Here is a 72,089-nt window from a genome sequence, read left to right on the forward strand (position 1 = left end):
GAGATACTTGTACCACCTCTTCATTGTACTTTGTGTATGGTCTTTTTCTTTGTTTTTTTCTCACTCATGCACGCATGCAATAAATAAGCATAAGTATAACTAGAATGATTAACTACAACAACGACTAATGTTGGTTAACATGTTGATGCAAGGAGTTTGTGAAAAAAATCTTTCATATTGAACAATCGAAGTATTTGTCTCAATCTTGACAATTAATCTCAAGATTTTGATGGGGATAATTTTTTAACAAAGTTTATTATCAATAAATAAAACCAATTACATAGCTCCTGGGTATCTTACACCATCTCAAAGATCAAATGAAAGATCAAATTGATATAAGAAACAAAAAAAAAGGAAGAATCCAAAGGTTTTTTTCTTCCAATTCATACATACTAAGAAAACGAATACAAACATACCAACTAAGAAAGCTTACACGCATAGCGGCTGAAGCATATTTGTTTAAACCTAATGAGTTCATAAGGAGCTACAGTTTTTGAAAGGAAAACAATCCATTTAGAAACCAAACATCATATTTTTAAAGCCAAGCAATGAAAAAACAAAGCTATAATCACAAATGTTTTTGTTTTTTTGCTCATTGCCCATAGTTAATCAACAAGCCTCCTCCACTAGTACAGTTGTGCCATTTGGCAAGTCTAAAGGGAAAAGTACAATGGATCAAGATGGTTTTATTACCCCGAACACTTTCAAGGTGCCTTTGTACAAAACTTGTATATGGACCCAGCCTCAAGAGAATGTAGCTCATAATGTGGATTCTTTAGTGGCTAATGTTCTCAATGCAAAAGCGAATCCCATTGCCAATACGATCTCACGTAATTGGGTTCAAGTTTGTGTACTGGAGGTACTTAGATCTTTAAAAAGCATGATGTTATTTGAAATGTACTACGGGATCCATGGGGATTTGCGCATATGGGTGAGAGTTAAATTTCCTCATTTCTATGTCATGTACATAAAATGCTTTCAATAAAGTGTGTTACCTATAATGTATAGGGTATTTGCAATCCTTATAAATGGAGATGTTTATGGGATTATGTACATACGATGAGACCAGACATTTTGTTTGCAAGAACACGATCAGCATGAGTATGGTGGCAAGTTTAGCCATTTTGCTAGATATGACATTTTCTATGCCAGAAGCAAACAATTCTCGGGTGTTCCTTTTCTTTTGTGACATGAATTGGAGCTAGCATTGGAATATAATGATTCATTTGGCCAATGTATGATTATGCAATGTATTTGTAGGGTGACATTTTTTAGATTGTAGGAGTGTGCGCATCTCAATCTTCCCATGAGTGGCAAAAGGATTTGGAATTTCTTCAATTCCTGTCTCTCGTTGACAAATGCTTTTGTTCATAGAGATTTTAACAACTCTCCACAAAGGGAGGATAAAACATTTGGCTCTTCTCATATGTTACATGTTGAGCGTCAAGCTTGGAACAATTTCATTCTGCAAACAGATACCTCTGATCTTTGAATTTCGACTATGGCTAGAGTTCCAACATTCACTTATTGCCACAATGCTCTGACTCAATGGTGGGCTAGATTAAACATATGGTATTTGTTACATACTCGCCAGTATGATTCCTTTTCATGTAAGCTTTGGATTGATTATGCCTCAACACTCTCTGATCATACATCACTATCGTTGGCTTTTTATTTTCATATGCCCTTATGGGAACCTCCTCTACAGCATCAAAGATTGTTACATATAAATAACAACTATCTCTCACATGATACCTTCAAAGCTTTAGTACATAGCTTTAGTACATGATGCCATTTCTCCTCTTCCTGCTCAATTGCTAGATAATGTTAACATTGCCTGGTTTTGTTTTGTGCAACAAATGCAGATAGCCATTCTGACTATGGTAGGTGCTATGTAGGTTGCTCATCAAAATATTTTTTAAAAAGCTTACATGCTAATAGGCAAAGAAAATTGTGCGTATTAAGAAATTCAATGACACATGGACATCCACAAAAATGGAGCTTGAAAGTGAATGTGTCAATAATCATTATCAACACATGTTTCAAAGTTCATATGTTGTGGATGCTGACGTCTCTTGGCAAGAAAGGCCACCATGATTCCCACTTTTTTAGACTTGAGCTTATGGCAATCGGCACATTTCTCACTGTGAAGTATTGCTTAGTAAATTTGAAGGAAAAATTTCAAAATGCCCTTATGCATCTTCCCTTCCTCATGATTGAAAATTAGCTTTGTCTGCTATTCACTGGCATGGTAGGGGGGGATGGAAAAGCATCCTTGATCTTGAGTTTTTCCTCAACCACTTACAGTATAGGAACCACGAAAGGTATGCTTTTGGCCTCTATTGGAGTTACCACTATGGCAGATGTCATAACATATGAGAAATTTGTGTTGACTTTCTCACAAGTCAGTTTGAAACATAACTTGGCTTTGCATCACAAGCGAATGTGGTTTGAACCCAATCCCACCTTGGATGATCAAGACAAACTTCAAGTGTTTGTCATACCATTTCTCTTTGATTGGATGCGCTTTCAACAAGTAATGTGTACAAATTGTTGCTTCCTTTCCCATGGATTTAGCCCTATGCGCATAATGTTGGAAACAAAGGCTTTGAATAATTTGGGGTTGTAACCTGCCTCTCTCGATCATCATCTATTCTTCTGGAGATGCCTTGTGGGAATACTTCCAGTTTCTATTGTCTCTCGGTAATAGAACACTAGTTTTTACTCTTTCTAAGCGTGTGTGTGTGTGAGTGAGTGATTGATTTACCCTCTCTCTCTCTCTCTCTCTCTCTCTCTCTCTCTCTCACACACACACACACACACACACACAAACACAAACACAAACCTTCACACAAGCAAAAATACAAACACAATCTGTGATTTGCAAATCTATCTTCCATTCTGGACAAGTTAGGGCATCTTTCTCATTTGTGTCCTAATTACAGTAGGCTGGATGACATAGGAAAGAGGTAGGTTCCAAGTTGAAGATGGGTATTGGAGTACAGGGAGGCTGGGGGGAGGACAGTGCTGGGCTCGGCAAGCATCTCATTGCACCATGGGGTGTGGGTCGCTGCCATACCATTTTGATGCGGATGATTTTCTAGATGTTGAATGGGTTGGCCGTGATCATTTTGGCATAATTTTTGAATGGAGGGCCTCTCCCCCTGTATTCTCGAGTAATCTCCAAGGCACTCTAAAGATAGATCAGGGTTTAACGAGGCGTTATAAATCCAATGTTTAATCATGTAGCTTTAAAAAACAGCGCAATATTACACACTAACATCAAAACTGCTGTCAAGCCCCAGAGGGATGCTTTAAGGGTCATGCACTCTCAAGTATTGGACACAAAGAACAACAGGAACTAGAGGCAACAAATCCACACCTTGCAATGCTTCCCCTTTCTCCACCTAAAGAATGAAGCGGACCATTTTAGTTAAGAGAGCTGCAAAAACAAATACACCAAACACCAGCTTCTACAACCACTGCATGATTGACCTACTTTTGCAAGCCAGTTGAACTGAAATTTTCGGATCATACCAGATAACCATTTCCAAGTCAAAGATATATTCGGCTTGTTTCCCAATCTGCAAGTACCATGAGGAGATGAAACACAAAAACCATCCCAACCCTCCAAACCATCTGTAGGTTGAGCTTGTTTGTAATGTGAGTATTGTACAGTTACCATCATGCCATCATTACCATGAGTGAGGGCAGTGAGGGCAAAATTTGAAAAAGGAGACAATTACAAGAAGCCAAGAACACCTGACCCTCAGAAGGCATTTGATAATTGAGAACCTGATTCAACCGCCACTGCTTAGTGGTGTTTTTTTAACCAATTTTCCCCTTCTCTAGGCTTGCCAAGAATCTTGTTACAACCTTCTTCGGCTTTAAGAGCATGCATATGCTGTCGGAGACGTCTATCGTGACCTTTCACAAATTATGACAGAAGAGGCCAGCAAAATATTTTTTCTTACTCTGAACTCAATATACAAGAACTCAAGATTTAGTTATATATTGAGGCCCCAAATTTTGATTTTTTTAACAGCAGAGGTTGAATCAGGAGATGAGAGGTGGTTATCACTATCTTGGACCCGACAATTCGACTGCATGTAGGTTGTCCACTGAGTCCACAATCCAGTCACTCCTATGTGGGACAAGCTCAACCTCTTGACTGCGGACCACCTCGACCTTTTGCCACTCTTCCCAGCGCTCTGCTAAGCCATCACCTTCCAGCATGCGCACCACTTCCGACATCTTGGGTCTGTCCATTGGCGAGCTTTGTGTGCAGAGTAGAGCAACTTGAATCAGTTGCTCCACTTCATGAGTTTCGTAGTTGGACTTCAAGTCGGGATCAACAAGCATGTCAATCTTCCGCTCTCGAAGCAAACCTTTCACCTGGTTCACAAGCAATGTCATTTGCACACAGACAACCAAAAAAAGGGTTAAAATGTATCCTCATCCCTAAAATAATAATAAGTAGGTGACGCACACGTTGCTGCGGCCAGGCCATACAACAAAAAATACTTTCCCAAGCATGACAAAATGACTAGATGCAAGCACCTCTTTTGATAACATACCCAATCCAGTAACATGACATCATCATCATTGGCAAGTCGGGCAAGGTCAAATGCCCGTTGCCCCGTGATGAGCTCCAGCAACATAATCCCAAAGCCAAACACATCAGTTTTCTCAGAAGACTTCCCTGTGGAGAGATATTCCGGCGCAATGTGCCCGATGGTGCCACGCACTGCGGTTGTTACATGTGTATCTTTATAATCCATGAGTTTTGCCAGCCCAAAATCTCCTACTACTGCTTCAAACTCTTCGTCCAACAGGATGTTGGCAGCTTTAACATCTCGATGGATGATCTTTGGATCACAGTGATCGTGAAGATATGAAAGCCCCCTGGCAGAACCTAAGGCTATTCTCTTTCGCGTGGGCCAATCCAAAGGTGGCTCTCCGGGATTCCTGTCTGCAAAACATGGAAGCGAAGTGATGTCTAGAACTGTCAGCCACAAATATCAAGAGCAGATTGGAGGACACACACAAGCAACAACATGTTTCTTCTTTTCTGCAAAGTAAGTGACTTCTTTTAAGAAAGAAATTCTACCCTAAATCATGGAACAGAAATCCCGCCCATCCCACAAAACAGGACTGTTCTTAACCAGTCTAAGAAGATGTGTTCGGATATGGGATTGATAAGGGATCACATGACAAAAAAACCCCAACCCAAAAAAAAAAAACAAAACAAAACAAAAAAACAAAAAAACAAGGACAAGTAGACTTAGAATACATTAGGCTAAGAGAACGAGATTTCACCCCGCAATCGTGAAGAGACACTTCCGTTTGGCATGTAGGGATAAACAAGAAGCCGCTCCGTAGGGGTCATACAGAACCCTCTCAGACGAAGGAGGTTGCGATGAACTGCCATGCTTATCATCTCGACTTCCGTCTGAAACTGCAATTCTCCACCTGGACTCCGCTCCTCCTTTAAGCGCTTTACGGCCACAAGTGTGCCGTCAGCTAGACGCCCTTTGTATACTTTACCAAACCCACCTCTACCCAAGATGTTTCTATTGTTGAAGTTGTCTGTGGCGACTTGAAGTTCACGCAAGGAGAAACGTTTCAACTGCCCCAAGTGCACCTCAGGATCTTCTTCAGCTGCATTCAAAAGATATAATCACAGGTTTGGAATCCATCCCTCTCTCTCTCTCTCTCTCTCTCTCTCTCTCTCTCTATTTGACTTCACACAGTGCAAGTTTCTTCACAGCTTCGTTCAACACAGAAATGCTGAAGTAATGTTTACACCACCCGATACGAATGTACCTGGCACATCAAAGAAATGCTCTTGAGGCCTGCGCCTTCGCCACCATGCAAAACCAATCGCAGGAACTGCAAAAATCAAAGCAGCACCTGCAGCAACTCCACCAGCTATAGCACCTGTACTTGAAGATGATCCTCTTCCTACAGCACCAAATTTGCCTGAATCAGTCCATAGTCTGCTGGTGGCAATACACATTCATACACTCGCACTGCACAAATTGGGTAGCACTAGTTCTATCTTCATAATTCGGGTGGATACAGAACACTCCCCTGTCCATGGGACCGCCAGGAATTGGACAGGCACGATTGCCTGTCCATCCCTTGGGCTGTCTGGATGGACCCTGCTTACACAGGCATTGTGTCCTGTATCCAGCATTGGCTGCAATCAGTTTTAGAGCTCAAAGCAGATATGTTCCACCTCCATTAGTTGCACTGTTCGAAGGACTCGGAGGTGGTTGAAAAGGTGGTGGGGGAGGAAACGGAGGTTCCCCAGCGCATGGTTTACCGACCACAGAACCACAAAGATTGCTGTTGCCAGAAAAACTGCCATGAAATTTGGAAAAGGATCAAATCATTAAAAGATATAAAAAGGATCCCAGGGGGTGGCCCCAAGCATGAGTACAAGGGAGACCACATTGTTGATTGTAATATTGATTCCCAGGACCCTATGACATACGATAAAAAAACTAAGAAGACTGTATACCTGATTGGAGTGAAAAGGGAAAAGGAACCATTCGTGGGAACCCGTCCAGATAGATTGTTGTTTGAGAGATCACTGAAAGCAGCTTCGAAGAAGGTTACATGGTGAAAAGGCATAAAGGGAGCATGGAGCTAGCTACAACTACAGCTAAAAGCATTGTTTGGAGAGAATTGTGTGTGTTTACACACACACACACACACACACACACACATAAATAGATAGAATATATCTATGTCAGGTTTGAGATCATCCTACTGTGCAGTGTGGTACAATAGCCACTTGGGTATGGACCCACCCACAAATGTATACACATACATATATATAAACGTGTGTGCACTGTGTGCGTGTGTCAGGTTTGAGATCACTCTACGGAGAAGTGTGTAAAGGGTACGGACCCACCAACCACTACAACTAAAACCTTATTCCTTCTAGAACAGTAACGTAAGTCCCCAGTCAATACTTACAGCACTTGAAGGGCATTGACATTCGTCAATGAAACGGGAATGGTACCATCCAAAGTATTGTTGTTCAATCGGCTGTGCAACATGTAAGAAGAATAAACACCCATCAGTTCATGGATAATCTTAAACTTTTGCATGCATGTATCAAACACTATATACAGTATTGTATAAAAGTATGCACTAAGAAAGACAGCTGAAGAGGAAGGACATGGAAGAGTGTCTCACAGGAAACGGAGATGGACCAGCTTTCCTAACGTATCAGGTATTCCTCCGGTGAACTTATTCTGATACAAGTCAAGACTCACTAGCTCTGTTAAATTGCCTAGCTCTTTTGGAATGCCTCCACTAATATTGTTGCTATAGAGTTCCCTGGATTAAGTACAAATGTAAGCCAAACAATATTAGAAAACAACACTTACTTCCTTTCAAAAATCTCTCTCTCTCTCTCTCTCTCTCTCTCTCTCTATATATATATATATATATATATATATATATATATATATATATATATATATATATATATATATATATGTACATTATAATATAATATACATGTATGATATGTATATGTATATGTATATGTATACATATGCATTTACGTTTACGTAGACATTTACATGTATGTGTACACTGTATGTGTATGTATATATATAATGTGTGTGTGTGTGCGTGCGCGCACACACATGTATGTATATATATGTATGTAGGTATGTATGTATGTGTATATATGTGTGCACGTGCGTGTGTGTGCACACCCCTATAGATATAACACACACACACACACACACCCTTATGATGGGGGGGAAGGGGGGTGTGTTATATAGGGGTGTGTGTGTGTGTGCACACTTTTTTTTTGTGAAGCCATTGCTTCTTTAAGGATTCATAGCTGTCCCAAGGTGGGACAGATACTACTGAGATATCAGAAACAATGGGAAAACACCTCCAACTGTTGAAAGGAAAGATCTCGAAGGTCAAAAGAATCTCGGAGAAGAGGCCTCCTAAAAAATGTGAAGCATAGTTCATAGAACTCTACTGCCAAGCCATCCCAGCCAAGAGATTTCCATTTCCCTAAACCACGCACGACATCATGCAACTCTTCCTCTGTTTTTTTTTTTAAGTTTAAAAAAAAAACACACACACACACTCTTTTCCATTTCCATTGCTTTCTGAGACATAACAGTTTGGTTAACCTGTTGCAAAAAAACGCGACGTGCATGCTGCAATGGCTGTGTAGGGGTAGCAAAAAGAGCGGTAAAATGGTTCTATACTTCTGTCTCTAGCTGATGTTTATTTTGAGTCCACTGCCCATTGTTCTTTTTGAGTCTATTAATGGACTGACTCTGCTTGGAAGTATGCTGATTCTTGAAAAAGGCCTTTGAAGGGTAACCTTTTTCCTTGAGAGTTTTTTTTCTTGCCCTAATTTGCCATTTTTGAAGTTTCCTGGCATCATTGCATTTCAGGCAATTTTGGGCCTCTAGAAGATCATCCAGTCTCCTATACTAAATATACTCCGTCATTAATTGTATTGTTGATTTTGCATTCAACACATTTTGCCTTTCCATGCCTATATACCATTTCCCATATTTTCGAGCAACATCTTGGAGCCTGATTGCAAATCTATACCATGCCAGATCTACATCTATCTACATATGGAGCTTTACAAGCTGAATTTCAGCCTCCACCAAAACTTTGCGTAGCTGATGTGTCTGGTAGCTGTTATTGACTATAAGCAAATTATTAAGAGGCAAGGGTACATCATGGGTAGTCATACCAAAATACAAATTCATCCATAAAGGGAAATGATCGAAAGTTTGCATAGAGAAGTCTATGGACACAGCACAAGTAAAGGCATCAAGCTGATCTACATTTAGCATATACCAACGATCCAATCCGGCCCAATAGTCATTGACTGCATTGTGATGGATGGTATATCCTTTTTGGGTAGGCATCAGATGCTTCCACAAGTCACACACTATCATGCTTCGTAGTACATTTTGCATGTCCTTTTCTCAAAAGCAATCATGTGTGATCTATGAGAGCTATTGTCTTCATAGTCTCGTGCATCATTAAAGTCACCACATAAAAAAATATTTGTGATCCATGGATATGCTTGCAATTGTTGCCACATTTGAACTCGGATTGCAGATGTTTGCGAGTATCCAACAAGCTCAGTGCCTCCTCTAAAAGAGAGACCATAGTCCAAGGTATCGGATAAGTATCGGAGAACCCTCAGAGCAGCCTACCAATGAGAATATCGAGGAGCGGAGAAAACTGACTGAGAACACTCACATTGTAAGAAATGCCGCGCCTGGTGTAAGTCAAATAAATAAGAGAACCAACAAGCCTCCAGTTCTGTGTACTGTCCTCAAAGAGGGGGGAGGGATCATCACGGGAGGGCTTGGAGTTAGGATCCATCGGATAAGAAATTGGACGACACTAGGTTATCCCAAATGTCTCCACGAGCTGCTGCAAATATCTGTATTCGCTAAGAAACACTCCACCAAAAGACTGATAGAAAGTAGTGGAGAAGTCCTAAATCAATCATCTGAGCTAAATTTGACCAAAGTTGTTCAATCTTGGCAAGATGTGAACTAGTGAATCAATAAATCACCAACATATAAGACAATCACGCGGAGCAAAGCATCATGAGCAAAGACGTAGAGATTATCTGCAAAACATCTCTAGAATCCAAAGGAAATAAAGAAAGCATCAATCTTATCAAAGGGCTTTGTGGAATCTATACACCTTACCCTCATGTCCAAGAACCTAAAAACCTTGAGGTTGTTCAACATACACCTCCTCATTAAGTCACCATTAAGAAAGGCAGACTTGACAGGCTAGTACCCAAGAGCAAAAAGAGCAAGACATGTTTGAACGGTGGTGTATCTGGCTATAGGAGCAAAAGTTTCCTCATAATCCACACCCTCAATCTAAGAGTACCCCTTTGGAACCAATCTGGCTTTGTGTTTGTCCAGAGATCCATCAGCATGAAACTTGGTCTTAAATACCCAATTGACCCGAATAACCTATCGATACAGAGGCCGGTCCACAAGCTCCCATGTACGATTCCTTTCAATGGAATCAATCTCGGTCTCCATGGCTGCCCGCCACTCAAGAAGAGCAAGAGCCTCTTTAGCTGTAGTAGGCTCATATGATTGTATCATTGTACTCATCATGGCGAGGTTAGAAGAATAACGAAGCTGCTGTAATCTCCATGCCCGTGTCAAAGATTGTGCTTAAGAATCAGCGAGGTGATGAATTCAATATCGGAGAGATGAGAATCACGCACAGTGGTTTTCAGCCATCGTGGAATCTTGGGGGCAATCCTCCATTGCACAGGAGCAAGAGGAGGAGGAGGAGGAGCCACGGGAAGAGAAAGTGGGGGTGGAGAGGCAGGGGGTAAAGAAGTTGATGGTGGAGAAGCTAGTAGTGGAGTTGGGGTGGCCGAGAAAGAAGGAAGGACCTCGATGGTAAGCTCAAGATAAGAGCGAGAATAATCTGATGAGGGTTCAACCCAGTGAACATCGTGAGAAATAACCGAGGATCGCGACTCTGGATCCCATAATTTGTAAGCTTTGGAATGAGAGCTATATCCAAGGAATTGGACTTGGGATCAAACTTAGATCTTTCAAAATCAGGGATATGAACATAGGCATCACAACCAAAAACCCTTAAATGAGAGAAAAGATTTCGGTCCAAAAAAGCCTCCTCTAGAGTCGTTGTGACATGTGAGGGATGGTGACCGTAGTAATCACAACCTTAGTCTGGCTTAACTGCACTTAATGATATTTAAGAGACAAACAGATATACAAGAGATAGACAAGTCTGTGTCAATGCAGTGCAGCTATATTAAATGAATGAATGCGGTTACAATGAGATCCAACTGGATCTGTGCTGCTGAATATGCTGACTATATGCTGGAAATGCGGGATGAACTGCTGATTATGATGCTGAATGCTGTCCTGATGATGAAACGCAGCACTGATGGGCTGGACTGAACTGAATGGGGCTGCGTTTGCTGAGGACGACTGCTGATGAAGATGCGTTAACTGAAGATGCTACTGAAAGTGATGCGTTAACTTATCTGATGCTGATGGTGGGCTGAAACGCATGATGCTCCAGAGGAGGCTGCGTTTGCTGAATATGCTGCTGAGGCTGATATGCTGAAACGCCAGATGATCCAAAGGATGATGCGCTTCACTTTGATGAGCCTCCTGATGGCTGAGTGGCTGATGAACTACTGAATGGAGAGGCGCCTATATATATGTGTCTGAGAGGGCTGGTCGGCCAGCACTAATGCAGTCGGCCAGCTCATATCCCCATAAAATACTCATAAAATACCAGTCGGCTGCCTCATAAAATGCCTAAAAATGCCTGTAAAATGCTGATTAAATGCTGGTAAAAATACCTGATGAATCTGTGATGCTAATGATGCTAGAATGAAGCCATGTCACTGTACACCTGACTGGTGTGCACGTGACATTCCCCGCTGCTAAACTGTTGCTGGGTGATAAACCTGGCAACCTTCGACTCTTCTGCGATCCTTCTCCTCCGAACCACTACCCCCTTCTGTCTTCTGCTGGGACTGAGGCCGTCTGCAGGAGTGAAATCCTTGAGCCAAAACTCTATGTACTGCGGGAACTGAATGGCAACTACCTGAGTCACCCCTGACCTGTTCCTGGAAACCTTTCACCTACCATCTCCGTCGTACCTGAAGCTCTGAACCTCCTGAGGCGAATGTTGGAGCAAACTTCCGTCTTCTGTGGAAGAGAAACCCCCTGCTGCCAGTTGAAGCCAAAACTTATGTGCTCCTTTGATGATGGATGTCCTTCTTCCCTGAGAGTTCATGGGTAACATGTATGCAGGACTGACTGCTAAGATGACTGCTAGGATGACTGCTATGCAAACCATGTGCAACCCTATATGCTGTGCAAGAATGCAGATGAATGGGTTACTAATGCAGACCTAAGGGAAAATCCCTAAGGGTGGCTTGCAAAATTTTCAGAACTGGGTTTAACTGTGCGGAAGCGATAAAAATGATGACTGGCTGAATGACTGATGAACTAAACATGCTCTAAGGCTGGTTACCCTGTAACGCTCTGATACCAATGTGACATGTGAGGGATGGTGACCGTAGTAATCACAACCTTAGTCTGGCTTAACTGCACTTAATGATATTTAAGAGACAAACAGATATACAAGAGATAGACAAGTCTGTGTCAATGCAGTGCAGCTATATTAAATGAATGAATGCGGTTACAATGAGATCCAACTGGATCTGTGCTGCTGAATATGCTGACTATATGCTGGAAATGCGGGATGAACTGCTGATTATGATGCTGAATGCTGTCCTGATGATGAAACGCAGCACTGATGGGCTGGACTGAACTGAATGGGGCTGCGTTTGCTGAGGACGACTGCTGATGAAGATGCGTTAACTGAAGATGCTACTGAAAGTGATGCGTTAACTTATCTGATGCTGATGGTGGGCTGAAACGCATGATGCTCCAGAGGAGGCTGCGTTTGCTGAATATGCTGCTGAGGCTGATATGCTGAAACGCCAGATGATCCAAAGGATGATGCGCTTCACTCTGATGAGCCTCCTGATGGCTGAGTGGCTGATGAACTACTGAATGGAGAGGCGCCTATATATATGTGTCTGAGAGGGCTGGTCGGCCAGCACTAATGCAGTCGGCCAGCTCATATCCCCATAAAATACTCATAAAATACCAGTCGGCTGCCTCATAAAATGCCTAAAAATGCCTGTAAAATGCTGATTAAATGCTGGTAAAAATACCTGATGAATCTGTGATGCTAATGATGCTAGAATGAAGCCATGTCACTGTACACCTGACTGGTGTGCACGTGACAGTCGTATGAGAAACCGCCTTTGTAGGAGAACGGTTGATGATGTAAACAACAATGCTCACACCTTCTCCCCAGAAATAGAAAGGAAGATCAGAAGAAAAAAGCATGGTATGGACAATGCTCACACCTTCTCCCCAGAAAGAGAAAGGAAGATCAGAAGAAAAAAGCATGGTACAGGCCATCTCCTGAATAGTCATGTTCTTGCGTTCAATGGTCAACCACACCATTCTGTTGAGGAGTGTGAGGTGTTAAAATTTGACGGCTTGTACCTTTCTGTGAGCAAAAATTATGGAAGGCTTTGGAGATGAATTCTCCTCCATTGTCGGAGCGGACTTACCGAACCTTATGTGTGTTCGCAGTCTCAACCAAAGCCACCCACTCTTGGATGCAGGAGAAAGCCTGAGATTTTTCTGCCAAGAGATAAACCCAAACTTTGTGTGAGTAATCATCAATAATAAGCATAAAGTACCTGGCTCCTCCTTGGGTAGTAGTTCGCATGGGACCGCACAAGTCCATATGAATGAGCTCCAGAATATGAGAAGCCTGATGAGTAGCCTCGTGAGGAAAGGCATCTCAATGTTACTTGCCATGAAGACAAGCCACACAAGTGGACTGGGAGGGTTTCAGTGGCGGAAGACCCTCGACCATCTGTTGAGAAGATAGCAACTACAGAGAAGTATAATTCAGATGCCCATAGCGAGCATGCCACAAATCCGTATCCATATGAGCTACCAAGGCATGATAGATGTGAAGAAGTTGCAACATATGAGATTGGGACTCAATCAAAGAGCCTCTAAAGTCCTTCAACCAATAAAGACCACCTTCCTGGATACCTATGGCAACAATCTGTAAGGTGCTGGTGTCGATGATCTCAAGGACGAAACTGTCAAAGTAGACACCATATCCTTTCTCCGCAATCTGAAAAACTAAGAGAAGATTGTTAGAGAGCTTGGAAACATGAAGCACGTCCCGAATGGTAGAAGACTGGCCCGAGGAAGAGTTAAAGTCGCACATTACCAACCGAAGATGCCTCCAAGTTGGAAGCATCACCAATGGACACCGTCAAAGAGCTGGGACGAATGTCATGAAGAATGATCATGTCAGGAGTCAATTGCGTAGTACACCCACTATCAACCACCCAATCCGTACAACATGAGGTGGAAGGAATAGGAGAGTCAAAAGGAAACTCCTCAATACCGATAAAGACGATCTCCTTGGTGGAAGAGGATTTCTGAGTTTGGTTGGTGCATGAAGACGTTTGATTTGGGATTTCTTAGCAAAACCACCTTCTCTCTTATCCTTGCAACAATTAGGTTGAATGTGACCTTTGAGACTACAATAATAACAGGTAAGCTCTTTATGAGAGAGATTGTTGGCAGACTTGTGGTCACCTTTGTTGCTCGTGGAGACCTTGGATTGCCATTTTCTTTTACCCTTAGCCTGAAGAAGGGTCTCGAAAGTACCCTAGCTAGTCTTCTTTCTCATGGCCCTATCCTGAAGCATGCCAACAATGGTATTTAGAGGAGTAGAAGGAAGAAGTAATATAGTATCACAAAAAGCATAGAAAGTCTCGGGCAATTTGGCGAGGAGTCCATTGACAAAGTCCTAATCGGAAGCTTTGCTCCCCAAAGAGAGTCGAGACGAACCCCTTCTGAATGGTTATGAACTCTGTAACAAATTCCATGATGTTAGGAGTACCAGCAATCTTGAGGTTGGAGCATAGTAGCAGGGAACGCCGTTTCCACCCCTTGGGAACGGTGGTGTAATATGCGGAAGCTTCGGAGAAGGATCAGTACTTCAAAACTCAGAAAACAGCACTCTTTTCGCGACGGAATTAACGCACAAACTGAAAGACGATGTGCAGAAAATAGAGAGAGAAGGGGGAGATGGAGAAGGACACAGTATTGGGTCCCAATTACCCTCTGTAGGGCCCCCACCACGGATGGTGTATTTGCTTTATTAGAATGATGTAAATCTGAAACAAATACAAAGTACTTGACCTTTTCTTGGCTGGAAAACCTGCCCTTGACCTTCAGTCCTTCACCCCTTTGCTTTAGCAATGTTCTTGGCTGTCCTGGCCCTTGGTTGCTTGGAGCACTTGGTGAATTATGAGATGAGTGAAATGATTTATGTCTTGGGTATTTATACCCTCTACTTTATGCAGTCGGCTGGCTTCAGGGAGCTCCACGACTGAATTTAATTATTAAAGTGTTTTCACACTTATACTATGCTGTCCAGCCTGCGCATGCTTCTGGGGCAGCATCCTGGCTGCTGGGCATGCTGCGCAGAGGTGTGGGACAGCTCCCTACACCTGGCCGACTAGGTGGGTAGGATACTAGACCTGGTCGGCTACCTGTCCAGCAGTAGTACAGCTGGCCGACAGCCCCTCCAGCCCATGCCTTGGCTGGTGGGCAAATCTTGGGCCCTCCTGGCCCCTTGGGGGTGGTTCTACACCTCCCCCATGCCCAGACTAAGAATGCAAAATGCAAATCCTTGCACTGGGGTAGCCCTATGGGCTGGCCCCATCTCTACATGCAAACCTACATGCCTACAGATGTCTGGCATCCAGTTGCAAACCAGATACACAGCACATCTGACATCATTCCAGAGGGAGACTCACAGCGCGGACTGGCACTGCTTCATGTGCAGGACAATGCACACCTGACCTTGGACTCATGTGCAGGACAATGCACACCTGACCTCGGACGACTGAGATGGATCCCTGGCTGACTCGTCCCGGACTGGGCTCACATGGGACCAGTTCACCATCCCAGGTCCTGCACCTACTGTACAGAAATGTCTACGTGGCATCCAAGTGCGGGATGCACGTGACATCCCCTTCTGCTTAACTTGACGGAAGCTGCATAGCCTCCAAATAATCCGTCAATAATGCCGGATAGTCTTTGAAAAATTCTTTGTCGAGCCATACCGCTTCATGAGTTCCTCGGTCCTGAAACTTCGTGAGGAACTGTCGTAGTCTTCGGCCTGAGCCATGCTTGAAACGGTGCAGAAGGATCTGTTCTGGAACCATTACTTCTGCTTCATCAATGATGTCTGGTTCCGCTTCGTCTTTGACCTCTGAAGGGGGTGGACCTGCATATGGCTTTAACCAACTGACATGAAATACATCGTGCATAGTCCAACTCGGAGGTAGCTTTAACTGCATAGACACCTCATTAATCTTTTTTCGGATGGGAAATGGTCCGAAGCTCCTGAAAGACAACTTTGGGCATCGCTTGCCGACCTGCTTCAATCTTTGCTTCATAATCCGAAGATATACCCAATCTCCTTCCGAAAACTTCATGTCCCTTCGGTCTTTATTGGCCTGTCGAGTGTAGGCCTCTTGCGCTTTAGCCAATCTGTCTTTAATGGACTCTAGGATCTCTTGGTAAGACTCCGTCACTCTGTTCGCCTCCGGTACTGAAGACGAAGTCCTGGTTAACGACGACTGGAAAGGTCTTCCAAACGCTGCCTCATATGGAGTCCTGCCAATAGCTGAAGAAAAAGAGTCATTTAAAACAGCTTGAACTAAAGGCAAAAACGATTCCCACTTACCTTGCTGATCGTGGACATAACACTTCAGCACATCAAAGGCCAACTGGTTGTATATCTCTGTCTGGCCATCTGTCTGTGGGTGGAATGCACTGGGAAAATTCAACTTAGTACCAAAATTATCAAACAATGCCCTCCAAAAATGACTGGTAAACTTGGCATCTCGGTCTAACACTATGGTCCTAGGAATCCCACCAATCGGGTACCAATGCCGAATGAATAGCTGGGCAACATCCTCGGCGGTCACATTGGCCCTGCAAGGAATAAGCATAACAAATTTGCTGAACCTGTCAACAATAGTCAAACACTGTGTATTACGCTTACTCGGACTGGGAGGCAGATTTGTGACAAAGTCCATCGAAATGTCTTGGAAAGGACCCTCAAGAATTGGCAAAGGCTGTAACAACCCTATCTTCTTTCCACAAGGAGCTTTCACCTTTTGACAAATGTCACAGCGTTGTACATATGTAAACACATCACGCCTCATCTTTGGCCAATAGTATTGCCGTTCTAATTTCTCCAGAGTCGAATTCATGCCCCTATGACCACCCGTAATGGCGTCATGGGCATCATGGAGAAGAGCTGCCCGGAATGATTTCATGACACATAGTCGGCCTTTGTAGAAAAGCCAACCATCGCGTATCAGAAAATGGCATGGTCCTGTGGCATCCAATGCCTGTTCGCACTGTGTACCGAATTCCTCGGAATCCGAGTACGTGTGCTTCATGTCTTCTAGTCCTGTACCAACAAGGTCAAGTCTAGTGGTCTGAATCGTAGATACTTGTCCCTTCCTGCTCAAAGCATCGGCCACGGGATTGGCCTTTCCTGGAAGGTACTCAATCATACCACCGAACTGCTGGAATATCTGACTCCAGCGGTGTTGTCGATCACTCCACTGTGCACTTGGCATCGTCTGAATCCAGCGCAATGCCTGATGGTCAGTGCGGACCTCGAAGTCACGGCCATACAGGAAATGTTTCCAATGTTTCAAGGCCTGTATGACTGCGAGGAGTTCACGATCATAGACTGAGTAGTTCTTTTCGGCATGCAGTAACTTACGAGACATGTAACTTGTAAGCTACTGGATGACCATTCTGTTGCAATACACCTCCAATTGCGATGTTACTCGCATCGGTGATCACCTGAAATGGTTCGTCCCACGAGGCAAGGGCTAAACAAGGCGCTTCTGACAAAGCCACCTTGAGAATCTGGAATGCCTCCAACGCTCGTGGAGTCATTCGAATCTTTTGCCTCCTTGTTTTCACTCCCTTTAGCAGATCGGTGAGGTCTGCCGAGAGATCAGAAAACTTGTCAATGTGGGTGGAATATGCCTGGCATATACCCACAAATGATCTAATGTCATAAGCGGTCTGAGGTACTTCCCAGTTAACAATCTCGGCTACTTTAGCCGGATCAAGTCGAATGCCTTCGGCACTGATTATATATCCCAAGTAATATACCTGGAACAGATAAAATTCTGACTTCTTTTCATTGATATAGAGCTCGTTGCTTTCCAGCAACTTAAGGACTTTCTCCACATCAATGTCATGCTGCTCAACTGTAGCTGAAAATATGAGTATGTCATCCAGAAATATGAACACACACACTCCAATCAACTCCCGGAAAATACGCATCATCATGCGGTTAAATGTAGCTGGGACGTTCGTCAATCCAAATGGCATAACCACAAATTCATAGTGGGCCCGTTCTGTACGGAAAGCTATCTTGGGGATGTCCCCCTCAACAATCCAAACCTGGTGGTACCCACTCTTTAAATCCAATTTAGAGAACACCTTAGCTCCATTCAGCCTCTCGAGAATATAGTCAATTCGAGGCATCGAGAATCTGCTCTTGATAGTCAGCTTGTTGAGTGCACGATAATCGACACACAACCGAGAAGACCCATCTTTCTTCTTGACAAATAAGATCGGTGCTACAAATGGCGACACGCTGGGGCGGATGAAGCCAGCTTGCAACAATTCTTGGAGTTGGCGGTCCAACTCCGATTCCATTGCCTTAGAAAGGCGATACGGAAACTTGCTCAGGGGTTCCGAGCCTGGGAGGAGGTCAATCTTGTGATCCTCCGGTCTGGACGGGGGAAGCTGGGGAGGGAGACTGTCCCGAAGAAAAATCTTCTGGAACTTTTCATGGAGAACCGAGTACTTCTCGGAAGCACTGGCCACCGCCTGGGCTGTCTGGATGTAAATCATCGCACACTGTGCGCCTTTCCTGACTGCTCGCTTAGCCTGCAAGTGGCTTATGAGCGGAAGTTTGGAATACCTGGCTCACACTTAATGGTCACCGGGGTGTTTAACACATTCCGATCAATCTGGAACGTGTGCCCTGGTCATGGGCGCCCTTCTGCTTATCTTCGAGCTCCTGGGTAATAATTGCTCCAACTGAAGCACCGGGGGTTGAAGAAGTAGGGGTAGCCGCTGGGATCTGTGGGGGAGCTGTGCTCACCACAAAAGCTGTGGAGGCGGCGGCGGCCTTTGGAGGCTTCTTCGGACAATCCCGAGAAGTATGTCCTTTTGTGTGACAAAAGTAACATCTACCCTCCTTCCTGTACTGAGAAAGCTCCTCAGCACTCAACTTGCCACCTGTCTTGCCTCCCTCCGCTTTTTGGTCCGGAGTGTAAGCTTAGACGCATTGTTCGAGTTCTTGGAGCCAGAGGCTCCCGGGCTCTGTCCTGGGGAAGACCCCGTCTGGTTCTGGCTTTTGCCCCCCGAGGTGTTAGCCTTGGGAGAAGCCGGCTGGGAAGTCTTGGGCTTGCCACCATTGTGTTTCATTTCTGCACTCTGCGCAAGCGAGAGTGCGTCCTCAAAGGTGGCTGGCCTAAACATACGCACCTCCCATTGGATTTGCATGTCCAAGCCATACAAAAACTGCCCTTTCTTGTCCGCATCAGATAAGCCTAATTGTAGACACAAGGTCGAAATTCTATTGGCAAACTGAAGGACTGGTTGCGCATTCTGACGCGCACCCCTGAACTCGTCTTCGAGTCGCTCAAGGTAGTGGGGCGGTAAAAACCGCTGCTTAAGGTCACGGACGAACTCGTCCCACCCATAAGCTGCCATACCTGATCTGGTGTGGGCATGAGCCCACTGAGTCCACCAAGGAATGGCCTCACCTTCCAAGTGCCAACTGGCTAAGATCACTTTGTCAATATCTGATTTCCTAACTGCGGCAAAGTAAGCTTCAAATTGATGTAACCATGAATACAGAGTAGTGGGATCGAGTTTACCATTATACTTACTGAAATTCATTTTCTCGAGAAAATGATTCGAGGGCACCGCCAGTGTCAATCTGGCGTCCAAAGCTCTGAGGTAACGCTCGTGTTCCACTCGTCGCATGGCGTCGTCTTCGCGTTGTCGAATCTCCAATGCGCGCATCTGCATCTCAAGCAAGGAGCTTGGCTGCGGCTGTGACCCTGCGAGAGGGTCCCTGTGACGAGAATCTGGTATCTGGGATACGGAAGGAGAGGGAGGAGGAGATGGAAAACGCGACGCTGGCGAGCGAGAACGCTCCTCCAGAGCCAAAATCCGCGCCTTCTGCTCATCCAACTTGGTTGTCTGGTCTGCGATTGCTCGCATCATCTACTGGAACATGTCTTGTACACTCAAGCCGGGTGCCCTCGCTGGGCTGCCTGGTGCACTCTGGTCCCATGGTTCTGGTTCTCTCTCGTCGCCGAAGTTCGCCATAGCGGGAAAATGCAATTCCTTTCCGGAACGCAATCTGACCATCCACTATATGTGTGGGAGACTTCCGGAGGCTTCCGGAGGCTAAAAACCAACCGTCCTTCGAGGGACAGGAGTCACTCCGAAAGGGGTAGTCCACCGGCGTCTAAAAACCAACCACACAAGCGAAAAAATTTTCTGGTTTTCTTTGCTGAATCTTTGTCCTTGAAGTGAGCTCTGATACCACTGTAATATGCGGAAGCTTCGGAGAAGGATCGGTACTTCAAAACTCAGAAAACAGCACTCTTTTCGCGACGGAATTAACGCACAAACTGAAAGACGATGTGCAGAAAATAGAGAGAGAAGGGGGAGATGGAGAAGGACACAGTATTGGGTCCCAATTACCCTCTGTAGGGCCCCCACCACGGATGGTGTATTTGCTTTATTAGAATGATGTAAATCTGAAACAAATACAAAGTACTTGACCTTTTCTTGGCTGGAAAACCTGCCCTTGACCTTCAGTCCTTCACCCCTTTGCTTTAGCAATGTTCTTGGCTGTCCTGGCCCTTGGTTGCTTGGAGCACTTGGTGAATTATGAGATGAGTGAAATGATTTATGTCTTGGGTATTTATACCCTCTACTTTATGCAGTCGGCTGGCTTCAGGGAGCTCCACGACTGAATTTAATTATTAAAGTGTTTTCACACTTATACTATGCTGTCCAACCTGCGCATGCTTCTGGGGCAGCATCCTGGCGTGACATCATTCCAGAGGGAGACTCACAGCGCGGACTGGCACTGCTTCATGTGCAGGACAATGCACACCTGACCTTGGACTCATGTGCAGGACAATGCACACCTGACCTCGGACGACTGAGATGGATCCCTGGCTGACTCGTCCCGGACTGGGCTCACATGGGACCAGTTCACCATCCCAGGTCCTGCACCTACTGTACAGAAATGTCTACGTGGCATCCAAGTGCGGGATGCACGTGACAGGTGGAACGCGTTCCCCCAAGGCTGAGATGCCTAACCCGGGTGGAACGTGCATGGGGGAACGATTTGGCATGGGAACGGCCAAGGGAACGTGGGGGAACAGTTACATGGAATGTCTGGCTACCATTCCCCCTTTGGGGAACGTTTTTTATGTTTGGCCAAGAAAAAAAAAAAGTGTACCTGCTGTTGCGAGCCGCCTGTGGATATCCTTGAAAGACGTACCGTATTGTCGCCTGCCCGCATACTTCCTAGGCTCGTGCGGCATGCCTGCTTGACACCTCTGAGTCACGAGTGGGCTCCTCTCTCGAGTCTCTTTAGACATCGACTCCTACTTTCCAAGGCAAGGCCGCAAGGCTACGCACTTTTTCCTCTCTCTCTCTTTCTCTCTCGTTCCCCTTACCATTCCCCCTCGTTCCCATTCCCCCTATGGCTCGTTCCCGTTCCCGTTCCCGTTCTATTGCTACTATGGGTTGGAGAGCTGATTCTCCAAGGCTACCTTCTAAGCAGAGTTCATAGTGATACCTCCTAAGGATGGTATCCCACAATTCTTTTGCAATTTCCTCATCATTGTCGTCAAATTGACAAGCAGTAGAGGGTTTATGTTGAAGAAGATAAAGACATGAGCCCTTGCATCTTTGCCAGCCCAGGCATCAATCTCAACCCGAGGAGACGTAGCATCGAGAGAGGCATTAGTACAAGAAACAATACTCCATAGCCGATGATATCAAAGGAGAGTCTTCATCTGTAGTGCCCAATCAAGATAATCGGTTCTATTCCTTGGGAAGTTGAGGAATAGATAAAGAGATGACGCTCGGTGTAGAAGCCATGAAATCCTCCTCTTGAATTACAACGGAAAGACTACAAGTAGGCACCCGGGGGTTGCCCAATCCTCCCTAGATGCTAGGTTAGGTGAAACAAAGATGTAGAACTGTACTCCTACCGGAGATCAAGGCACATAGGTGAAGACGGGAGCCAACCTGATGCCCGATGAAGTAAGGGAGGGAGAGGCTACTGGAGCAAGTGCATGGTGCTACCACTAGTTCGGGGTAGAGACAAAATACAAATTGGGAGAGGAGAGGGATGGCTAGGAAATAAACGCAAAGTTGTAGAAGAAACGCAACAAAAAAACGCTGATTTGTGCGATGAAGTAGATTTATAAACACAACCGCCAAGGGAGCAAAGGAGAAACAAACGCAGGCTAAAAACTCTTCTTGCTGAACTGTGGAAGCACAAGATCTCTGATACCATGTGAGAATATGTGAATGTGAAGCGCATGCAAATAGAGATCACACAAGAGAGAGTAGGCAGCCACCAAGAGAAATCCAACACTTGAGCTAGAGACTAAAAATGTCGTATGTATTGAATTAATAATGAAGGCACAATGGCCATGCTGAACTGTGGAAGCACCAGATCTCTGATACCATGTGAGAATATGTGAATGTGAAGCGCATGCAAATAGAGATCACACAAGAGAGAGTAGGCAGCCACCAAGAGAAATCCAACACTTGAGCTAGAGGCTAAAAATGTTGTATGTATTGAATTAATAATGAAGGCACAATGGCCATGCTTATATACATCTCATGTAGTGCAGTCGGCCAGTAGCATGGGACCACAAATGTCCACAACAAATAAAACTACGTAAAATAGCCTAAGAAATATGGAAAAAATCCCTAAAAGTATCAAATGAATATCTGGATAAAAAAGGGGATAAAATGGACTAAAAGAGAGCTCGAGGTGACATGTCCAACATTCCAAATGCGCAATGGTCAAGTGGTCCAAGAATCCTACCCTTGATCCTATCACACGCATATGATCTCTCCAAGAGTCCTTTCGACAAGCTCATCTAACAAGGTTCAAGAATCCTACCACTTAACCCTAGGATCTGGGAATCATTGATCCTAATCTTGACATAGATCTGCGAAAAGTATCACTTGATCCAATCAAGTCCAATGAGCACCGAGAATAGTACCACTTGTGACTCGTTACCTGGCCCCAAGAATAGTACCACTTGTGTTTGTGCCTAGAACAACAGAGAGACTCCGAGTATAGTACAAAGACCTTCTCCATATTTGAATGGACCTTTAGACCATGGTATTGCTTTCCAAGTCTTCAAGACTAAGATCATCCATGTTGTTTTTTTGAAACCACTCCTTGCAACATTACAAGGGTAAGGTATCCACATAACAAATGCAACAATCTTACTCACTACAAAAGGAAATAAAACAAATACTACAATCTTGCAAAACTTAAAAATATACTTAGGCTTTTATGTTCGTCAGAATCGAATTTTCCTTGTTCTCAAGTATGAAGAGGAGGTCTTCTTATCATTGCCAAATATTCCAAGATCCAAAAGCGGATTTTCTTATATAGCTAGTCCTCTCTCACGAGCAAGTAATCATATGGTTCTCAAATCGGGTTTTTATGCATAACTTGCACAAGCAATTGGCTTGTGAGAAAAATTATTCCTGAATCGTCCGCCGTCGAAATCTCTCAAACTCTAGTAGATGCCTCACTAGTAGGCTAGTGGACTAGTAGGCCTTTGGCTTAACCACACTAATAATCTTGTGGATCCCATTGATCAAACCGTTTTCCTTAGTTTAAAGGAAAGTTGGGCTCTCATACCAATGTAACATGGGGGAGTGTTCACACACGACTATTAATGCAATTAAACACTTAATTCACTTAATTAAAGGTGTTTTCCACTTAAACCACAAGCACAACTTGAGTACTTGTTGACACCACACAAGGACCACAATGGGATGCCATCCCCCCTTGGAATTTATGTCATATTGCCAAGGAAAGTTAATGTTACAAGTTTTGGAGGTGCTTCTTGTGTCTAGCACCAAATTATCCAAAACATCATAATCAATATTACAACATTCGGCCTTTGACCCAATACACCAAATCCTAGTGTAAATATTTCAACACGTGCAGGCATTTGATTCTTCACCATATTCACAAGCCTTCATAAATAAGAAAACAAACAATGAAATCAATAAAACCAAAACACTCCATGAATATCTCCAATTCATGTATAAGAATACAACTCAAAATCTTGCATGTGCATCTGAAACCGGCCTCTGATAGAAACCAGAGTGCGGTAGACTAGCGGTCACCCGTCCACTTGTAGTCTAGATGTGAAAACAAAACAGATTGGAGCTAGAGTGCCCAAATCTGAAAACAAAGCGACAGCTGTTGGCCCCAAAGTGGCGCCCCTTGCGGTATTTCTTTATTCAATTTCAAAAGTGTGAAAGGCTGAGTACATCAAAATCAGCCAAGAGAGTACACCTGTATGTCTAATCTGACAACCCACAATACCTCTTAGCACAGAGGATTCACGCACACAGATCTGTGTCTCAAAGCAACACACTGTACCTTCCTCTGATCAGCCAAGACCACTAAGCACGGCAGCCATGAGCATACATCTGGCATATCTCAAGCACATGATTCAACATCTCAACTCCTACATACATTCACTGTTCAACCTCTTTCTCCACCCTTTTCAATCTGCCATACCCCTCCTCTCACAAGGGGCCAGATAGATCAAATCTACAATAGACATAAGACAATAGAAAGAGAGATAGATGAACAGATGCGGAGCTTACCAAAGTCAGCTCGTGGATCTGCACATGAGGAAGTAGTTGTACCAATCTATACTTGCACACTTGTTTCAACAGCTTTGCATCACGTGTGGGAGTACCTGTCTGTACCTTCCTCTCAGCATCCACTTCAGTGTAATACCCAACTGTGCACACCCGAAAATCTGTACTGCATCAATCCGTACAGCCTCTGCACACGTGTCAGAATCTGTCCGTACAGAATTGTACGGCCAGTTCTGATGTCGCCTGAATGAACTGATGCACCTGCTCCCAGCTGTACCTGCTGTACATCTCTGTACCTGCAATATAGCCACCAGACAGCAGTCGTTCGGCTGTACCTGCTGTACGGCTTCTGTCAGAACCTGCAGCTCCTGTGTCTGCTCAGCAATTCAGCGCCGCCTGCACCAACAGAGAAATCTGCAGCAAAGTGCAGCAGCCGTACTGTACTTGCAGTCATACAGTGCAATACGGACTGCACACGTGGACTGTACGACTGGATTTGCAGAGGAAAACAGCAGCAGCACAGAATTCAGCAGTCGACTTCTTCTCCTTTCTCCTCCACGCTTGAGAATGCACGCTTGTCTCCCAAAAAGCAAGAGAGAGAGAGAGAGAGAAGAGAGAGAGGCATGCACTCCAAAAGTGGAGTTGCCCCTCTCCATAATAATCCTAGGGCCCCAACTTTAATAAATATTAAAGTTCCCTAGGGGCCACTAAGGCCTAGGGGCAACCTTCATTAAACATTAAAATTTTAATGTTCTAGTTTCCCCCTTCACACCTAGGGATGTCCACACATCATTAACTCTGTCCGGGCACCCCCCCCATGTGAATCATTCAATATTTTGACTCAGCAACCACCATGCACACACTTGTGCTGTTCCATTTTCACAGGGCCATGACATGCATCCCACATCTAAAACTGAGTAATTCAGCTTAGTAAAATCAATAAATTATAAAACATGTGCAGGCATTGTATAGACTCTACATACAACTGTCTAGCACGTATGGGTAGATGCAAAAATGCTATGGATTGTTGTAGAAACAAAAACAAGCTGAAAACAGGCCGAAAACAGCCTAAAACAGACTAAAACAACCAAAAACAACACACATTTGCACCAATCTCACAGTAGCATGGTCATATCAATCATGCGTTGTGTAAGAAAACACAATAGTGGAAGCAAGACCTTCACAATACAAAGCCATGAATTGTAGAAAGAAGTGGAGGGTAAACAATATTAATAGTTGCAAACTTTGATTACAAACTCGTGGTTGCCTGTCCACACGTGTGCTCCAAGTAAGGAGCTATGATGGCGAACTAGTTAGACTCTTGACGGAGAATGTCTTGCTTACAAGAGTGCTTGAACACAATGAACTCAATGATGAACAAAGACTGCCAAACTAATCTATATATAGCACCAAGGGTCAACATAGACGTGGGACGACCACATCGACAACACACGACTTGGTCCAAAATGCCCAACCGACTATATCATCCAACTATTAGACTACAACAAAGTCCCATAGAGACTTAGCCCAACTCCCACAGCCATCTTAGACCAAATTGAACCCTCAAACGGGCCCGCAACTCATTAACAGTGTCCTCAATTTTTTGTCCACCAGCACCCACTAATGCGGTCACAGCCCACACAAGCATGCATCCTACTTGCAGAGTGCCAAGTCTACATAAGCCATCTCCTGACCATCTGGCCACATTTGGCCACCATCCAACGTCTCAACTGGGAATTGTCGAGCGTCCAAATGCTACAAATGTTTTTCAAACACCCCTCCTCAATGTCTGCCTGTAGGTAAACTACCTCTTCGGTCCAGCGCCGAGTCGATAAAGATGGCGCTACAAAGAATCTTTCCCAAGATCCTTTGTGAAAATATCTATTCAATTCTCTCTCGATGGGCAATAGACAAGCTTCACCTCTCCATCCATGATAAGCTCACCTTCATGTGAGCATGAAACATTGGATTCTTGGCAAATGCAACTCTAATTGTCGCACTACAACATTGTCACTCCCTTTTGAGCAACACCCATGTCTCCTTAGATCCTTCTCAACAAGACTACATGAAGCAAAGCATGCTGCCCTACTCTATGGTGAGCTCAGGCTAAGTACAACCCAAGGTTGCACATCCAAGGCCTTGCCCACATGTTTTACATGTCTAGGGTACAAAAACCCTAACAAGCTCTGCCTTTACAAAGTCGACCAAGGTAAACAAGAGTTCTCAGATTTCTGCCCCTATACACACGAGTCTCCTTATCCCTCTCTCTCAAAATCCACATACTTCAACCTGGTAATAACCCTAGAAAGCATACATCTTAACGACAAAATCAACTAAGGTGCTGAGAGAAATACCTGGAAACCAGATGCAATATAAACCATGAAAAACACGCAAACCTTTGTAGACTTAGCGTTTAGGTCGCTCTGATACCAAGGTAAGAGGCCTCCCAAACCTATCCAACCAAGATCTCCTAAACACAGTCCAACACAAGATTAGAGAAAACCCAGTAAAAGGGGTGCAAGCAAGCTCACCACCCAACCATAGGATCAGTACTTCGATCCACCCCCGAGCCAAGGGCTAAGGTTACACTCCACAGATACATGCCAGTCAGCACTAGCATCCCATACCACTAGTGCCTGCCCACAAAGGCCCTCGACAAGACTATCTGCGATCTGCCATGTCCGCGACAGGAGTAGAAACTTTGGTCCAGGCACTGAACCATCAGAAGTGCACCGCACAACTGACTACCAAATAATAACCGAAGGTATCACTTACATTGTGATAATTGCCGCTATAAATAGCTAACCTACTATATATATCAAGTAGCCTAGTTTTATTAATTCTGAACTTTAGCCCACTGTATCTGCCTGCTATCTCCCAATCCCAAGGCCGACCCTACTGGATTAGGCCTACTAATCCGAGGATTAGCTCCAGCTACATAACATCCCCTCAAATTTAAAAAAAACACATTATATTGATAAGAGAATGAAGCTGCCACCTAGATATTCTGGACTATGGACAAAAACCCACAGCCACAGAAACTGCTGACTTTGCAAGACTGGAAATATAAATAAAATCTTTTCATATTCATTGTCTAGTATGAGACATTGCCCGCAGGACTTCCCACCCAAACACAAAGAAGACCAAATGAAAAGGGCTCACTGGAGCATGCAAGGAAACAAACCTCTCCCTAAAACCAGTCAGATACACCCAATGCACAAACATTTGACGCCACACAAGTGAATGAAGCCCGATACTAGAGTTGAGTGCCAGCTTGTCAACACTACTCTGGTCACACTCGGCAGCCTTGAAGATAATGGCATTCCAAGGACATGAACTACCTTCTGTCTTTCTGCCTGCAGGCTAAACTGTGCCTATTGTCCAAGCTGCATCAGAGCTTCCCTTGTTTCCTCCCATAGCCAGCTTGTTGTGCACCGATAGGTGTACAGCCCTAGCAAGGGTCTTGTCGTGAACTTGCTCTTTCAATGATGCAAAACCATAAAAATGCACTTGAAAGCTAGAGGATTAGGATAAAACTCCACTAAGTGGGTGGACTCCCAGAGATCATAGGTCACTTCATTTCACTACCCTTATATGACTCAGTGGAGTTTCGAGACTTTGAATTTCACAGCCTATCTATTTTAGCAAACTATATAATGCACTTCTAATGAAGAGGCAAAAACTTACAGATACTGGAGATATTGAAGATCACCAAGATCAGGCACTAAGCTGCCCGACAACTGAGCATTTCCAAGGTCACTGCATGAAGAATAACAGAAAATGGTGTTACTTTCCATCTCGTGTCCCTGCTGGTCATGAAGATAACTCACACTAAAAACTACTCATGGTGGTATCACAAAAGCATTGCAAAGCAGGGTTATATGCAGGGAATACAGTACTTACACCCTGATTACATAATTGGTAGGATTGCAAGTGACATGAAACCAAGTGCATGGATTCACAAGAGTGGGGTCCCAGCTCTGTAGCACATTGCTTGGATCAGTCAGAGCAAGCCTTAGATTATGCAATGCGTCACCTGCTTGCCAAAATGAGAACTTACTCAGCATAATTCCATTTTCAAAAACATATAATATCAACCACAAGTACATTCCACACGATATGCTCAAGAGCATCACAAAGCACCATCTTCTATGCACTGTTATCACCTTTTTCTATGCAGTTTCAACTTACGGACATAGAAGACTTCAACCATACGGTTTGTGAGGTTATATTTTAGTTCATTTCCTTAAAAAGTTTTAACCTGTGCTGACCCATGAGAATATCTCAATGCATGGCACCTTTGATCCCGGAGCACCAAGGCCATCAATGGCACTCGTACCATCAAGGGCTATTCAATACAAACTTCTAAGCAAAAGCGGCCAAATGTATGGCATTAAGCTTGACTGATTGGGCCCCAATATGCTGGCCCATTGGCTTGGCAAGGACAACACCTGTCTTCAGCTGTCCCTCATGCTCCACAATTGTGAGTCATGTTGACAGGCCATGGTGGGACAAGAGCAGCTCCTGAAGATTAAGTTACCCAAGGGCTCATTTTTTACCCAAAAATGTTTAGCTATCCTCATCTGCATCAAGGTGCAAAAAAACTTAATGCCCCTCCACACATCACAAGATTTAATGTCTGTCCTTCATAATCCACACCTGAGTCATGTTGACAGGCCAGCCACCATGGTAAAGATGAAGACAACCAAGGTCTCGTTTTTTACCCAATCTTCATCTGCATCAAGGTGCAAAAATATTTAATGCCCCTCCACACATCACAAGGGCAAGACTAAAGTTAGCAGCCTTTAGGTGGCTAGGGTAAATAAAGGTCAAATTCTAGAATAGAAGGGATTTGCTTTTTTTCCAGAACACATCAACCCCAAGCGACTGGTCATAAAGAATTCAGCTCTCCTCCTCCTCCTGCATGTGCAAATCAGCTGACAAAGACTTTCTTCAGCTGCCCCTTGCGCTCCACACTTTGACTGTAGCCCTTGCTTGTTCTAGCCCAGCTCACATTTACTCTAATGAACCCCATTGCTGCTGCACATCCAGCTTATACTTTCTTGCTATGAGCCTACATGTTCAACTCGGCCAGCCATATTGCTGCCAAATCCACAAGTTCAGGGGCCTTCCTTTTCTAATGCCTAAATCCTACTGATGCCGCCTGCTTGTTTAAGCGACCCCTGACTAAGTCAACAAGGACTGAGTTGAAGAGCACACCGTGTGAAGTGAAGGCCCAACCTTAAGCCATAAATCTTGAATGAGTGTGAATGTCTTTGTCACAAAAGACTCCAACATCTAAAAAGTAACGCTTGAAACACCACAATCAGACCTCCTCCACGTGATATGACTGACTACTTGAAACATGTTACTTCATGGATGAAAATTGATTTCCATGCCAGCCAGAACGCAAATTATGCTGCATTGGTGAATACCCATTGCACTGATGACACTGGATTTTCCAGATAATTCTCAAATGCATATCTTCATAGATGGACTGTGTACTGTACTCTCATTTGCAACATAGACCTTAATGACATCCTGTTTCAACTGCATTCACAAATGCATGAAGCTGTACATCATATTGTCCCATTCATGCATTTTGGCATAATGTCTACAGTCCCATTTTCCGATGCCAATGTCCACTGTAATGGGTCCAAGTCAAGTTTTTAAAAGAAGGGATCAGATCAATGCCTCCCTAGAACCCACTGGCAGGAACCATGCTAATTCAAAACTAGTTACAAAGCATTGTTCAAGTATACATATGGGGTACTTATGGTAGCAAGTTAAAAGCTACTTGGTCCATGACAGTGAGGGGCATATCCTATCTGTGAGACAGGGCCCTTTTTCTGACAAATCGACACAAATAGGGCATTGTGCTGTTTGAGATCAAAGTAATCGAGCACAGTTGAGGGTGTGATGCTGCTTTCCAACTCGATCCGTTGTAGGTCTTATCCAGGGTCACAAAGTCATGTACAGGGTAGTGGAGGCCACGTCTGAGGTCACCATACAGTCAACATAAACTGGTTGGGCCAGCAGCAGCTCCGTAGCATGATCCTAATGGTTGAGTGATGCAAGCCGGAAGCTCGCACACAAAGTGGGGAGCACATTGAGCTGTTTTCCTGCTTGCAGAGATGGCCGTACACCTCCACATTCTCAAAAAAAAAATCGGAGAAAAACATAGCGTGGGCAAGATCCCTTGGGCGGGGGAAACTGAGAGGCGGGGAAAAATGCTCTGTATCATAATGTTGGTAGGGCAGAGCTGTCTTGTTGGAGGCTGTAGACCTGTAACAGGTCAGATCCGGAGACAAAAGTAAAAGAGAAAAACAGAAAGAGAGACAGGGAGACAGAGTCAAACCTTCTGAATTGCAGGATACTCGATGGAGCTGGAGCTGGAGCTGGAGCACGAGCAGGAGCAGGAGCTGCAACAGCAGGAAGAGGGAAGCCCGCATGACGGAAGGCTTTAAAATGCTACCTGCGGGGAGCGATGGCGGGCTGTTGAGGCATTACACGAGGGGGCTTGCAGGAGAAGAAACAGGGGTAAAATACGCCATAGCCACGAAGCTCTGTTGTGCGACCCTGTCGTGCAGGAAAAAGGGTCTTGCTTTCTCTCTCTCTCTCTCTCTCTCTCTACTTTCTGCAATAGGGCGACCCAGCCCTGATCCTATAGTTGCCTGGTGAAAATGACTCAGCGCCGCAGTCAGTAACCGCGGTCAGCATGTGGGCGGCCGAATTTACCAAGCATTTCTTGTTGCCGCTCATTGAATCTTATTTTTCGATTCGATATCTCCTCCCGTGGAAGAAAGTGGAGTTTGACCAGGCTGTGCCGAGTGGCCCGCTAAATGAGCATCTCAGGCTCGATGATCTTAACGAAGATTTTCTCTCTCTTGTGTTATTGCATGAGAAAAGTCTCAGGGGTGGGTTCACACGAGCCTACACCAAAACTGTGCCTCGAATCAACAAGAAGGATCCGTAATATTTGTTGCCTCACAAAACAATGTGCATCCACATAAGTGTCAGTGCCCTAATTCAGCTACCTTAGTACTCCTAAATGGGTTTAGGTTGAAAGGTCGATTCCCTTTGTGCTGTACGATCAAGCTTCCACAAGTTGAAGCTAACTTAGTTGCTAACTCGTGGTAATGAACATGATTATTTTTTTGTTTTTTTTTCGTTGTTGGGGGGTTGGTCTTCCTCGACAATCCGATGGGCGAGACATGTGCAACACCTTAGTTGTGATTGGATAGGGCACAATTCTTCCACTAATAAAGTGAGCCAAGCCACCATGGTAGTAATCACTATTAGGTCTGTCATGTCATGTTAGTGAGTCAAGTTGCTCGATAATGCAATAGTTCCATCTGATATGAGTGAAGTGAGTGCTCGAATAAGACACCTTTTGCATCTCGTTCCCTAAGCCTTGGGCACTCATTGGTTTTACCATTTAGATGTTTAAAGCCCCTAAGCACCCAAACAAGAAAATAGAAGAGCCACTTCAATTGGGCGAAACATTGCAATCACCTTATGCATACCAACCATCATTGCAATTACCTTATACATACCAATCATTATAGCTTATTTGACACGCCACCAAGTGACAATACACCAATATTTTCTTAGATTTTGACGCTCAAAGCTTAGTTACAATGCTCCTCTTAATCTAAGGATATAGTTTTCAATGTTCATGCAATGTTAAGGTCTCGAGGATAAATTGGCCTATGAACGTTCAAAAAAAAAGAGCATAACCTCTCAGTAGAGAAGGTATTTCACTAGTTAGCATTCACCAACTCAACAAATTTGCTATCAAATTTGGTGAATGAAACTTGTCTCTCTAACTAGATGGAATGGTGTGATAAGGAAGAAAGGAGAGGAGGGGGGACATGGGAGAAGGACTTGGGGATGGTGGTTGCGTGGAGCAAAGCACCAGTTCTAGCAAGTGCAACTACCTTGTAGGGAGATTTACGCATCACTGGCCTTGACAACATGTAACAAGAATTGGACCCACATGGAAAGCCTTTTTATTACTCCTTGAAATTGCTCTATGTTGACTCCTTTTAAAGTCTTTTGAATTTGCTAAAGAAAGTAATGAGAATTGTTTTCTTGCTTTTTTTAAGCCTATGTCATCAAGGTAAACCAAAACAACATGGAAAAGGGTATTATGAATAGTTTTAATTTGAAAAGGGCATGGCAAAATGCTACATGCACCTTTACATACCCTCCTGCACCCTTGATTTTTGGGCTTCATATTTATTTCATTTTGTATAGCAATTGGGAAAGAGAAAAGTGTGAAGGGATCTCTATGTGCAATTATGCACTATAGACCGAAAGCTTGTTACCGTGTGACTAAATAAGAGTAGAGTAATGGATGTAGCACATATCTTTACAAGATGCATGTATTATTAGAATGTGTGAATGTTGAAGTTGCATTACAATACTTACAAGGTTTAGCTTTATCATTTGTGCCAATAACAACCTTTAAAGTGTGTGCTGCTTAGATGGGCTCGACAAACATTGTTTTCCTTAATGATGCCACATGACCTCTTTTTAGTAAATCGCCTCATCACAAATGTCCTAAGTTGTTTAAAAAACCTTCAGAAGTAAGTGTGGATTCTATTCGATATATATTTTTTTAAAATTGTTTGTAGCATGTACTCAGTAGTATGTGATCATGCTTCAAGCTTGACATCCATCTCATGGACATGTGTAGTTTTAAACTACTGTTTGCTTAGAATAGGAAGGTGTGGCATTGATAGTATTTACCCGCCATGAAGATAGCCAAAACAATGATGAAAAAGTCTCATAACGTTAAAGAAACCATCAAGGTAGACCTTTGGAGATATTAAAACAACTTTGCACTCATCAACCATGTTCTTCCTCTACAAATAACTCTTCCATTATTTACCTCACTTTCAAAAGGTGCTTACATGAGTTGTCTATTTCTTATAAATAATTCATATAATTATGTGAATGCACTATTGTACATTTTATCGTGATTAAATCATGACAACCAATAAAAAGCAATGTTGGAATCCCATGGATGTGTACAAAACGGTATGTATATAGGTTTTGTAGGTTATTCATTCTTCTTGATATTGATACTTACTTTAGCTTTAATTGGTGCTTGATGTTTTAATAGTAGACCTAAGCATTTAGAATGTGCCTAATCTCTTCTACCTCAACTTTGGGAAAAATGGCACTTTCAAAAACATTTATACATACATATTTATGCCATTCCACAAAAAAAAAAACCCTTAAATATTTTGCTTTTATTTTTAAAAAAGGCATCTTTAACTCTTCATGAGGCATTGTTGAGAAAATGTGTTGGAACATTATGGAAGTAACACAACACATAACTAGGTAATCTCAAGCAAGAATGTGTGGAGACTGTGGTATAAATAATTACAATAATTAGTTATTAGCACCATGGAGTTTCCCTTAAGTTTGGTATTCTCAAACAAGTACAATAGCATAAAGTGATAACAATTTAGGACATTTTGTTTTCTAAATTCAAATAAGTGTGTAGGACCATATAAACTAGCAATATTCTTGTTCAAAAAAAATCCATAATTATAGCTTCTCGATACTTTTGCAAAAACTTAAATCAAAGATTTCAAATAAATTACTTCTGAAAAATTATAACAATTCATGACATTTTGTTTCTAAACTCAAATACATGAGTAGGGCCATATAAACTAGCAATATTCTTGTTTAAAAAAACTTTTTTTGTAGCTTCTAGATACTTTTGCATAAACTTTAAATAAAAGGCATTACTTATGGGGAAAATACAATAAACATAATATAGTAGTTGAAAACATATAAAGTTTTTAAAACATAAATTTTTATTGCATTCATTTAGGTATTTTTTTATAAAAAAGAAAATACTCTGAATATAAGATTTAAGTTGAAAACATGTAAAGTTTTATAAACATAAAATTGTATGGTATTCATTTAGGTAATTTTGCCTATAAACTTTAATGTAAAGACCCTAATATATGTTAACTGTTCTTGGCATATGTATGTTAATAGTTGACATGTACCTTTCATCAACAAAAGAAATAATTTTTACATACTTCTTAACAAACCAGGGCTATTACAACATCTTTATACCACTTGAGTTTATATATATATATATATATATATATATATATATATATATATAAAGTCAATTTCCTAGGTACATGTTTTTTTTCTAACAGCCTCAACATGTGTATATACAAACCAGGGCTATTACAACATCTTTATACCACTTGAGTTGATATATATATATATATATATATATATATATATATATATATATATATATATATATATATATCAATTTCCTAGGTACATGTTTTTTTTCTAACAGCCTCAACATGTGTATATGCATATGAACCAAGCATGCTCAAGTAGTTTTAATACCTTTAGTTGATTTTTAAGCATTGAGAAGGTGAACTTGCACTAATAGAGGCCCATTGTTTAGACGTTTTCAAGCACACTCAAGTAGTTTTAATACCTTTTGAGTTGATTTTCAAGCATTGAGAAGATGAACTTGAATTGACAGACCCGTTGTTTAAAGGTTTGGGTTCAGTTGACCATGACAGAGATGAAGGTTTGAGTGACAACTTCCTAATCTATAGAGTTCTTTATTTTGCTCTAGGTTTTTTAAAGGCACGGTCACATTATTAAATGGCGGCATTGATGTAAACCTAAGCATGTAGGTATGTTTCCTCACACTAGGGGAAGTATAGAAGACCATGACGTTGGTCTTCCCAAGGTTAACTGACAAGCCTCTCTAGAAATAGAGGTCCTATAGGGCATCCATGTGCTTCTGTAGTCCCTCTTGTAAGTCTGTAAGCACTACATCACCGGCATATAATAGAATAGACACAAGTATGCCTACTAGGGATGCCCCTCCACCTCTCACACTGTCAATAGATTCTCGTCAATGTATAGTCCCCAGTTTTGTGTATGGGTGAGAGAATGTGTGATGACCAAGTGTAGGAAAATCCTTCCGCCTACTTCTCTGTTAAACATGTAAGCCAAGAGGGTTGCAAGAGTGTTCAGTTGCATGTGATAGGTTCTCCAATATAATACCCTCATGATCCTAGAGTTTCCAAATGGCCTTTTCCACCATGGTTGATGTGAAGATAATGTGTGATGACCAAGTGTAGGAAAATCCTTCCACCTACTTCTCTGTTAAACATGTAAGCCAAGAGGGTTGCAAGAGTGTTCAGTTGCATGTGATAGGTTCTCCAATCTAATACCCTCATGATCCTAGGAGTGACCGTCTTTGAGTTTCCAGATGGCCTTTTCCACCATGGTTGATGTGAAGAAAGTGGATGTAGGGGGAGGTTTAGGTGGGTGTGGGATTAGAGGCTGATCAGGAATACGGTAAAGTGAGTGGTGTCCTCTCTCTCTCTCTCTCTCTCTCTCTCTCTCTCTCTCTCTCTCTCTCTCTCTCTCTCTCTCTCTCTCTCTCTCTCTCTCTCTCTCTCTCTCTCTCTCTCTCTCTCTCTCTCGTATGTGTGTCTGTGTGTGAATGCTTTGTGCATCACTTCTAATTATGCTACTTAATTTTTCACCTTTGTATATAGCCAAGTGATGACATTCTTTTCCTTCTCTATTAATGAGTTGTGACCAAATCATAGCAAATGTGAATCCCCAAATCTCCTTTCCTTGCATCGAGCAAAATAATATCAAGTATCCACTTATTTATGCAAGCTTAGTGAACATGTTAGTGATATTTCCACCTTGTGCATGCTAAACATGTTGTCTAGAGGGAGTTGAATCATCCTCCTCTCTATAATTTTCTTGTTTGCATCATATTCTAGGTTTGCTCTAGGATTGGCACTATGAAAGCTAAGCCCAAGTTTTGTTATTGGCTTTAATGAACCTCATTTTCAAAGCCTTGGTGTAACTTGCAACATTGTGTCCAAGTAGTTATCACCTACTTTGACATTTTTGAATTGTGGAGTATAGAAAGATAGCAATTAAATCCTTTATAAGCATTTGGGTTCAAAGCAAATGTGAGTGCTTTTACAGTAGGTACTAATTTTACGATACTAATTTCTATTATTTGTACTCATTTCACATAGCCTTAGTAGTACAAATGCTTGAGTACAAACAACAGTCTAATTGTACCACCCTTCTCTAGCCTCAAATGAAGACTTCCTTCATGCCCACATGCTACCTTTGGCACTCAAGATAGTCTTTTATGTGACTCCATCCTTCTTTGGCCTTGATTGAAGGCTTTCTTTAAGCCCACATGCCTCAATTAAGACTCACTTCAAGCCTACACGCCACCTTTGGCATTTGGGCTAGTAGGTTGTATCACATCTTTCACTCTCATACAGCAAGTATTTTGCATCCTTAGTTGCTTGGATTCCTTTTCCTTGTGCTTCTTTAACACCTCTTCATGGCTATAGAAGCTTGCTAGATGTTAGTCCTAGTCAAGAAAATATGGAGGCCCAATTAGTAGCTTGTGTTGTTACGCGTGTCATATGTGGTATGGGGTCTTGCTCAAATGTTGCCTCTCTAAGAAGCTAGGCCCATACCTCTCTCTCTCTCTCTCTCTCTCTCTCTCTCTCTCTCTCTCTCTCTCTTGCTAGGACACATGGCACACCTATGCATGCTCCCTCTATCATATCCCCCAACATCCATCTCTACCCCCACCAGGAGGTCCTTGCCCCACCACCTCCACCTTCTTCACAAAGGGCATGGTCCTCGAGGCCATCTATAGGTTACATAAAGGGCGAGCCTAGGATCATGAGGGACTTACTACGTTGAGTATATATCACATGCTAATGATACCCTAGCACCCCTCCCAGCCTACATATTCATCAATAGAGCCCTTTCGTGAAGGATTTCCACCCTCTTTGCTAATACCATCACCACCATCCTCAAAGTTGTGGAGATACACTTGATCCTAATAATCATAGGACGATCATACATTGGCTAGATCCTATGGATCAGTGCTAGAGGTGGAGTTTGCAAAGAGGCAGGGATGCAGAGCCTTATGTGATAGGCATGCTTTTGAAGGAGCTACTTTACCCTTGACCACATCTTCACCCTTTGTGCCATTATCGAGGAGGGCAGAGCATGACATCGGAGGATTTACTGCTGCTTTGTGGATTTCCATAAAGCTTTTGATACTGTACTTTGAGCTACAACATCTAGACCCATCTAACATGGTTTGGAGCATCATCTCCCTCTATGAGTCAGTCTCACCAGACGAGTGAGTGCCCTAGGAGAGCTACATCACAAGGAGACTTCCAAAATTATTGGGGTAAAATAGGTAAGCCCTCTATCACGCACTCTTTTTGGCCTCTACATTGATGAGATCTCAAGCTTCTTTTATAGATTAGGTGGGGCTAGTCCCACACTAGGGCAATCATATTAATCCCTCTACTACTTTATGCAAATGACATCACCCTCTTTTTAGATTTAGCCAAGCGGATTCAAAGACATTTGGATGCCTTATAGGATTTTTGCCCTCACTGGTACCTCACTAAGGTAATGGTCTTCAATACCTCCCTCCCCTTCACATCCAGATTGAGCTTCACATACAAAGGGGATTTTATGGAGATTGTCTCATCCTATGTCTACCTTGGTGTCACTTTTAGTGGCCTATGCTTCACCATTCTTCCCACAACACATGGCTAGAGTGACACGGGGATATGCAACCTTGAGCTTACTTGAGCAGTAGTTCTTCCACGCACATTTCCAGGAGTTACCCTTGTCACACTAGCTTGATATCAGCCTTCTGTGGACCAAATTTAACTAATGATGAGGATTAACAAGAGAGTCCCCAAGACATGATGTTCTCACACGTGATCTGAAAAGCAAACCATCAGTCCCACTATAGCCATGGTGGAAGGGGATGCACTCTTCTAGATAGTGACATACCTCCATCCTTCATTCACATGGATCCCCATAGATACCTACCAGGGCTTCCCCTAGAATCCTTGAGACAGCTAGCACTTGTTGAAAATACAAGTGAATAGGGTGTGTGCGGGAACAAGCCCTTGGTTAGAGGCTGTAAAAGAGAATGTGTAAATGTGAGAGAACCTGTGAAAAGGTGAGAAGAATCTGCTGGGAGAGAATAAAGGGTAGCATGAGAAGATTTAGGAAGTGTGGAGATATTTTGGGAAAAGTGAAGAGGTGGAGAGAATCAAGCAAAAGAGGTAGAGATATTCTGGGAGAGGTGGAGTGAATCAAGGAGAAATCAGTGGGATTAGATGCTTGGATGTAAACACTATAAATTGAGGCATTGGCCTAATGAGAATTTGCTGGTTTTTGATTATCCATGCCTACATTAAGCTATTTGTTAATTACTCACTAATCACATCTTAATTATTTGCTAATCACATCTTAATACTCACTAATCACGTCTTAATTATTTACTAATCACTTTGTTAATGATATTGATTCTAGTATTTGATCCACCATAGCTCATCACATTGCTCTAATTTCAACATGGTATCAGAGCAATGCCTAGAATCCATCATTTTGTGAGCCCATTATCTTGCTAATCATTTTGCTAATTAGGATTAGTAGCTAATTATAATTTTCCCTCTTTTTTCAACTCACCTCTGTACCCCCAGCCAGTGGAGGATCTCCCTCTCCTTGCACACTTAAAATTAGGCCAAACCCTTTTAACCCTAGCTAGGCATAACCCTTGTGCTCTAGCCAGTCCAAACAACGCAGCAAACCGCCGCCGGACGAAGGAGAAATCGCTTTTTTAGCAGGCATCGTTTTTTAGCAGAAGATCTCAGATCTACACTCACTCAAGGTGAATCAGTCTAATTCCTCTTAGCCCCAAGTGTTTTCAAGCATGCTCTACAAGCTGGTGAAGTCGGAATTTAATTTGATCAAGTCTACAGTGAGATCCAAGCTCTTCATCAAATCTGCAACAACAACAGCAGGTGACTTTGGTAAAATAGAGATTAAGCATTTAATATCTGGTCAAATCTTGTGTTTATTGGCTTAATCCTCTACTAGACTCATTGCTATTGATGGCCTTGAAAGCATTTGAGCTCATTTGAAGTCTAAGGCACCAGATCTGGACTCCCCGCATACTCTGTTTTCTGTACACAAAATAGTGGATTAATTTGCTAATCAGTGATTAATCAGTTCACTGTATTTTGGTGTAATCGAGGGTTCGAATTAACCATTAGGTATCTAATATAGATCCCTATAACTTCAGATTGCAATTCGGAGTTGGTTTGATACTCCAACCATTCTCTACAAATTGGTTACCCTTGATTTAATGTAATTTCTGGTAAAATTATGCTGATAAAATTATGGTAATCATCATTTTGCATTTAACCCTTGGTTAATGCCTGCAAATCACACTCAAATTCAAGATTATTCACAGCCAGAGTTGCATTTGGGAATAATAATGAATGCTATATGCATTATGTATTGGGCACATTACATCAGTGTAAAAATGGGATCAGACACTGCCCTTGTCCAGAATAAGGCAAGAGGTAAGACCTCCCGCATAGATTTGGGTTTGCATTGCATAATGACACAAGATAAACATCAAAAGCGCAAAAGAAATGTCAACAAAACATTTAAACATGCTCACATGGAGCAAGAAGAACTGACGGACAACCTCATGGCCCCAGCCAATGAAAGAAGAAGAACATCTCTTTCCAAGAGGAAGATCCACACCAAGAAGAAAAGCTGAAGGAAGACATGGACGCGTGAAGAGAAGCTGCCACAAGAAGACTGAAAGAAGAGAAAGACACGGACGCGTGAAGAGAAGCTACCACGACAAGAAGACTAAAGACGAGATGTGAGGCTCCAAAGAGTGAGGAGCCATGTGAAAATCTCTGTGTGCGCGCGCGCGTGTGTGTGTGTGTGTGAGAGAGAGAGAGAGAGAGAGAGAGAGAGAGAGAGAGAGAGAGAGAGAGAGAGAGAGAGAGAGAGAGAGAGAGAGAGAGAGAGACCCCACAACCCAATGTAACCTGTCCCAACAAAGTAAAACCACCTCTGAGCCACCGATGATGTAGGCCACGTGGTAGATAGATGTATGTGTGAGCACTTTAGTCAAGGTCGTGGGCAACTATAGTAAGCCTTGGACACATAGAGAGAGAGTGTGTCAAGGACTATGAGTTTAGGGACTTGAGGCACTGGTCGCGGGCTATCAAGTAAGAGAGAAACTTGGTATAGGGTCCAGGTGTGCTAGAGAGTATTCACTTGAGGGGAGGTGTTGAAAATACAAGTGAATAGGGTGTGTGTGGGAACAAGCCCTTGATTAGAGGCTGTAAAAGAGAATGTGTAAATGTGAGAGAACCTGTGAAAAGGTGAGAAGAATTTACTGGGAGAGAATAAAGGGTAGCATGAGAAGATTTAGGAAGTGTGGAGATATTCTGGGAAAAGTGAAGAGGTGGAGAGAATCAAGCAAAAGAGGTAGAGATATTCTGGGAGAGGTGGAGTGAATCAAGGAGAAATCAATGGGATTAGATGCTTGGATGTAAACACTATAAATTGAGGCATTGGCCTAATGAGAATTTGTTGGTTTTTGATTATCCATGTCTACATTAAGGTATTTGTTAATTACTCACTAATCACGTCTTAATTATTTACTAATCACTTTGTTAATGATGTTGATTCTAGTATTTGATCCACCATAGCTCATCACATTGCTCTAATTTCAACAGCACTTGAGGGCCACCTTGGAGTATGGTATGCCTGAGTTTCCACTTGGTTCTTAGGATATGGCTCTACATGGACCACCTCCCACCTCTTTAGTACATATTGGATCCCCCTTTTCTCTAGCTCTCTCATGAGGCCACCAACTAGGTTTATTGATTATATCTTCTCAGCCTCTACACCCACTTCACATGGATCACACACTTTGGAGCTCCCACCGAAGATACAGTTCTACAGAGATCACTTCCTCGGGCTTGTTGAGGATGGATTTATCCATGAGTAGCTGGGCTACATGAGTATTCACATGTCCCGTGCCACGTGGATTGCCATTAGCTAGATACGGGTTTCATCCCACTACCTCATAGTGGACACAGATAGAGTTGAGCACATCTTCAGACCCGAGAAGCTCATACAGAGATCCAGCGAGGAGAGGATCTACCGATTATGCCACGTAGTGGTTGAGATAAAGGAGCGTTACCTATGTCACTGCTTAGTATACTATGAGATTCATGGGGGAGCGTTACCTATGTCACTGCTTAGTATACTATGAGATTCATGGGGGAGGTTTCATTGTCTATTCCATGAGCCCACTCTCTAGGATCATTGACTTCCTAGACTAGCATTGTCTTAGACATGGGGACACTTTCTTGAGAGAGCTTTGGCCCCATCTACCCTAACCCCTCCCTCGCCGACCATCACTAGCTTCTTTTGGACCTAGGAGGAGCTAGAGAACACCCATACAGTGGATCCCATGGATCCAATTTGCTCGAGAGGAGTTACGTTGGACCGGGCCTCTACATTCTAGCGTGCCTGATGCCCCCATCCCCCCTAGACATCTGGCCACAATCCCCTCATAAGCTCTATATCTAGGACATGCTCTATCGCCACATCAAGTTTCCTATCCATGTGACAGAGCTAATGGACACCTCTTGGCCATGCTACCAACCCCAATGCTTGATGTTTTTGGGGTAGTGGTGTACCATCCATGGGGGTTGATGTTCCTCTCATGTTTCATGTTCTTGGTATTCCATGGACATTTTTCTATCACTCTAGTGAGATAGTTTTGATCTGTTTCTATTTTATTTTATGTTCCATGATGGGATTTCCATGGACATTTTTTGTATAAATCCAACGAGATAATTTTGATTTGTTTCTATTTAATTTTGCGTTTCATGATGAGATATACCATGGACATTATTGTAACACTTTGATCTCATGGGCCCATTGGGTCTTCAATAGACGCTTAATAAATCTCTCTCTCTCTCTCTCTCTCTCTCTCTCTCTCTCTCTCTCTCTCTCTCTCTTCTCTCTCTCTCTCTCTCTCTCTCTCTCTCTCTCTCTAGCTCATAAACCATTGCTCTCAGGAAGCGTCGGCTCATAGAGAAGGCAACAGCTTAGCCTTTTTTATTTGAAAATATGCTTTCTACCACTCCAAACGATGATGCAAGGTGCCTCTACATAAGTTAATCAAAAGCCTATAATATTATCATGCATCTATGCTGGATAAAATAAAAATCTTCTTACTTCATAATAGGTTGTAGAATAATGTACTCTTAAAGCTACTAGGATTAAACAAAAAAAATGGAAGAAACATTGTCATGTAGGATGTGTGTGTGGGTATTAAAAAAAAAGCCACATAGGATGGTGAATCCTATGTGATATTTTTAAAAAATTTACTCACTCTCTCTCTTACGCACACACCCTCTCTCTCTCTCTCTCTCTCTCACACACACACACACACACACACACACACACACCACTTTCTTATGCATACACTCGTCTCTCTCTCTCTCTCTCACACACACACACATACACAAATGCATGCGTATGTTTGTGTGTGTGTGTGTGTGTGCGAGAGAGAGAGAGAGAGAGAGAGAGAGAGAGAGAGAGAGAGAGAGAGAGAGAGAGGTATGTGTAAGAAAGAGAGAGGGTGCATGTGTGTGTGTGTGAGAGGTGTAATATGTAAGACAGAGAGAGAGTGCATGTGTGAAAGAAAGAGAGAGAGAGAGAGAGAGAGAGAGAGAGAGAGAGAGGGGGGTGCACACACTCCCTCTCCCCTCCCCTCCCTCTCTTACACAACCCTCTCCACTCCCCCCCCCTCTCTCTCTCACACACACATAATAATGTGCACACACTCCCTCTCTCTCTCTCTCTCTCTCTCTCTCTCTCTCTCTCTCTCTCTCTCACACACACACACACACACACACACACACACATAATAATGTGCACACACTCCCTCCCTCCCTCCCTCCCTCTCTCTCTCTCTCTCTCTCTCTACCACTTTGTAGGCTAATATGGTTTTGCTCGCTTGCCTAATGATGAACTTAATGTTAAATAGGGGAAGTCTAGGAACTTTATGGACATACTTGCTTAATACTAGTAATAGTGGTCATATCATATTTAAGTTTTGACCGGCCTACTGTGAACTCTACTCACTTGTATATAAGCAATACACATTCATTCTAGTTAAGTAGTACCACATTCATTGCCTAGTCACTTTAGTCACTTGTATATAAGTTAATTCTGATAAATAAGCAATACAAATTCATTCCCTTGTAATAGAATTCTCTTCCCTCCTCTACTCTTGCTTGCATAAATGCTATTAAATCTTGCTTGCTTGTGATGGGATACACGCAAGATAGGTTTGTTTGTAGATTTCCCTCTTCTATTAGCTTCTTCTCTATCCACATTTTGTGAGAGAGCTGCCATGAAGGTTATCTCCTTTATGCCTTGATCTAGGTAAGTGAAGCATTATCTTCACCCCCTTAGCAAAGGAGCACTCTAGTGTGAGAACATTAGTGAGGATGGGACATATGAGCTAGCACACCCACATCAGGGAGTTGCATTGCAAGTTGTATTAAAAGGCTTGAAGGTAAGACCTAAATGACGCCTGATTTGGTAAGGCTAAGGTAAGCTCTTAACTTGAACGTATGCCACTAAAACGGGGACTAGCTTAGGGCTTAGCTCCATTCTCCCATCCATTCCTAGCTATTGGAAACACCTACCAATATTACAAGGTGTTGATTAGGAGGTTACAATCCAAAAGACATTATAAGGTTTTGGAGCTTTAGATTAGTTTAGATATTTATTTTTGGATGAGCTTGCTCTACAAGCTTTCTTTCTCAAAAATTGGGTAATAAAATATCAGAACTCTAGGGTTAAGTGGGGATGCCCATGCGATCATTGGTTTCACATAGGAATGTGGGTGATGCCATTATTTTAATTCCATATGTGAAGTATGTAGACCGGGTCAGTATATTGTGTATGGGATGCACCTTTTATTTATATCATTTTTTAGGATTAATATGTCGAATCAGCTGTGTGCGCTGGTATGATATAGTCAGGATTAATGTGTTTAATTAGTTGTGTGTGCTGACTAATATTATTTTGGTGTAGGTGATGCTTGAGTGGTAGACTATGTGTTAGTCATGGGTGGAACATGTGTTGGACCACAATGAGATATCTTGGAAGACATGTGATCACCTCTTAGGTTTTTATATTTGGCATTTATATTTTTGGAAGGTATTAGCCTCAAACCTTTGTACATACTAAATAGTATTTTTATGCTTTTGGTAGGCCCAAGACTCTATAATTAGGCTTTATTTTTAGAGTATCTTTTTGTAAAAGCAAGCATCAATATATTTAAATATGGGTGAGTGGTATGATGGGCCACACTCACCCAGGGGAGATTGAACCACACTCACCTAGGGGAGATTGAACCCAACCATGTGTTAATGTGGTGACCTCTTCTCTATTTTCAAGCTTTCATGGTTTATGCTATTTTGTTGAATTGTTTACGTAAGGTTTTGGTGTTCAATTTGTGCAAAGTCTATGTTCTATTAATTGTTGTGTTTGAGTTTGAGTAATTCTTCTCCAAGTGTCATAAGATCCTAACATATATACCTAATATTGTATCAAACAATTAAAACTTCCTTGAAGACTTATAAGGACATACTTACTCATGTTCTTTAAGGATTTTCCTATCATATAATCTATACTAGCTACAATTTCTCAGAAAATTCTTGTCCTGACATATATACCTAATATTGTATCAACCAATTAAAACTTCCTTTAAGACTTATAAGGACATACCTACTCATGTTCTTTAAGTATTTTCCTATTATATAGTCTATAATAGCTATAATTTCTATGGAAAATTCTTGTCCTTTGCAATTATTGGTGAATCATTAAAGCATGTGTCCATGTAGGACTATTTCACAAAAATAAAGCTTGTGAGCTTGGGTCATCCTAAAAAAGATGTGAGCCTATAGACACGAGTCTATAAGCATGATCCTACATTCATAAGCCTAAATTTGTGACTCTAAAGGCATGAGCCTAGAGATGTGAGCTCACATTCATGAGCCCACAAGTGTGAGCTCATAAGCGTGAGCCCACCATGCATGACGTAACTCACCAGACCTATGTGAATCAATAAGTGTGAGCCTACCATGCGTGAGGTGAGTAGCTCACTAGACCTACATGAGCCTAGAGGTGTGAGTCTACAAGTGTGAGCCTATAAAGGTGAGTCTACATGCATACATATGTGAGTCTACATGCATGAGCGTAGGAACATGAACCTAGCAAAAACAAAGGGTTTAAAAAACCAGAAAGTTTATATTTTATAGCTTGAGGAATACACACATGCCTAAAATTAGTTTCATACTTGCTTCAAGTACTAAAGACCATTTTGCCAGAGTGAAGAAACAATCTCTAGTGCTTTCTAAAACCCTTTGATGTGAACCCGATCATGACTAACAGAAACGATTGTAGTGTATCAAACACACCCAACCTTTGGTCCCAAGCACTTAATATAGTGCTCCCTTGTTAAGAAGGCAAGCCTCCTTTGAATCCACCTTAAGCAAAGAGCTTTGGGACAAGATGAGCCAATTCAATGTAAATGTGAGTAGGAGAAAATAATAAAACTCTTAAAAATAGGAGCCGTTGTTTCCACATGGTTCTTTGAGCTCTAGATTCACTAACTTGCTTTGTAAATGGCACCCTAGAGCTAATATACAATCTCTAAGATAGGGATGTAGAAGTTATCCACCCGAACCAAGAGATAGGGGACACATCATCCAAAGCCTCAACGGCTAAGGGTGCCCAACCCCAGCACTAGCAAAATGAAGTACTTGCTAGATGTACTTCATGTTCCTAATACAAAAAAAAATTTGGTTCCTTTGGATAGATGTTTGAGAAGGTTCTATAAGTGAGGTTCAATCCTCAAGGGTACTTTGTAAAAGACTTCAAAAAACAATGTTTCTTGGTTTGTAAATGGTAATAAAAATGCTATATGGCATAAGTGCATTGGTTGCATGAATATACAATAGCTAAAGTCTATGTAGGCCCAAAGTATTATTGTAGATTTTTTGAAGTTTAAGGTTGATGGTATGCACAAAAATATGTGAAAGCATTCCAGCTTGGTATAAGTAGGCCAAGCATGAAATCACGTAAGTGGATGGCCATTGGATGCTATACATTTTCTAATGTATGGGGACTGGCCAAGACTATAATAATTACAAGTTGCAAGTACTATATTACATTCATGATCACACTAGAAAAGCTGCAAGTACTATATTACATTCATTCATGATCACACTAGGAAAGTATCGATTTACTTCATGAAGGAGAAAAGTGAGGTGTTTACGCACTTTTAGAGATTTAAAGTCTTGGTTAAGAAGAAAAAAGGTATGCAAATCAAATGCCTAAGATCAAATGGTGGGGGAGAATATTTCTGCCAATGAGTTTAGTGATTTCTTAAGAAAGCAAGAAATCAAGAGGCAATTCACATACAGGTACACTCCATAAATAGAATAGTATTGTAGAAAGGAAAAACATGCACATTATACAAGTTGCTCATACTTTGATGTCTAAAAAGAATATGTCATATTATTTTTAGTTAAAGCACTAGCAGTTATTGTTTACATTTTGAACAAAACCCCTGCTAGCTGTTCATGGCATGATGCTTAAACAAAAGTTTAAGCATAAAACCAGATGTGTCTCACTGGATGTTGATGTATTGTATATGTGCATATTCTTGAAGAAGTGAGGATGCTATAGTTATGGTGTTTTTTTATGGTTCTTTGTAAATCGAGAATACAAGGCTTTGTTGGGATAATTGTGCAGAGGTTCCTTGGTGTCGTCATATTTTCTTTCTCCTATTCTATCCCCAAATCTCAGGGATGTTGAGATTGAATTAGTTTTATATATACACAGGGTAGTCTAGTTGTGTTGGTTTGATGAAATCTTATGTTTTTGGTTTTAGTTATGTTGTTTTGATGGAGTTTGTTGGGAAGAAACAACTGTGAGTGAAGAACTGACTTGTGTTGAATCAGATCTGTGTTAGTTAGTTTGTGTTTGATTCCGCAAGTTTTAAAGAGGCAACTTGATCAGCTGTTTGTTAGCATAGGTTAGCTGAGGTTGTTAGAGTATTGGTTTGGTCTTGGGTTGACAATCAAAAGCAATTAGAAGTCAGTCTAACAGGTTGAGCATTGCTAGTGGTCTAGGTGCCAGTTAAAGACTGTGTCATGTCAGAGAAGGGCATTAGCCTAGATCAACTAAGGCCCAATAGGGGTCATTTGTGGGTATTCAGGAGTGTTTTTAGTCTCTCTGTATTGAAGAGGGAAGTTTTGAGTTAAGTCTAGCTATCAGCTCTGTTAGCTGTTAGCTGTTATAATCAGAAAGAATTGAAGGAGACTGTATTCTTGAGTCAGACGACCGACAACTATTGTCCAGCTAGATTCACAGGGTTGGATCATTGTGAGGTTTGAGTGTCTTGAGGGCTTAAAAAAGGGTCAGTGGACACAAAAGAGAGAAATTCTGCTCCACTTGGGTCAGATTGGTCAGAAGTCAGAATGTAGTCTGTTGGAGTTAGCAGGTGACTCTTTGGTGTGGAGTCAGCAGTGAGCCTTTGTTGGGGTGGAGTCAGCAAGTGAGCCTTTGGGGTGGTATCTCTTTGAGATTGGAGTAGCTTGATAGTCGAGAAAGCTCAAAGGACCCGACCCATGAATGAAGAATTCTACTTCAGTTTAGATAGTTGGATCAGTGAAGACTATTTCGAATAGCTGGGTTCGTCTTAGTCAATTGAAGCTTTCAGGTCAGTCAAGTTGGAGGTAGCTGTGTATTAGTTGTTGGTAGTAGAGATCCTCTTAGGTGATATCTTGATCAGATAATTGCAGCCTAAGAGTCGGCGGATGTTAGAGAACACCTCAGGGAAGGTTCTATTTTAGTTGAGGGTTTCTAAAACAGTCGGTTTTAAATCAGTTAGTTGAGGGTTTCTAAAACAGTCGGTTTTAAATCAGTTAGTTGAGGGTTTCTAAAACAGTCGGTTTTAAATCAGTTAGTTGAGGAAAGGTTATGTTTTAGTTAAGGAGCTTCTAAATCAATCGGTTTTGTATTAGACTATTGAGGTAGTGCTCAATAGGTGAAGGTTAACGAAAGAAGGTCAGCACGATGTATAGAAGGCTTCTAGGGTTGTGGATATAAGATTGACTGATGCTGGAGGACATTAGAGGATCGTGGAGGACACATTTTGAAAGGAAGTGAATGTTAGCATTCGAAAGTAGGTATTCTATCAACATATGATCTGTCTGTGGGGCAGGTGAGAGTATTTGTGGTCAGTTACTAGTCATCTAAGGTCAGTTGAAGGGTTATAAGGGAAGATCAGGGTCATTTGAGATCCGAGCTGACCCAAGAGGACGTATGAAAGAAGCAACTATATAATTTGAGAAGTTAGGAGTGTGCTCAAGTGTTCGCTTGTGTCTGCTGCACACCAGGGACGTCAACTGAGTGTACTGGTGCCTTCATTTGGTGTCTCTGCTGGGTTGTGGTGCAGTAGGTGATAGTTCCTCCTCATGGTGGTGCAGTAGGTGAGAGTTCCTCCTCGTGGTGGTGTGCTTCGGATAGAGACAGGTTCTCTCGGACACATCATTGTTTTGGTACCCCCACTATGAAGGGCTTTAAAGCACCCTTGAGTTTTTAAAAGAGTAGATGGCAGCCATGCTTTCATATCCAGTGTTCTTCTATGGGTATGCTGGAGAGGATCCAGAGGAATTTTTGGCAGGGATGGAGTTGGCAACATTTACCTTTGGGAAGGATAGAGATGAGGATAAGTTAACCTTATTGTCAATGTTATTAAAGGGAGATGCCCAAAGATGGCTACAAACATGGAGAGCTCACCTGAATCAGGGTCAGGCTTATGAAGATGTCAAAGTGGCCTTGGTACAGCATTATAAGCAGAAATCCAGAAGTTGAAGCATAATCTGTTTGATGTGTTTGACAGATTTGTGGACCATTTTGAGGACCTATGGGGTAAGATGAGATATGTCCTTGTTGGGAACAGAGCATCTGCTTATTCTACTAAATATATAAAGACATGTTTATCTAGTCCCTTCATGTTGATCTGAAGGAGAAGAGTGGAGTTGAAGAGACCTGGAACCTTTGAAGAGGCTAGCTAGAGAAAAGAAGTGGAAGCTACAGAGGTTGGCCCAAAAACAGAGGGAAGTTCAGATTGAAGGAAGGTTAGCTGTGCCTGGAGAGAGGAGAACAGAAGGAGCTGCTCCATGTGCCCGATGTTATCTGATTAGCTGATGTAGGGTATTAACCATCTGAGTCATCAGTAGATGGAAAACTTGAATGTGAATTTATTGTTTGCCAAGGAGGCAGAAATGCCCCTAGGATAGTAGATAGAGATGTTATGAGAGGCAAGGGAAGAGGAGGTCCAAACATGAGTGTGCAGTGCTTTAACTATATGGAAAGGGGGCATATATATCCTCAGTGCTCATATCCCAAAAGAATGGGAGAGGTGATGTGCATCCTCCGGCACCTAGGAGGGAGGAAAGGCAAGATGTCAAGAGGGTAGAGGAGATGCCCAACCAGCCTGTACCATTGGTTCAATAAAAGCTAGTCAATGGACCTAAACAAGGAGAAGTGAATTTGATTGGAGTTGATGAGGAAGCAAATATTTTAGCCAACAAAAGAACTAGAGGGGCAGAAGTGGAGGATGAACCAGGCCCATCTAGGAGGAAGAAGGGGAAGCAAGTAGAGAATCAACCCAAAGAAGGAAGGAAGAAAACCAAGTCTAGAAGACACATTGGCATGCATGACTTTCCTTTGGGTGTCCACGAAGAAGAGTATAATTCGATGAAGGACCTTTAACATAAGGGTCCTAGTCTGACATGGCCCTAGCTGTTGCAGTTGTGCCCCAAACTTAGAAGGACATGGAGCAAGTTGGTCAGCACAAGATGACCCAAAAAAGAGAAGAAGGGGGCTCATATTAGTATAATGTATGTGAAGGGAGACAAGGATTATTTGCAAGTTATGGATGCTTGGGTAAACAAACACAGAATTCCCAAAGTCTATATTGATGGTGGTGCATAAGTTTGTGTAATGACCTAGCAGTAGACAATGGAGGCTTTAAGACTCAAGGTTGGAGCCCCATCAAAATTTAGAGTTAGAATGGCAAATAGTGTTGAAGTCAAATGTTTGGGAATTGTAAAGAAGCTGCAACTAAATGTTTTGGGATTTGAAGCTGAATTAGATGCTCATGTGATGCCAGCAAAGTCTGAGGCATACCCATTGATTCTTGGAAGACCATGGCTGATTGCCATGAGGGCAAGGTAGGATTGGTGGAGAGGACATCTAATTTTGGGTCTAGACCAGCTAATGAGAAGATAGGTTAGATATGACATGGCTAAAGGAAAGGAGTTGAATAGAGGAAGGAGAAAAACTGAAATCTGAAGATGAAGTACAGCTAGGTGGAGAAGAAGTCTTACAAAAGATGCTAGCTAAGGATCTAATTGAGACTGAGAGAAAGGAGTATATAAGTATGTTGCAGAAGTTTCCAGACTTGTTTATCTCCTCTTATACATAGGTTAGGGGAGTGTTTGTAGTGCATCATGAGATCCAGCTGAAGCCAGAGAGGCTAAGCAATGTGTATAGAGGTTGAGAAGATTGGGGGTTTTATAGGTGCATGTGTTGAGAGAAGAAGTGGATAAACTGTTGAAAGTAGGGTTCATATATCTAGTTGATAATTCTGAATGGCTTCTTCAGTTAGTGATAACCCCAAAGAATAATGGTAAATGGAGAGTTTGTGTTGATTTTAAACCTCTGAATGCAGTATAACCAAAAGAGATCATTACCCATTGCCTTTTCAAGATGAGATCTTGGATAGTGTGGCTGGACATGAAAGATACAGTGTATGTGATGGTTATTCAAGATACTTTCAGATCTCAATTGCTTTAGAGGACCAGAGGAAAACCACTTTCTGCCTTTTGAGCTAACAAATGTCCTGCAACCTTTCAAAGGTTTATGACTTTGGTATTTGAGCCCTATCTAGGGTCCTTCATCACAATATTCATTGATGATTTTTTAACTTTGAAGAGACTAGATGATCTAGGTGGTCAGTTGAACCCATATAAATGTCATTTGTCTCAAGCCAAAGTGTGTTTGCTTGGTCATGTGGTTTCAGAGATGTGGTTTCAGAGAATGGAATTGAAGCATATCCTGAAAGAGTGAAAGCTTTACTTTTATTGGAAGCTCCTCAAAATGTGAAGCAATCTGACTTTTACCCATAAGGTAAGATATCTGGCCAGGTTCATCTTTCTTTTGTCTCAAGCTTTATATCCACTACAACAACCATCCCAAAGGGATCCTTTCAGTTGGTAAGAAAAGGAGGAGGAGGCCTTTATGTAGGTGAAGAGATCTTGAGTACTTTGCCAGTAGTCATGCCTCTTGACTGGAACATAGAATTTTTTGTAAACCCTATTGTGGGTGAGGATGTTGTGGGAGCAGTACTATTGAGCAGGGGAAAAAACACTCTTATATGAGGCATGTATATTTTGTCTCAGTAGAACAAAGACCGCAGGGGAGAGAACATATTCTGAGATAGAGCCAGTGATGGTGGCTGTAGTGTTTGCTCTGAGGAAGTTTAGATCCTACTTACTCCCAAACTCCTCCCAAAGCCCTTTACTATTTTTACCCACTATTCTTTGCTTCCTTATGTGATCCAGTAAGACATTTCTTCTAAGAGGTTGTCCAAGTGGTTGATTGAGTTACAGGAGTTCCAATTTACTTGCATGGTGGAGGATAGCACTAGGGCTACACTAGCTAACATTTTAACATACAGGCAAAATCCAGTAGTGTTGAAGGAAGAGATAGTAGCAAAGAAAAAGGTGCCCAGATGGAAGGACCTTGAAACAGAGTTGTTAGATGCTTTCACTTTGTTTTTGATGGGGCTTTCAAGAGAAGCTTAGGAGTGGCAAGTGGAGGTATAGTCTTGTTGGACCTAGAAGGCAAGGAAGTATTTAAAGAAGGAATTAAATTATTGCAAGTGCAGACTCGTAATGAGGCTGAGTATGCTACCTTGGAGTATGGGCTGCAACAATGTATCAAGAGGGGAATCAAAAGGATTATCATCAAGGGAGATAGCTTGTTGGTCATTAGATAACTGTTGCTGCAGCTGTTTGTAAAGCAAAGAATCCTAAATTAAAGGAATGGAATTTTCAAATAAAGAGGATGTTACCCAGGTTCCAAGAAGTGCATATACAACATGTAAAGAGAGAGTAGAATCAAGCTACAGATGCATTAGCAAAGGAGGGGTTGGGCAAGAACCTGGATGTATATGCCATCACTGTTGCCCATCCCACTTATGTTGGAAGAGAAAATTTACATAGAATTGAATATTTTCTACATACAGGTCTCATACCTGTGGATTTGTCCAAAAGACAGAAATATGGTTTTATAAGGAAATCTTTGCAATATACTCTTTTGAATGATCAACTATACATGAAAGGTAAGGGTTTGATTTTGAGAAGAGTTCTAAACATGGAGGAGATCTTTGCCTTCATGGACTCCTGCCATGAAGGGGTATGTGGAGGGCATTTTGCCTTGAAGGTGACACTACGAAAAGTTTTGAAAGGTGGTTATGTATGGCCCGATTTGAGAAGGGATGTTTATCACTGGTGTAGGAGCTATGAACCCTGTTAGAAAAAAAACAAGGCAATAAGGTTTTGCAATATCAATTGAGAAGAAGTATTGTATCATATGGGGCTTTAGAGAAATGGGGGTTGGATGATGCAATTGGTCCTCTGCCCATTACTGTTAGGGGTAAGACCTATATTTTGACTGGAGTAGACTATTTGACCAAATGGGCTGAAGCTAAATGTGCGAAGAATGTAATAGCTAAAGAGGTGGCCAAATTTGTATTCGAAGATATATGTACTAGATTTGGCATGCCATTGGAGCTATCGATAGACCAAGGGCCTAGATTTAGAGGAGAAGCTCATGCAGAAGTTACATATCACACAAAGGTTTTCTACTCGTTAATATCCACAGTGCAATGGACTAGAAAGATTCAATGGAGAGTTGTGTACTCTGCTGACTAAGTGTCTGGAGGAGTATCCCAAGCAGTGGGATTTGCATGTTTCCTCAGCACTTTGGGCTTACACGATAGTTGTTAAATCATCTACTGAGTTTTGACCATATTATCTTGTTTTTGGGAAAGAGGCTATGATGCCCCATTGAAGTTGAGATTCCCAGTTTACAGTTTCTTTTAAAGCATCAAGATAGTGGCTTGGATGTGTATAAAGAGAGATTGTTGGATCTACAAGAGTTGCAGTTAGCTAGAGAGGAGGCCTTGGACCACTATATCCAATAAAGCAAGAAAAGAGTTTAATATTTTAATGAAATTGTCAAGAACAAAGGCATCAAAGAAGGAGACCTGGTGCTCAGATACAACAACAAGTTGGACAACACTTTTTAGACAAAATTCTAGATTAAGTGGGAGGGTCCTTTTTAAGGTTCTTCATATATATGAAAATGGTACTTATCAACTAGCTGACTTGGATGACCAATTGCATTCCAAGAAAGTCAATGGTTTACAGTTGAAGCCATATTGGTGTAGAATTATGACAATTCAAAAATATGCAGAGATGTTAGATACAAACTAGCCTACTAATGCAGATGTGTCAGCTAATGCAGGAGATACTTGTTTGGATTTGGATTTACTTTTCTTTGAAGATTGTCTTAGTGAGCTAGCAGCATGGTTGAGCATGAATATGCTAAACATGGGGGTTGGGAAAAATATGATAGGTTTTTTTGTGCCCAAAGAAAATGCCCAAATGATAGGCCTACCCTACCCCAAGAAAAATAAAAGAAATTGATGTATGGTTAGAAACCTTAGGAAAGGTAATTGTTGCATGGTAACTTTGTAGAAATAAAAAAATAGCCGTTGTCACCCCATTCAACAGAAGGAAAGTACACATGTATGCAGTAGAAAGGGGAGACTGCAAAAGAAGGGTAATAGTTGCAGGAAGCGATGGAGAGAAGCTTAGAGATAGAAGTTTGTAGACACAGAAGATTGGATTGTGTGAGCTAGATGTCAAGAAGAGAGTAGAGAAGAGAATCGAGAAGAAGGTTGTACATGTTGAAAGGGCCCAGAGAAGAAATTGAGATTCAGAAGCGAGTTGTAAAGAAGAGAGGCGTGAGGGTGAAGTAGTTCTGCAGAAGTTTGTTTGCGATTGTTTTTGTCTGAGAAGAAGATGCCACGGGTTTCGTCGTCTGAGAGAGCTGACTTGAGTTTGCCCAGAGAAGAAGTTGCAAAAGTGAGAGGCATAGGAGGTGGGTTCCCTAAGACATATGAGGCAATAATTTTGTTAAAACTTAGACAGCTCAAAGCCTTCATCAACAATTCTTTGCAATGTTTGTTGGTGGGTGTCTGCAGAGTATAGTTGCAGTTATGGTTCTTTGTGAAGTTGAGAATACAGGGCTTTGCTGGGATAATTGTGCAAAGATTCCTTGGTTTTGTCATATTTTCTTTTTCTTGTTCTATCCCCAAATCTCAGGGATGTTGAGATTGAATAAGTTTTATATATACACAGGGTAGTCTAGTTGTGTTGGTTTGATGAAATATTATGTTTTGGTTTTAGTTATGTTGTTTTGATGGAGTTTGTTGAGAAGAAAAAACCATTAGTGAAGAGATGACGTGTTGAATCAAATCTATGTTAGTTAGTTTGTGTTCGAGTTTAGCAAGTTCTAAGGAAGGCAGCTTGATTAGCTGTGTATCAGCATAGGTTAGCTGCAGTTGTTAGAGTATTGGTCTGGTCTTAATCAGCTTTGTGTCAGCTTGATCAGTTGTGTGTCAGCATAGGTCACCTGAGGTTGTTAGAGTATTCATCTAGTCTTGTTTAACATTTGTGAGGTCTCGGTTGACAATCACAAGTATGATAGGTTGAGAATTGCTAGTGGTCTAGGTGCCAGTTAAAGACTATGTCAGGTCAGAAAGGAGTTGGCCTAGATTAGCTGTGGCACAATAGGGGTCATTTGTGGGTATTCAAGAGTGTTTTTAGTCTCCCTATATTGAAGAGGGAAGTTTTAAGTTAAGTCTGACTGTCAGCATAGCTAATCAGCACAACAATTAGACAGAATTGAAGGAGAAGGTATTCCTGAGTCAAAAGATTGAGAGTTGTTGTCTAGCTAGATGTCCATAGGATTGGATCCTTGTGAGGTTTGAGTGTCTTGAGGGCTTAAAAGGGTCTGTGGGACATAGAGGAGATAAATTCTGCTCCAGTTGGGTCAGATTGGTCAAATGTTAGAATATAGTTTGTTGGAGTCAGCAGTGAGTCTTTAGTGTGGTATCTCTTTGATATTGGAGTAGCTTGAGAGTCACGGAAGGTCAAAGGACCCATGAATGAAGAATTTTGCTTCAGTGTAGATAGTTAGATCAGTTAAGACTTTTGGATATCTAGGTCTATCTTATGCTGAAATATACAAGTGAATAGGGTGTGTGCGGGAACAAGCCCTTAGCAAGAGGTTGTAAAACAGAATCTGTAAATGAGAGAGAAGCTGTGAAAAGGTGAGAGGTACCGACTAGGAGAGAATAAAGGGTAGCATGCAAAGGTTTAGGATATGTGGAGATATTATGGGAAGAGGTGGAGAGAATCAAGCAAAAGAGGTGGAGTGAATCAAGGAGAGATTAGTGGGATTAGATGCTTGGATGTAAACTCTATAAATTGAGTCATTGGCCTAATGAGAATTTGCTGGTTTTTGATTATTCATGCCTACATTAAGCTATCAGTTAATTTCTCACTAATCTCATCTTAATCATCATCTAATCTCTTTGTTAATAATGATGTTGATTCTTGCATTTGATCCACCATAGCTCATCACATTGTTGCAAATTTAACATCTTAGTCAATTTAAGCTTTGAGGACAATCAGGTTGGAGATAGCTGTGTATCAGCTGTAGGCAGCAAACAGAGATCCTCTTGGGAGTAATATCTTGATGAGATAAGTGTAGCTTGAGATTCGGTGGATGTTAGAGAACACCTAAGGGTAGGTTCTATTTTAGTCAAGGCCTTCTAAATTAGTCGGTTCTGTATCAGACTATTGAGGCAGTTCTCAGTAGAGGTGAAGGGTAGAGAAAGGTTGGAAGAAGGTTAGCAAGATGTCTAGAAAGCTTATGGGGTTGTGGATATAAGGTTAACTGATGCTGGAGGACAATAGAAGGTCCTGGAGGACACATTTTGAAAGGAAGTGAACGTCAACATTTAGAAGCAGGTATTCTGTCAACATACGATATGTCTGTGGGGTAGCTAAAAGTATTTGTGGTAAGTAGTCAAATGAGGCTGGCTGAAGGGTTATAAGGGAAGATTAGGGGTATTTGAGATTTGAGCTGACCTGAGAGGACGTATGAAAGAAGCAACTATATAGTTTGAGAAGTTAGGAGTGTGCTCAAGTGTTTGCCTGTGTCAGTTGGAGACCAGGGGATGCCAACTGAGTGTACTGGTGCCTTCATTTCGTGTCTATGCTGGGTTGTGGTGTAGTAGGTGATAGTTCCTCCTCTCACGGTGGTGTGCTTCGAATGAGCTATAGAGTCAGGTTCTCATGGACACATCAATGTCTACTCAGGTTATATACCCTATTGATAGGTTGAGATATGATGGATATATAACCCATCACTATGCTTACATGGTTAAAGCAATACAATAAATAGAGCCCATTGATTTTGAGCAGGCACTTGGAAATCATAAATGGGAATATGCCATGGATGAAGAGATGGTATCATTAGATAAAAATGTGACATGGATGGTAACATTGTGGATATAAATGTAACATGGAAATTAGTGCCTTTCCCTAAGGCAATTGGATGTAAGTGGGTGTACAAAGTCAAGCATAACTTAGATGGATCTATGAATGGGTATAAGGCAAGATTGGTTTTTTTTGATCGAAGACTGTCCATATCACACCATTTTGCTTCCACTTCTAATTAGGCCACAAGACCATAAGTGTGAAACCTAGGAACATCACGCCATTGAATGTCCTGACATGCAGGCAAAGCTAAACAAGGGGACAAAGGGAAAAACCTAGCATGTGTTACAACCTCTAAAATTGGGAGAATGATAAGAGTAAAAAAAGTGGGTAAGGGTGACACCATGGTCACAATACAGGATGGCTCTGAAGAAGATACCATTGACACTGGATCCACCCAATCAAAGGAAGACAGTGACCAAGCACCAAAACCAGATGAGAATACTCAAGATACACAAAAAGAGAGACTAGCAACCCCTAAGGGGATTGGTGAATATCCGACTCTGAATAAGAGATAAGGAAGATTAACGAAGCTAGAGCCTTGGTGTGAAGGAGTGCCAACAAATTCACAAAGCTAAATTAAGGGCTAATAGGGTCAGGGACACAATGTATCCCAGACATGAGCTGATAAAGGAACAGAAATTGGAGTTGCCTACTCCAATTCCATAAGAGTCTGAGGAAGGGAATCATAGTGACCATGGTGGCAAGAATTTTTGAGGCAGCAGAGCAAGGCTTGTCCATTCATTCATTCCCTAAGGGTGAATATGAGACAAGCACATGGACGGAGCTCTCATTTGACAGGGAACCAAGGGACATAGATAGTCTCACAGCCGTACTATCCACCACCATCCAAATGCCATTAGGACCATTGTTACACAATTCACCGGCATTGTGGGCAAACATAAAGGATTGGGTAGAGGGAAAATTAAACCCAATATCCACTGTAGAGGAGACCCAGTCACCTCTAGCAGAGAAATACCTAAAGCATGCAAAGGTGAGAACCCTCAAATTCATCAAAATACCAGTCAACCAATTGGGCCAATATTATGAGAGTGATGACATGCTACAATCCCAATCCATCTAACAGGTACCAAGAATTGGCTATCTTGGATGGGGTGCCTCGCCATCGGGGTAGCCACTCTTATGAAGACCCAATCCTCGTCTCATTGATGGTTCCCAAACCAATAATTGTCCCTACATCTGTATAAGAAAATGCGAGGGAATTACTCTTCACTGATTTCAGAACACTTGCAAGATAGAGAGAAGAAGAGGAAGAATGTAAGGGTCTTACTAGCTTGCACCTCTAGCCACTCTTAGTAGAGCAACCCTCTCTTGTAGAGAGCTAGGGTCCTCCAACTTGCCTTTCTTGTTGTCACTACAAGGAAGGTTTGCAAATGGGTGGGGAGCAAATAGAGAGAGTGCTATGGAAAGCTCAACCTCTACCTTAATGCCTCGATAAGTGAGAGCATGGGGAAGAAGGGAGAAAAGGAGAGAAAGAGAAGAGAACTAGCATCAACACACAATCACTCACCCACACAATCCTTAAGCAAGCATACAACAAAGAAAGAGAGCATACAAGCAAGAATCAATCACAAGAGCGAGACTCAAACTCAATTGTGAGAATGGGATTATGTCTTTTCTCATTAGTCAAAATGTCTATATACAAGACGTACAACACAATCACTCATCCACAAAATTCTTTAGCAAGCATACAACAAACAAAAAAGAGTATACAAGCAAGTATCAATCATAAGAGAAAGAGACTTGAACTCAATTGTGAGAATGGGATTGGCTCTTTCCTCATTAGTCAAAGTGTCTTATATACAAGACTCATATTTACAATGCCTGATTGCCTAAGTAATGTTTGGGGGCCCTATTTGGGGGCCCAAAAGCTAGTCAAAGGCTAATTACTATCGGCATTATATAAGTCGTAAGCTCGATTTTGACTATCTTCTACAAGTCATAAGCTCGAATATTTCCCATTGAGAACCATATTCTCGGCTTCTATTTCTTTATCTTTGAGCTTCTCATCAAACCATTCCTTATGTTGGCTTTTTCATGATCATTCCATAGATTGCAATGTAGTCTGGCTTCTCCTAAGAGTTTAAGCTCGAATATATAATTAGTTAGGATGTTTCTTGTTAATGGAAATTCTTAAGCTTGGTACTAAGAATTCCATGGGCATGACATTATTTGTTTCGTATGTCAAGTTGAAAGGTGTGGTGTGGATGGCCCACCTTATAGATGGTTATGTACACCTATAGAGCAACTGGTAACTTCTATTCCCAGTCATCTCATGAGGCTTCTGGTTAGGATAGCACATATAATCTTGTTGGTGCTTTCAGCATAGCCATTAGCCTAGGGATAGTAGGGCGAGGATTTATAGTGTACTACCATGAATTTACTCAAAGAATATGCTCAGCAGAGTTAGGAACTTGATCACATCATTGATAGTAGGGCGAGGATTTATAGTGTACTACCATGAATTTACTCAAAGAATATGCTCAGCAGAGTTAGGAACTTGATCACATCATTGATAAAGTAAGTCCCCCTATCACTTACTAGTTCGAGTAGACACAAATATAGTAATTATATTATCATAAAGAAATTTAGGTGTTGTTTTGGCATATCAGTCTTTGTGGTAGCACAGGCCTCAACCCATTTGGTTTAGTAGTCCATAGTAGCTGCATGATAAAGCATGCTTGAATTCCTTGAGTGGCTAGACTAATGGGTCCAACAAAATCAATATCCATTTTCTCAAATAGCTACTGTGAACAACTAGGTGCAGGGGCATTCTATCATGGTTATGAACCCCAGCACAATGTTGATAGCCTTTTATAAAAACAAGGTAGCCCACTATAGACCTGCTAATAATACTTCCTTTGTGGTGGTGTATATAAAACTTCCATAATAGGCACAAATGATAAAGCATGCTTCAGTTCCTTGAGTGGCTAGACTAATGGGTCCAACAAAGTTAATACCCATTTTCTCAAATAGCTACTAGCAACAACTAGGTGTAGGTGCATTCTATCATGGTTGTGAATCCCAGCAAAATGTTGATAGCCTTTTATAAATTTTATTGCATCTCTAAACAAGGTAGCCCACTACAGACCTGCTAACAGTACTTCCTTTGTGGTGGTGTATATGAAATGTCCACCAACCACACCGGAGGGCTTGCTCAAGGATATCAACATATTCAAATTTTTGAGGACATCGCCTCGTGAGTCCATCTTGGCATAGCTTATACAATTGCCCTCCTACAATCAACTAATAATATCAATTGGTATAATTGGCCATATTTTTAATAAGGCATTGTGCTTTATCTATGTAAAGGGATCTCTCTTAGGGAAGACCTTTAGCCAAATAATGTACTATCTCTTTAGGCCATTTTAGAACAATGCAAAGTCTGAATAGTGGGGCACCAGGTAGTTTATCCTCCCCTTTGACTGTTGGGAGTTCTCCTTTAGGGATGCATGGCAAGTAGTCAAGATGCATCTGTTATGAGTCCTTCTCCACGATCAAGATCAAAAGCCATCGAGGTCCCTTCCTATAGCCCAAGGCTTATTGAGCACCTAATGGTCTATGAAAAACATGAATTTTGTCACGCCAAAAGCCTAATAAGAATGGGGAAATTTAGGTTTATGTTAAGCTAAGAAAGGTTAATGTTTCCCATGCTAAAAGATCACTACCCTTTGCTATTCATGGAGCATGTGCTGGAACAAGGAGTAGGCAAGGAGACCTATAGCTTCCTTTGATAGGTTTTTGGGTTATAACCAAGTGGCGATAGACCGGAGTGATTAACATAAGATTGTATTTACCATGGAATGGGGTACTTACTGAAAGAATGTGCACAAGCGGAAGCAAATAAACATGAGAGAGAAAGATTGCAAGCAAGAACTGAGCTTTATTAGCTTGAGGTTACAGAGTACAAGAGCCAGCAAATAGGGCAATGAATGATGTGATAGAATGAATAAAGGGAGCAACTCTTATATACTTGTGCATGAAGCAGTCGGCTATAGGAAACAGGCTGACAGCTCCACAACAACATAAATAGAAAGATGCAATATTTTAACACCCCCTCTGCATCTTGAAGTGTGCAAAAAAGTTAGAAGAAAACTGATGACGAAGGTGCGACCATGGACACCTCAGCATGACCGGTACTGAGAACACCTTGGAAAACAGCTTGTTGTCTTAAGAAAACATAATGCCACTATAAAGAGCAAAAGAAAATCTACTTGGCTTCAAACTCAAAGTAGAACTGTGAACACATCACATCCAATAACCTCGAACAAATGAACATGGAACACATCTTGTCCATAGTCTCTGCTAACCAATAGTTCTGGAACTCATCCGAACCATGAAGGAAACTTGGTTGATCCTAGAACTCATCCAGACCATCAAGTGAAGTTGCCTGTCTTCATACTTGGAACTCCGACACACGGGTCCCATGCTCTAGATTTAATATCAGCGAGCTTTTTGAAAGCCCCCTCTCCCGCCCACAAGCTGCTTCTGGAAGACAGCACGCGGGGGGATGCCCTTAGGATCAGAGTAGGACACCAGTCATGTTCTCTCCAGATTGTAAGGCCTTGGGAGAGCTAGGTTTATCACTAGATGAGTCTGTGTTAGTGTCATGTGACTTGTCTTTGCCCTTCTTTGAAGACTTGTCCTTGTCCCTGGCTTTGCCTTTGTCCTTAGACTCACAATCCTTTGACAGGTGGCCTTTTTCCCATTCTTGTAACACCGACTCTGAACTTTCTTCTGCACCGTCGAGAGTGCTTGATCAGGTCCAATAGATGATGAAACTTTCAATTTCCCATGTGAAACTAGGATGGATTCCTCTTCCAGATCATCAAACTCGAGGGAACGTGTTGGATTTGAACCCGCAAAGCTCGGGAAACCATGTCATAATCTGCAGGAAGCCTGATGAGGAGGAGAGCAGCTAACTGAGAAGAGGTCAGGGCAGTACCCATTGCCACTAATTGGTCATGAATTACCTTAACCTTCATCACAAATGACTGCATGGAAGTCCCTGCTGTAAACTCCAGGGAAAAGAGCTAACCCAATAGGTTGACAGACCGCATTGTAGAGTCCCGTGCATATAGATCTGTCAGCTTTCTCCATACAGAGGCAGCACAATCCAATGTTTACATGGCGGGGGAGACCTCTGGTGAGATGGCTCATACAAGTGCAGAGTGAGCTTTTGAGTCTTGATTCTCCCAAGCTGAAAGTTCTATGCAAGAAAGGCATCCTGGTCCTGAGTCCACTTCCTAGAGCTGGTAGGGCGTTCGGTCTTTCGTTCGTGGCCCTTAGCAATCTCCCAAATCCCTTGTGTGTGTGAACCAAACCTTCATCTGTAGCTTGTCCTCCTTGTTCGTGCAGGGGGGACCCATGTCTGTCTCAAAGAAGCTATGTCTCAAACAACCTCTGTAGCTGAGCAATCCACGTGCTCTCTCAAGCACCTTTCCACAGGATCCAACTAGGGACTAATATCCCCCTCTGAAGATGCACGCTGGACAGCAACAAAAGAAACCCAAAAAACAAACCATTGGGAACCTCTTCCTGGAAGAGGGAGGGGATCTTGGAGGGAGAAGAGCTGATGTGCCACTTGTCTGATGCACTTACTGAATCTGCAGCTAGACCTCCTCCACTTGCCTCCTCTGTAGAAGAAAATGCAGCCTGGGGGCTGGCTGACAGCAGTTGGAGAGGTTATAGAGCAAAAAACACAGCTAAGAAAGGAGAAAAGCAGCCTATATGAAGGATCTACATCCTGGATAATCTAGGGAAGCAAAAAATGGAGAGAAACAGATTGTGCAGCAGTAGCCAGCAGAGCCTAGGCAAATGATACCATGAAAGAATGTGCACAAGCGAAAGCAAATAAACACGAGAGAGAAAGATTGCAAGCATGAACTGAGCTTTATTAGCTTGAGGTTACAGAGTACAAGAGCCAGCAAAAAGGGCAATTAATGATGTGATAGAATGAATAAAGGGAGCAACTCTTATATACTTGTGCATGAAGCAGTCGGCTATAGGAAACAGGCCGACAGCTCCACGACAGCATAAATAGAAAGATGCAATATTTTAACACTTATGTATATAGAGTTATGCCATTTGGGCTGTCTAACACCCTAGGCACTTTCCAAAGGCTCATGTGCATGATATACAAGGAATACCTTTGAGAGTTCCTTGAGATTTTCATGGATGATCTTTGCATCGATTCTAAATGAAAAGTAGATCTATGGTGCCTATGAGGAAGGTACTCGAGAGATGCAGATTGTATCGAATCTCTCTTAATGCACTTAAATACTAGTTTTGGGTAAGACATGGGGAGATACTTTGCCACATCATTTTTGAACATGGCATATCACCGAATGATAGAAAGGTGAAGGTGGTTCTTAAACTTTCACCACCCACAAACTTCAAGGGTGTCCAATGATTCATGGAACATGTCAAATACTATAGAAGATTCATAATCTTATACATTGACATAGCTAGACCCTTGTACACACTACTTGTCATCTGCAAATGGACAGATGAGTGCCAAAAAGCCTATGACACTCTTAAAAAAGCCTTAGAAGTGCATCAATCCTAAGATCTCCCACAACTGGGATATTATATTCCACGTGCACATTGATGCTTTGGCCTTTATAATTGGTTGTGTAGTGTACTAGCACAACTTAGAGAATACCCAATTGAACGATGCACAATAGAATCACACAAGAGAAGGTCTTTCTACGATCTATGCAATAAAGAAGTATCGCCATTATCTTTTGGTGAAACAAATCCATCTTTTTTATAGACCATTAAGCACTCTTTACTTTGGTAAATAAGCCTTGTGTTATAGGAAGGATAACTCGATGGTTATTAATCTTTCTAGAGTTTGATCGGTGAACCCTACAGAAGGGCTCACAACGTGTACACAATCATCCCTAATGGTAATTGCCATTTGGAGTGGAGGACGAACTACTAATCTTGCTAGAGTTTAATTTCAATATGAACATGTACATGATCATCCCTAATGTGGATAATTTCCATTAGGAGTAGAGAATGAACTACTAATTTTGCTAGTGTTTAATTTCACTCTGTGAACCGTGTGGAAGGGCTCATAGCATGTGCATGCTGATCATCCCATGGAGAATTGCCATTTGGAGTGGAGGATGAACTACTTGATGCCCCACTATTCAAACTCTACATTGTTTTAGAATGGGCTGAAGAGATAGTCCATTGGTCTTCCCTAAGAGAGACCCATTAACTGAGATAGATAATGACACCTCATTAAAAAGGCACCCCCTCACCAATTGATCATGGGGAGGTAATTGTATGAGCTCGGCCAAGATGGAATCATGAGGCGATGTCCTTAAGAATTCGAGTATGTCAATTTCCTTGAATAAGCCCACTCTAGCATGGCTGGTGGATTTTTCTCAACAGATACACCACTATAAATAAAGTCCTATTAGGAGGCTTGTGGTGGCCTACCTTGTTTGGATATGAATCAAAATTTGTAAAATCCTACCATGAATGTCAGCGTTTCACTGGGGTTCATAACCACGACAACACGTCCTACACCCCCTGTAGTTTCCCTATAACCATTTGTTAAGAAATGGGGTATCAACTTTGTCAGGCCAATTAGTCTAGCTGCTTAAGGAACTCAAGCATGACTTATCATTGCTATGGAAACTACTGTACCAAATGGGTTTAGGTTCATGTGCTACCACAAAGGTTGATGCTAGAGCAATCGCTAAATTCCTTTTTAAGAATTTACTAGATTTGGGTTTCCACTTAATTTAGTAAAAGCAACAAGAGGGACTCACTTCATCAATGATGTGGTCAAGTTTCTACTGAGCGATATAATGTTAGTACACTATAAATCCTCACCCTACCCCTAGGTTAATGGCTAGGCTGAAAGCACTAACAAGATTATCTATACTATCCTAGCCAAGATAGTTGAAGCCTCACATAATTGTTGAGATGTCAAGCTCAACATGAGTTGACACTCACGAGGTGCCTGCATGACTGTTTGACATTTACATCACTGGCTGGACTACATTGACTAGACCACATCTACCCACTCCTCTTAGCATGTTCACATTATGGACCGCTTGTATATACTCTGTTATGTGTGTTAGTCACTTTATCTTCTTAGTAGACCTCTTTTGTTGTGTGAAGAAGAAGAAGACGATTTTTCAACCTCTCACCTTGTGTTTTCTCTTCTAGGGTTTGTGTGTGTGTGTGTGTGTGTGTGTGTGTGTGTGTGTGTATGTGTGTGCATGCTTGCAAGAGCTCAAGCTCTCTCCTCCCCTACATCTTTTCATGGTATCAGAGCTTGGTTCATGCTAAGGGCTGAACGGCAAGCAAGAGAAGCACATGAAGTGGTATGAGGGTAAGAGCTTCATCTACTCTTCGCCCTTTGTGTTGGCTATACTATATCCTTGTCGGAAGCTCTTCGAGAGGAGGGCAAACGAACTCTGATTAAGGAGATTTCTTCATGGGAGCAAAGCAATAGGGAAACTATATAGCTCGTTGGGTAATATTTTCCAGGTCAAAAGTGCGTTTCGGGCATGTTTGGACCTCCGTTTTTTCAGTTCGCCCCAGCAGGCGTTCACGGGCATTGCAGGTAAGTTTCAATTCTCTGCATAACTCTATTTTTGAAACTGTAGGAAAGGTGATTGGTTGTGCATACACTGTGTGTACTGCAAAGAGGTCTCAAAGTTGCCATTGGGTGTATGTATGCAAATTGAGGTCACTGATTGACAATTTGGTGCAGTATAGTACCACTGTAGAGAATATAATAGTTTGTGCAGGTTAAACAAGAGTGTTGTTTTTGGTAAACTTGTGTTGCACATAAGATGTCGAATGATGGAATAAACCAGATTGTTGTAGAGAAGCTTGACAAGAATAACTTCCATGCTTGGAGGTTTAGATTGATAAATTCCCTGATGGGAAAAGGATATTGGGACTACATTGAAGGTAAACATGAGGAGGCACCAGAAATATCGGAGATTAATCCAACTGCTAAGAATTTAAGGATTGGAATCAAGGAGAAATGAAAGTCATGTATTGGCTTTCTATTAGTATACAAGACACCATGATTGGGTATATGCAGGATGCCAAGTCACCTAAGGAGGCATGGGACGCCTTGGTGAAGCTGTATGAAACCAACACCAGTTGAAGAATGAGTTTCATATTGTGGAGAAGAAAAATATGTCTGTGAATGATTATGCCTTGAAGATCAAGGGCATTGTGGAACCCCTTGCATCAATTGGTGTTTTTGTTGATGATGATGATAAGGTGAAAGTATGTCTACGTGGTCTCGGGCCACAATGTAAGGCGTTTAAGATGTCTATTCACACTCGGGAGAATATTCCCAACTTCACAGATTTGGTGTCAATGTTGATCATTGAAGAGAAGAACTTGGGTGAAGATCAACAATCTTCACAAAACAAAAACAGTTTAGAGCAGCAGGCCTTCTACACAAGTGCAGGTAGAGGACGAGGTAGAGGTCATGTACATGGCCAAGGTGGTGGCCGACAGGTAATCATAATTATGGTCAGTAGCAATAACAGTCCCATGATTCACAACAACAACACAAAGGTGGAAGAGGCTAGTTTATAGGCAAGGGGAGTCAAAGAGGTTGTGGTAATTGGCAAAGGCAACATAATGATACACGAGGGTGTTTTTACTGTGGTAAGCCTGGACATGTGCAGGTAGATTGCTATAAGAAGCAAAGTGACATGCGAAATGGAAAAGTGCAGCAAAACAACTATGCATCCTCTAGCAGGAAATAATGAGGATAATGAGAGGTTGTTTATTATGCAACATGTGGTTAATGCTGTGTGTGGAAATGATGTAGCAACATGTAACAATGATCATGTAACAATGATGTACGGAATGGTGATTCAGGTGCTTCGAACCACATGACAAGTCATGGTGAGTGGTTCAAGGAAATGAAGAGTCTTGACCAGGTTTTGTTCAAATAGGAGATGACACTGCTCATCCGATTGCCCTTGTTGGAGATGTACCATGGTCTATGCAGGATGATAAGGTGAAGTACCTCGCAAATGCACTTCATGTTTCGAACATTACAAAGAATCTAGTTTCTGTTGGCTAGATGATTGAGCAGGGTTTTCAAGTTCGATTTAACCCTAATGGTTGTTATGTAAAAGACTTTAAAGATAAGTACAGGTTGGCTTGCAAAAGGCAACAGAGTGGGCAGAGTGTTTAAATTGAATGTAAATATGCCTAAAGTGAGTGCTGCAATGTTTGCAAATGGTTCAGGAGTTGTTGCAGATACAAACATTTGGCATAAGAGAATTGGGCATGTAAATGTGCAAAGAATGAAGTTTATGTAGAGTAAAGAAATGTGACAAGGCTGCCTATGTTTAAAGTTGAAGGTATATAGAAAGTTTGTAAAGCATGCCAATTTGGAAAGCAAACAAAACATGTATTTTCACATGACACAAATGTGAGCAGGAATGTACTAGATGTTGTGCATTTAGATGTATGGGTCCTATGCAAAGACTATGTTTATGGGTGGCTGTAAAACAGATACTACATAACATTCATTGATGACCACACGAGGAAAGTGTGGGTGTATTTCATGAAGGAGAAGAGTGAAGTGCTCACTCATTTTTAAAATTTCAGAGTGATGGCTAAAAAATAGACAAGAAATCATATGAAGTTCCTAAGGTTAGATGGAGCGAGAGAATACTTCTTCAATGAGTTCTTTGAATTCTTTTGCGAAAGAATGGCATTCAGAGATAATTTACATGTAGATACACTCCGTAGAAAAATAGAGTTGCTAAGCGGAAAAACAGGCACATTGCAGAGATAGCATGAGCATTGATGGCAAAGAAGAATATGCCGTATAGCTATTGGGTTGAGGCTATGTCTACAGTAGTTTATATCACGAACATGACTCCTACTGCAGCCATACATGATGTAACACCAGAGGAGAAGTTTATAGGCAAGAAACCTGATTTGTCTCTGTTGAAAGTTTTTGGATGTATTGCATATGTGCATGTGCCAGATGAGTTGCGTGTACTAAGCTGGATCCAAAAGTAGAAAAATGTGTGTTTATTGGGTATTTCCTTGAGCAAAAGGGATATAGATGCTATAATCCTACTACACGTGAATTGAGGGTAAGTAGGAATGTTGTATTTGATGAGATGAGTAGCTGGTATGCTACTAAAAAAGATGTTGTTGGGGCTGATGTAAGTGGAAACATGGTTGCACAGAATGCAAGTCAGCAATCATAGTCATTGAATGGACCAGGAGATTCCTCATCCAATGGTTTGATAGACCATGGAATGGCAGGCTGCGTCATAATACCAATCCAAAAAATGTAGTTGGTACAGCATATAAAGGCAAAGAGAGTGGTTGAGCCCCTTGGTATGCTTGATATTTATACAGGGCATTCTCTTGTTGATGGAGATTCTAGTGGCTTGGAGATGAGCCTTGATGAGGAGCTTGGGATTCCAGCAATGAGGACACCTGGTGTGAAGAAGGCTATGGAAGCCGTGAATGCAAAGCTACGAAGATCTAGAAGAGTCCAAAACCCTGTGCAGAGGTTGACTTATGATGGTTATGTGGCACATCACTATGCTTATATGGCAAAAGTTGTGCAGATTGTAGAACCCGTGTGTTTTGATGAGGCTATTGGAAATGTGTGTTGGGAGAACGATATGGATGAGGAGATGGATGCATTCTATGGAAATGAGACTTGGGATTTGGTGCCATTGCCTGAAGGCAAGAAAGCTATTGGCTGTAAGTGGGTGTATAAGGCGAAACATAATAGTGATGGTAGCTGAAGGCAAGAAAGCTATTGGCTGTAAGTGGGTGTATAAGGCGAAACATAATAGTGATGGTAGCATAAGCAAGTACAAGGCTAGATTGGTAACCAAAGGATATGCGTAGACACATGGGATTGATTATGAGGAGACATTTGCCCCAGTTGCAAAGAAACTGTGAGAGCTATAATTCTGGTGCAAAGAAACTGTGAGAGCTATAATTCTGGTGCTGTAGAGCGAAAGGCTAGTTTTTACATCAGATGGATGTAAAAAATGCATTCTTGCATGGCGACTTGCAAGAAGAAGTGTATATGGATCAACTACTTGGTTTTCAGGGTACAGGTCACCCAGAGTATGTATGTAAGCTTCGTAAGGCCTTGTATGGGTTGAAGTAAGCTTCACAAGCATGGCATGACAAGATTGCTGAGTATCTTGTCACTATTGGTTTTCATATGGAAGATGCAGATCACTCTTTGTATGTGCACAAGAGTGATAAGGGTATTGTGATCATCACCATATATGTAGATGATCTTATTATTGGGGGTGATAGCTTGGATGAGATTGAGCATGTGAGAAGTCTTCTCAAAAGGAAGTTTGAGATGAAGGATTTGGGAGATCTGCGCTACTTTTTGGGAATTGAGGTCATTCGCACACCTGAGGGTATTTGGCTGTCACAGAGACAATATGTATTGGACATGTTGTCCAAGTATGGGATGGCTGATTGTAAGCCAATCTCAGTGCCATTAGATCAAAATGGCAAGCTTAGTGAGACGGATGCAGGTTATGTGTTGGAGGATCCCCACTATGTAGAGGAAGATTGTGGGGAGTTTGATCTATGTCACGATTAGCAGGCTAGATTTGAGTTACATTATTGGCTTAGATAGCCAATTTATGCAGGTTCTGCATGCAAACCACATCTTGATAGTGTGCGATGCACACTTTGATATTTGAGAGCCACTGTTGATTATGCATTGTTTTATGCATACCATTGGAGCTATATGGGTACACAGATGTAGATTGGGTAGGTAGCATCATAGACATGAGATCTACCAGTGGATTTATGTTTTCATTGGGGAGTGCTGCTATGATATGGAGCAGCAAGAAGCATCCCACAGTTGCCTTGTCAAATACAAAGGAGCTGCGGTGGTAGGGTGTGAGGTAGCTTGGTTACGCAAGCTACTTTGCTGATTTGGGGTTGTATGTGGAGAGAAAAGTTGTCATATATTGTAAAAATCTTAGCAGTATACAGTTGGCTAGGTTTTCCATGTGCGAAAAAAACACATTGAGGTACATTACCACTTCATCAGGGAGAGAGTCTTGGTAGGCGACATCAACTTGGACTACGTTAGCACACAGGATTAGGTCGCTGACATCTTCACAAAAGCCTTGGGAGCTGAGAAGCTCCACAAATTTTGAGATATGCTTGGAGTTCATGAGCTGGAGTTGAGCTTGAGGGGGAGTGTTGAGATGTCAAGCTCAACATGAGCTGACACTCATTAGGCGCATGCATGATCGTTCGACATTTACATCATTGGCGGGTTTGGTAGCTGGCACCGACATATCTTTGCCAGAGATTCTACAGCTGGACTACACTGACTAGTCCACATCTACCCACTCCTCTTAGTGTGTTCACATTATGGACCGCTTGTATATACTCTATTATGTGTGTTAGTCACTTTATCTTCTTGGTAGACCTCTTTTGTTGTGTCAAGAAGAGGAAAAAGAATTTTCAGCCTCTCACTTTGTGTGTTCTCTTCTAGGACTTGTGTGTGTGTGTGTGCTTGCAAGAGCTGAAGCTCTCTCCTCCCCTGTATCTTTTCAATAATGACCAAAAATTACTAGTTTCTCCTTAGGCTTACATAACCACTTCAAGATGGTCATCCACATCACACCTTTTAACTTGACATATGGAACAAATGCCATTATGCCCATGGAACTCTTAATACACCAAGCTTAAGAATTTCCATGTGGGAAAGGTTGATAGGAAATATCATGATCGATTATTTAAGCTTGAATGCCTAGGAGAAGAGAGACTACATGCAATTTACAGGATGATCATTCCATAGAGTGCATGCATGCAATCTATGGAATGATCATCAAAAATCTAAGATGCAAGGAATGGTTTAATGAAAAGCTCAAAGATAAAAGAAATAGAAGTCGAGGATATGATTCTCATGTATAACACAAAGAGCCAAAAGCGTAAGCTAAAGTACAAAGGAATGGGGCCATTCCTGATGTGCAAACTCTCCCCTCAAGGAGTTGTTACATGCATCGAAACACTTGACAATATGGAGATGAAAGGATTCTTTCAATGGTAGTAGACTTAGATGCTACTATGGTCCTTTAACTACTTTGAAGGCCATCCACAAAAAGAAAGAATGCAAAATAAAAGAGGCTACAATAAAACGAGAGACCTAGCAAGAGGCTAAGGCTTGACAAGTCAAGCTATCCAACCAACACATCTCCATTAATATTGCCTAAGTCGTTGACCTAGAGAAGAGGAAGACTAGGAGGTGAAGCCTACTAGACTTTGGCTGGGTAGGACGATAGAAATTGGTCTAGAACAAAAGTTAGCACTCATGACATATGAGCTAGCCACATAACCTAATGTCCCATGAGACTTGGTGTGCACTACACTAACCACTACTGACTCCTACAAAAGCACAAGTGGAAGGAATTAATGCATTAGAAAGGAGCTCTCAATGCCATGTTTAGCATTGGAAATAACCCCTTGGAAGGAAAGTTATATGTTATGGCTGTAGGTACCATATAGGAAGAAGTACTTCTTGGATGAGGATGCATAGGGCACAATCGATGCCAAATTGGACTCACGATCCGCTAACTTACAAACTAGCCTCATGAGAGGGAACTATTCTAATGATTGAAGCGGAGCCTATGACTTACAAAACCTC

At 42.0% G+C, this 72,089-nt stretch overlaps 1 protein-coding gene across 1 annotated transcript; it reads right to left on the reverse strand.

Moving 5' to 3' along the window:
• Nucleotides 1–3,512: 3,512 nt before the first annotated feature.
• On the reverse strand, nt 3,513–31,437 carry LOC147638606 (LRR receptor kinase BAK1-like). Its single transcript, XM_086798521.1, has 11 exons — nt 31,036–31,437; nt 28,581–28,713; nt 28,365–28,436; nt 7,210–7,353; nt 6,988–7,059; nt 6,527–6,598; nt 6,242–6,366; nt 5,827–5,964; nt 5,320–5,661; nt 4,578–4,972; nt 3,513–4,395 (listed from the first exon to the last, which is right to left on the reverse strand). Exons 1-11 carry the CDS (start codon nt 31,127–31,129, stop codon nt 4,081–4,083), a joined length of 1,902 nt encoding a protein of 633 aa, XP_086654647.1. The 5' UTR covers nt 31,130–31,437; the 3' UTR covers nt 3,513–4,080.
• Between the last annotated feature and the right edge of the window lie 40,652 nt (nt 31,438–72,089).

This window comes from Cibotium barometz, chromosome 5, assembly GCF_041138505.1.
Source record: "Cibotium barometz isolate CiBa-2024 chromosome 5, ASM4113850v1, whole genome shotgun sequence".
NCBI classification, from domain to species: domain Eukaryota; kingdom Viridiplantae; phylum Streptophyta; class Polypodiopsida; order Cyatheales; family Cibotiaceae; genus Cibotium; species Cibotium barometz.

Bases quoted from the DNA above. Each gene is read 5' to 3' on its own strand.
- LOC147638606 (XM_086798521.1), bottom strand. From the start codon at position 31,129: ATGCGGGCTTCCCTCTTCCTGCTGTTGCAGCTCCTGCTCCTGCTCGTG. The intron at 28,714-31,035 runs GTTTGACTCTGT...TTTGGCAAGCAG, and splicing joins AGTATCCTGCAATTCAGAAG to GTGACGCATTGCATAATCTA. The intron at 4,396-4,577 runs GTATGTTATCAA...CTTGTGAACCAG, and splicing joins ATGTCATGTTACTGGATTGG to GTGAAAGGTTTGCTTCGAGA.